This window comes from Papio anubis, chromosome 3 (assembly GCF_008728515.1).
Source record: "Papio anubis isolate 15944 chromosome 3, Panubis1.0, whole genome shotgun sequence".
Taxonomy (NCBI): domain Eukaryota; kingdom Metazoa; phylum Chordata; class Mammalia; order Primates; family Cercopithecidae; genus Papio; species Papio anubis.
The window spans coordinates 103,513,581-103,585,669 of NC_044978.1; positions in this window are offsets into that span (position 1 = coordinate 103,513,581).

Genomic DNA, 72,089 nt, shown 5'->3' on the forward strand with positions numbered 1-72,089 from the left:
TTTAGTTTGGGTGCCCATATCATAGAAAGGTCCATTCACTAAAGAAGCTGAAAGTGGTCTTGAATAATTGAAGTCCTTCTGCCTGATTATCTCATGTTAACTTGTTTTTCACACTACTTCTTTTGAGTCTTCTTCCTCATCGTCTATCACTTAGTGGAATTCACAGCCATTAAGTCATCTGTTAATTCCTCTGATGTGATATTTATACAGTCTTGAATTTCCTCATTATCCATACCTAAGACCCTTCATTTCTCACCCTCTATTTTTACCATATCCACAATATCTTTTATGATTGCCTTCATTGGCTCTGTCATAAATACTGTGAATAGTGCTCAACATCTGAATACAGTTTTCTCCAGTAGAAATATATTGTTTCAGACATAATGGCTTTCTCTATAAGAATAGTGATATTTTGAATGATGTAATCTGCTAGACTTTGATGATCTCTCCAGCAGGTTCTCTTCCATGGAGGTGACAATCTTTTCCATAGAGTACCATGTATAATAAATCTTAAAGTTCTTTATAACCCTCCAATCTAGAGGCTGAATTAGAGGTTGTGTTTGGAGGAAGGTAGACCACTTCAATGCATTCAATGTTGAACTCATGGGGCTCTGGGTGTCTAGAGGCATTGTCCAATATCGAAAGAACATTAAAAGACACTTCCTCTGAGTTCCTGATGAGGTACTTCCTGACCTCAAGGACAAAGCATCTTTGGAATCAATCCAGAAAAATGATTTTGACTGTCCAGGCAGCTGGGGTGTATCTTTCCCTTCAGGGTTTGGCACTTAGTAGCTTTATAAATCAGGACAATCCTAGTTATAAACCTAAGTGAATTGGCACAAAACAATACAGTTGACTCTTGAACAATATGAATATGAGGTGAGCTACATAGGTCCACCTATTCATGGATTTATTTTTCAACTAAAATATTGAAGTTATAGTATTTGTGAGATGCAAAATCTGCATGTATAGAGGACTGACTTTTCCTATACACAAGTTTTACAGGGCCGACTGTGAAACTTGAGTATGCATGAAATTTGGTATATGCCGAGGGTTCTGGTTCCAATCCCCCACATTTCCTGAAGCACAACTGTAGAGCTAGCTATCCAGTCCTGCCTTAGATCCTGGTGCTCATTTTTCATTCTTACTAATAAATTTCCATTATTACATTTTTTCTTCTAAAACAGGGTACTTTTGTCTTCAATAAAAACCTGTTCAGGCAGATATCCTTTCTCCTCAATGATTTTCATAATGATATCTGGGAACTTGTCCGCTGCCTCTTCATCAGAAGAAGCTGGTTCTCCTAATATTGTGAAATTTTCTTAAACCAAATCTCTTTCTAAAATTATTAAACTATCCTTTGCTGGCATTAAACTCAAAAGCCTTAGATCCTTCACCTTCCTTTTGCTTTAAATTGTCATGTAACTGTTTCATGTCTTCTCAAATCATTTTAAATTTCATAGGTATGTATTTCTTGTAGAACTCCTTCACTCACATAAAAGCTATATTTTCAATAGGATATTAAAAGCTATTTCACAACAAGTGGAAGGTTGTTGAATCTGCTGGTATAGCTGCAGCACGGGCTTCATAAATTGTTTTTATTTATTTACAATGGCCCTTATGCTAAATTTCTTTATCTTGAAATGATAAGTAACAACAACTGCAGAGCTCAACCTATGGTATATATCCAGCAATTCAGCTTACTCTTAATGTAATGACTTTTCTCTGCTTCTTGGGAACACTTCCAGCATCACTAGTGTCACTTCATATAGATGCCATGGTGTTATTCAAGGTTTGTAATATTGCTCTAAACACAATTAATGATACATAAAAATCAAGAGAAATCACTTTGTACTGCAATATGTAATTGTCTTGACAGATGAACTGCTTACGAGAAGATGATTAGTGCCACACAGTGTTTTAAGTGGATACTCAAACCACTTGAGCTCAACACAATAGGAACAGGAGGTGGCTACAAAATTATTATAGCGATACAGTATGCACTACAGTTAATTTTATGCAGCTATAATTTAATACTACATTTTTGTGCTTGTTTACATTTGTCTGTACTGTAGATGGCATCATGTGAGTTCTGACAATATTTGAGTGCATAAGTTTTGATACATTTAAACTTTTTATAACAGGTTCATATTTATAGTTTATTATATAAATGATAGAATAGAACATTATCTACGTATATTTTATGCATTCAAGACATATCTAAACTTTTTTTGATATTTCTAAGCTATATGGTTCATCTATGAGTTTTTTCAAGTTGTTGCACATCTCCAAAAATTTTTCAATAAGAAAAAAATCTGCAAATAAGTGGACCTGCATAGTTCAATTCTGAGTTGCTCAAGGGTCAACTATACATTTCCCCCCACCACTAAAATTTATGTAGTTAACAATCTTAGGAATTAGTCAAGCTGTAAAGGCTGAAACTTTTATCCACAGAAATTAATAGTTCTTAAAATTTAATGCAAAAGATAGCATATTCACTTATTAACCAAATAATATTTGGATAATACCTATATAATTATATGAGAAGATTGACATATCTAACAAACAACAGGATTTTAAAAGCAAAATGTTAAGTTTTAGGGAAAACACACAATGTTGAATATGTCAATAAGTGCTTATATCATTTACTTGTGAAAATATATCAAACATTCATATATAATAATATTTTAGGATCCAACTAATTAAAAAATATTTCATTTCCTAGAACAGAAAAAAATAGCTGCAGAAAACCCTGTATAGATAGTTCAATTTCGTCCATTCTCTGGCACTTACAGCTGTTATCTGCTCCGTTGAACACGAACCTACGTACATAGTGAACAGTGAGAGCGTTGTCATTTATATTACTTAATTGTGTCAATTTTTCACATTCCAGGCATTTGCTGAATATTACTTCAATTAATGACTGCAGATACCCTTACATGGAAATATAAGGCAGTTATCGCCAAATAAAGTGCTGTATTGTGTGTGTGTTAAAGAATGGGTATGCTTTAGAATTTCTGAACAGCTCATTTTTTATTTATGAAGGTCACCAGTGAATATAATCGATCAAAATGTGACTTGTTTTCAATAAGGGTCTTGATTGAGCAGTCAATAGCCAAGTGCATTTCAGACTGCAATTCCAAAGGTCCTTGGAAGCACTCTGTTTGGTGGTTTGAGTCAGAAGAATACAACCCTAACCACATACATTTTTTTTAAAAGTATGCCAAGGCCTACTTTCCAAAAGGGTATATAAAATTATGAGTTTTTTTTCTTTTATTTCAAAAAGCCACTGACTATAAATAATGCCATTTTTTTTCTATTAAAAAGTTTATGGTTATCCTCTTTGGTTTTCTGTAGCTTTCCATTTAGTTAAATAAAAATAAATTAATTGGAAATATTTGAGTTTATCTTACTTAACAAACATAAGTTTATCTTACTTTGGAATATGTACCAAAATTATTGTTATATATGACTCTATGGGATCTATGTATGCATTTCAGTCATTTATGTATTCCTCTTTTGTTTATATCATTTTAATGAAACAGAGATGCACAACTAGATCCGCATTAGGGAAAGATTTTGTGCCAGCGTTGCTGGGCGCACCATCTGCTGACTTTTTGTTTGAATCTACCATCTTTTTGCGAATGGCCACAGCTGCTGTTCCACCATTTCAGTCTAAAGCAGGACAACTATGACAGATTACTTTAGTCTCAAGCCCTCAGAAGTGTTGGCTAAGAATGCAATGAGGCTTCCTTTGCAGCATACCGTTTACCTTTGCCCAGTCTAGCCCTGCCAAGCCCTCTAACTCTAAACCACATACATGTGGTGATTCCAAGAGCACTCTCAATAATTATCTTACACACTACCCTGTGCTCCAGACTCTGCTTGTTAAAGAAATCAATATGCAACAAAAAGGTTAAAAAGAAAAAAAGAAAAAAAAAAAAAAAAACTAAAGTGACTGAGTCTTCATACTTACAAATCCAATTCCTACATTATATGTTTGTTTTTTAAAAAAATTAATTTGAAAATTGCCTTAACCCTTAAGTTATATTGTTTTAAACTACTTCTTCGGTGGAGACATTTTATCCTCTCTGAATATTAAGTTCAGTGCTGCCAGATTCAGTGTAACCTTATAGTATTGTCTCAACATATCTGCGAACTAAGGACTGCTGCACAAAACCAAGGTGGAGTAATATGATCTGTACGTACCCTCCCAGCTAAAAGAACCACAAAACAAAACAAGTAAAATTGGAATCAATGGTTCTCATTCACTAGACATCAAGCAAAAGCACAGTGACTTTTGAGAGATGAAAAGCAACAGAGGTTAGCCTTACCATTGCTCAAATTTACTGCTTGAGAGAGTTTTCAGGCTTTTGTGCAGGGAGAAAGAACCCATGTGGAACTAAACAGAAATGGAAAAAAAAAAAAAAAAAAAAAAAAGAAAGAAAGAAAAGAAAACCCCAAATCCATATGAACATCTCAGTAGATGCAGAAGCATCATTTCACAAAACCCAATGTAATTTTTTTAAAAAGTTTGCAGCTAATTAGGAATACAAGATAATTTTTTTCAACCTGGTAAGATGTACCTGTTAAATATCCATAGGTAGTACTTAATGGTGAAATTCATCATACTTAAATAAATCACACTTAATGGTGAAATTCTGAATTCCTACACCAAAACTCCCTCACAAAATCAGGAAAAATACAAAGATGTCAGCTCTGGTCACTTCTATTCAACATTATTTTGAAGGTTCTATTCAATAAAATAAAAAGAAAAAAGAATAAAACACACATAGACTGGAAAGAGGAAGTAAAACTATTATTGTTTACAAGATCACATGGGCAATTATATAGCAAGTCCACTAAGATCTATAAAAAGTTATACAAAATCATAAGTAAATTTGGCAAAGTTGGTAGAAAGTTACATCACTGTTTTGAAAATTGTGCTTCTATGTACTATCAATGAAAAAATCAGAAACTAAAACTTTAAAAATACTATTTTTAATATTATCAAGAAATATAAAGGCTGTAGGGAAAAATTTGACAAAATATGTCAGAGACCTTTATATTGAAAACTCTAAAACACTGTTAAGAGAATTTAAAGGAGACCTAAAAACATGAAAAATATAATGTGCCCCAGTGTCAGAACACTCAATAATATTAAGATTTAAATTATCTCTAATTTTTTTCTTCTGTGGAATCAACACAATTCCAATAAAAACTCCATTATCATTTGTACAAAGTGGCAAACTAATTCACAAGTTCATAGGACCTTTCAAAGAAACTAGAATACCCAAAACACGTGTGAAAAAGGAAAAATAACTTTATTTATAGTCTCTGACTTTAAGACTTATTATAAACCTACTCTATTTAAGACAACATAGTATGGTGTAAAAATAAGCAAATATGTAAATGGGACTGAATATCAAGCCAAAATACATGCACACTGATATGAATAACAATTTTAACACAGGTTTCTGAAATAACTGGATATACATATGCAAAAAAACCATAATTTTTTTTAAATAAAGTAATTCTAGACCATATCTCACACTATATATAAAAGCTTTACAATTTCTAGAAAGAAAGCAACCTTTTTCATCTTGGAGTAATCAAATATTTCTTAGATACAACACTGGAAGTACAATTTATTTTTTTTTTTTTTTATTTATTTTATTTTTATTTTTATTTTTATTTTTTTAAATTTATTTATTATTATTATACTGTAAGTTGTAGGGTACATGTGCATAACGTGCAGGTTTTTTACATATGTATACTTGTGCCTTGTTGGTGTGCTGCACCCATCAACTCGTCATTTACATCAGGTATAACTCCCAATGCAATCCCTCCCCCCTCCCCCCTCCCCATGATAGGCCCCGGTGTGTGATGTTCCCCTTCCCGAGTCCAAGTGATCTCATTGTTCAGTTCCCACCTATGAGTGAGAACATGTGGTGTTTGGTTTTCTGTTCTTGTGATAGTTTGCTAAGAATGATGGATTCCAGCTGTATCCATGTCCCTACAAAGGACACAAACTCATCCTTTTTGATGGCTGCATAGTATTCCATGGTGTATATGTGCCACATTTTCTTAATCCAATCTGTCACTGATGGACATTTGGGTTGATTCCAAGTCTTTGCTATTGTGAATAGTGCTGCAATAAACATACGTGTGCATGTGTCTTTATAGCAGCATAATTTATAATCCTTTGGGTATATCCCCAGTAATGGGATGGCTGGGTCATATGGTACATCTAGTTCTAGATCCTTGAGGAATCGCCATACTGTTTTCCATAGTGGTTGAACTAGTTTACAATCCCACCAACAGTGTAAAAGTGTTCCTATTTCTCCACATCCTCTCCAGCACCTGTTGTTTCCTGACTTTTTAATGATCGCCATTCTAACTGGTGTGAGATGGTATCTCATTGTGGTTTTGATTTGCATTTCTCTGATGGCCAGTGATGATGAGCATTTTTTCATGTGGAAGTACAATTTATAAAAGAACATATTGATATACTGAACCTCATTAAAATTAAGAATTGCTCTTCCAATGTTTCTGATAAAAGAATGAAAACACAAACTAGATAGTGGATTACAAAATTGCAAACTATACATTTGATAAAGATTTTTTATCTAGAATATATAAAGAACTACCAAAACCCAATAATAAGAAAATGAAAAACACACAGTAAGAAATGGGCAGAATATTTGAACGAACACTCTAAATAGATCACCTAAGACAGAAATCTATATTCAATAAAAAAGTGACAGGAAACACTTCAGGCAAGGAAGGACAGGGAAGCAAGGACATCTGCTTGGCCAAGATCATCTGGGAGCCTGGAGAAGTTTCACAATGTGGGGAATGTGTAAGTGAGTGATCCCAAGAAGTCCACATTTCGACCATGGACTTACGCAATCCTAGCCATGGAAGAGGCCTTTGATATACATGGGCTCTGAGACTAACATAAGGAGCTCCCTGGATATTGCACAACTGCATTCCTCCAGAGAGGGACCTCACACTGGGTCTCACACATCCCCCAGCATCAAGAAGCTGTAGAAAGGTGCCATTATGAGGCCGTAGACCCCATCAGACTGCATCCTGCCGTTGGGCTCAACAGCCTGGATCTCTACATCATTGGACCCCCATTGACATTCCTTACCCACAACTGGGTGCTACTGCTAGCTGCTACTGCCAGGGCCAAGGTACAAGCCACTGGCAATGATCTTGCCACCGCCAGTAGGGCCACTGTGCATTTAAAAGTGCCATGAAGAAAGGGTACCTTCTTATAGGCACCAACTGGAAGCTCCTGTTTACTGCTGCTGCCACTTACAGCTACTCCACCTTCCCCAGCATCAGGAACACAGTGTAGACACTGCCGCCCTCAATCAAACATTCTGCTGGAGCCTGCAAATTACCCTGTTCTTGCATACAACAGCTAGAACTGAGTGGCATGCAACATGAGGGTGCCTGGGCAAAGTTCTCCCTGGCTTGACTCTACCTTCCCTGCACCTGAGTTAACTGTCCAGCGGACCAGAGACCAGCCTCACCCATTCAATTGACACATAAGCACTTCTCCTCCACCAAACTGCTGCTACTACCATACCACAGCAGGCACCACACATCCATGCATGCCACCTCTGAGTTTGGGGACTGGCCCACCCAGTTCATCACAGTCCCTGCTAGTACCAGAATGTAATGCCTAGGAGCCAGATGACTGTCCCACCACAGCTACTGCCATTGCCAACATCATGCCAGCTTCCCAGTATCCTGAGGAACTGCCTACCAACTTAGCACACTGCTGCCACTGGTAGCACCCGAACAAGGTGCCTGGGGGCCCACAATCTTATCTACCTAGACCAGCTACCATTGAAGCCAGCATATTCCATCCTGGTGCCTAAGGATGGGCATGATTGACCTACTGCTGTCCCCACTGAAGCCTCAGGACTGGTTCACCTGATGTGCCCATCCCTAGCAAAACTGTACCACAGCTTACACTAACGACCACACCTGAGCCCTGTGAAGAAATAACAAACATTACTGACACGTTTTACAGATGAATAAATCATACAGAGTCTACACTACTGCACAAACACAGAATCAAAATGCCCTACCCAACCAATGGCATAGATACATATTTAGGAAAAATCCTTCTCCTGTGAAAACAAGTTAAAAAAAAATTGGAAGGAGTGGCCCTTATGTCAGATGCACAGATAAAAACATAAGGACACAATATACATGATAGAGCAAGGCAATAGAACAGCTCTAATGGAACACAATAATTCTTAAGTAACAGATTTGAATAAACAAAATTTATATGCATTCCAGCCTGGGTGACAGTGCAAGATTCTGTGTCAAAACAAAACAAAACAAAGCAAAAAAACAGAAAATTTCTAAAATCCTGGAAAAAATAATTCAAAATAATGGTATTAAAGAAATTGTGTGATACACAGGAGAACTTGGAAAAAAAGCAATAGAAAGAATTTTTTAAAATCAGTGTATGAATGAGCAGTTTATCAAAAAGATTGATATCATTAAAGAACAAAATAGAGATTATAGAATTAAAATATTCATTGAATGAAAGCTTCAAATATCGACTATATCAAGCAGAATAGAAAAATGTAGAAATTAAAGACAGGTCTTTTAAAATAACTTGATTAGACAAAAATAATTTAAAAGAATAAACAAAGCCTATGTGACACATATAACACCATAATGTGACCAAATATTATAATTGTTAGTGTGTAAGAAGGCAAAGAAAAAGTGAAAAGGAAAAAATATTTAACAAAATAACAGCTGAAAACTTCCCAAGCCTTACAAGAGATTAAGACACCCAGATACAGAAAACTCATCGATCCCCAAACAGATATAGTTTCAAAATGTGTTCTCCATGGCATATTGTCAAAAGTCAAATTGTCAAAAGTCAAATTGTCAAAAGTCAAATTGTCAATTTTCAAAAGTCAAAAGTCAAATTTTGACAATCAAATTGTCAAAAGTCAAAGACAAAGAGGTAGTTCTAAAAATAGCAAGAGAAAAGCATCCAGTCACTTATAAGAGAAACCCCATCAGACTAATAGCAGATTGTCAGCAGAAACCATACAGATAGGGAATGGAATGGTATATGCGAAGATCTGAGAGATAAAAAAAATCACCACCAAAGATACTAGACTCAGTGAAGTTTTTCTTCATAAATGAAGAAGAAATAAAGTCTTTCCCACACAAAAAAGAAGCTGAGGAAATTCATCACCACTAGATGAGACATGTAAGAAACTGTTAAATCCTATAACTGTAAGTAAAAAGACAATATTTATCATCATTAAATTACATGAAGGTATAGAGTCCACCTGTAGAGCAAATACCTAAATGAAGAAAAGAAAAGATAAAATGTTACCACTACAGACAACCATGAAACCCAATGATAAAGAATATGAGAGAAAGGAAGGAAATTACATAAAACAATTAGAAATCAATTTGTAAAATTACCGGAATAAGTTATCATATATTAATAATAATGTTGACTCTTAATGTATTAAACTTTTCACTTACAAGATATACACTGGATATATGGATAAAAAATATGACCCATGAATATGCTATCTATAAGAAACTGAGGTCATCTGTAAATGTATATATAGACAAAAATTAAAAAATTGGAAAAATATATTCTATACAAATAGAAACCAGTAATGGTCAGGAGTAGCTATACTAATGTTAGATAAAAGAAACTTTAAGGTAAAAACAGTTTAAGTAAGACAAACGAGGTGATTATATAATAATGAAGTAAGTAAATAAATTTCAGAAAAAACAGAAAGAGGATTTAACAAGTCTAAACATATGCACCCAAAACCAGAGCACCCAGATACATAAAGAAAATATTATTAGATCTAAAGAGATAGCGAGAAAAACTTCAATAGTTGGAGAGTTCAGCCTCCTTCTTCTGCATTAGAAAGTTTATTTACACAGGAAACAAAGAAATATTAGAATTTAGCTGCACACTAGACTTCTACAGAAAATTTTATTCAGCAGCTAGAAAACATATCCTCCTCATCACTATATGGAACATTTTTTATGATAGACCATATGCTAGGACAAAAAAGAAAACTTAACGATGTTTAGAAAATGAAAATCACATCTAATTTATTCTCAGATATAATAGCATTAATATTCAATGACAAGAGGAACTTCAGAAACTGCATGAATACATAGAAATTATACAATATGCTTCTGAATGACCACGGAGTCAGGGAAGAAATTAAGGGAAAAAAAATTTTAAGCTGAAACAAATGAAAATCAAAACACAACTTACCAAAATCTATAGGATACTGCAAAAGTGTGATAAAAAGGAAGTTTATAGCAATATACACATATTGAATAATAGAAGATTCTAAATAAACTATCTAAAATGTATCTCAAGGAACTAGAAATAAAATAAAAGAAACAATAAAGAACAGAGCAGAACTAAATAAAATTGAGACCAAAAATACAGAAGAGCAAAAAAATAGAAACTTGGTTTTATGAAAAGATACACAAAATTGGAAAATTTTTAGCTAGACTAAAAGTAAAAGAGAGAAGACCCAAATAAATATAATTAGAATTAAAAGGAAACAGTACAACTGATACCCCCAGAAATACAAAATATCATCAGAGATTAATATAAACAACAACGTACTAACTAGTTAAAAAACATATAGGAAATTGATAAATTCCCTGACACATACAATCTACCAAGGTTGAATCAAGAAGAAATAGAAAACTGTAACTAAAGAATGATTACTAATGCAACTAAATTAGTAATAAAAGTCTTAGAAGTCCAGGACAGAATGGCTTCACTACAAAGTTCTTCCAAACTTACATAGAAGAACTAAAACCAATTATCCCCAAAGTATTCCAAAAAAATGAAAAGGAAAGAATTTTCCCTAATTCATTCTATGAGACCAGCACTACTCTTATACCAAAACCAGGCAAGAATGCAACTAAGATACAAAACTACAGGTCAATGTTCCTCATGAACATAAGACACAAAAGTTCTCAGCAAAACACTGGCAAGCTGAGTTCAGTAGTACATCAAAAAAATAATACACCAAGATTAAGTGTAATTTATCCCAGAGATATAAGAATTGTCCAATATACACAAATGTGACATATCACATCTTCAGAATGAAGAACAAAAACTATCTAATCACCTCAGTAGATGGAGAAAGAAAACATTTGATAAAATTCAACACACCTTCATGATAAAAACTCTCAACAAAGAGGCATGAAGAGAATATACCTCAACTTAACAAGGCCCATATATGATAAATGTGCAGCTAACATTATATTGAAAGGCAGAAAGCTTAATTTTTTTTTTTTAAGAATGGAAACAAAATAAGGGTGTCCATATTTACCATCTCTTATTCAGCATAGTATTGGAAGTCTAAGCCAGAGCAATTAGGCAAGAGAAAGAAATAAATGTCATGTAAAATATAAAAGAGAAAGTCAAGTTGTTCCCCGTTGTAGAACATATAACTTTATGTCCACAAAAAACTAGACTCCACCAAAATCTCAGATCTGATTAAAAAAAGTAAAATTGCAGGATACAAAATCAGCATACAAGAATCACTAGTGTTTCTGTACACCAATAATTGCTACATGAAAAAGAATTTAAGAATCCAAACCCAGTTATAGCAGCTACAAAAGAAGAAAATACCTAGAAATAAATTTAACCAAGAAGATGAAAGGCCTCTACAAGGAAAACCACAAAATTCTGATAAAAACAAATTAGAGAACACAAGCAAGGAGAAAAACATTCCATACTCATGGATTGAAAAAAATTCACATCATCAAAGTGACCCTACTACCCAAAGCAATCTATGGAGTCAGTGTAATCCCTATCAAAATAATAATGGCAAGTGTTACAGAAACGGAAAAAAAATCTTAAAATTCATATGAAACAGAAACAGAGCCCAAATAGCCAAAGCAATTCTGAGTTAAAAGAAGATAGGTGGAGGCATTGTACTACCTGACTTCAAAATACCTTCCAAGGCTATAATAATCAAAACACCATGACGTTGAAATAAAACAGACACACAGACGAATAGAACAGAATATGGAATTAAGAAATAAATCCACATATTTATAGCCTATTTAGTTTCAACAGTGGTGTCAAGAACATGCATTGTGAATAGAATTCCTTCTTTAATAAATGGTGTTGTGAAAATTGGATATTCACATGCAGAAAATGAAACTAGATCCCTGACTCTTGTACAAAAATTAACTCAAGATGTATTAAAGACTTAACTCCTGGAACTATAAAGCTTCTAGAAGAAAACATAGAGGAAACACCTCTGAATATTGATAGAAGTGAGGATTTTATGGCTAAGACCTCAACATCACAGGCAACGAAAGCAACAATAGACAAATAGGACTATGTTAAATTAAAAAGTTCCTTCACAGCAAAGGAAATAGTCAATAAAGTGAAACAATAACCTGTTCAATGGGAGAAAATAGTTGCCAACTATTCATCTGACAAGCAACTAATATTCAAAATATACTAGGAACTCAGATGGCTCAAGAGAAAAAAGAAAAAAGAAAAAGATCCCATTAAAAAACTGGGCAAAAGACATGAACAGACACTTTTTAAAAGAAGACATACAAATGGCCAACAGCTATATGAAAATATTATCACCATCATTAATCATTAGGACAATGCATATCAAAACCACAATGAAATATTATTTTATTCCACTTATGATGACTATGATTAAAAAGACTATAATATTAAATGCTAGCAGGGATGAAGACAAAACGGAACTCTTACATACTGTTTATGGTTATGTTAATTAGCACAGCTACTATGGAAAACAGTATGGAGATTTATCAAAAAAAAATTGGTAAAGAAATACTTCAGGGGTTTAACTGGATCACAGTTCTGCAGGCTGTAGAGGAATTACTGAAGCATCTGATTCTGGGGAGGCCTCAGGAAGCTTCCAATCATGGAAGATGGCAAAGGGGGAGCTATCACATCATGTGGTAAAAACGGGAGAACGCTAAAGAGAAAGTGGAGGGGGAGGTTCCACACACTTTTGAATGACCAGATGTCATGAGAACTCACTGTTACAAAGACACACCAAGTCGTGAGGGATCCACCCCCATGATCTAAACACCTCCAACCAGGCCCTAACTCCAGCATTGGGGATTACAATTCAACATGAGATTTGGGCAGGGACAAATAGCCAAACTATATTACTATGTTAGTTAAAATAACTCAGGCACAGAAAGACAAATAGTGTATGCTCTCACTCACACATAAAAGGTATAAACATTAATCTCACGAAGGTAGGGAGTAGAATGATAGATACCCTAGATGGGAAGGGCATGTATTGGGGTGTGGGGGGAAGTAAAGAGAGATTGGTTAATGGATACAGACATTCAGTTAGAATAATTAATTTCTGATGTTGATAGCAGAGTAGGGTGTCTATAGTTAACAACAACTTATTGCATACTGTAAAATAGCTTGAAGAAAGAACTTGAAATGTTCCCAACATAGAGAAATGGTAAATACTTGAAGTGATGGATATCCTAAATGCCCTGACTTGATGATTACACTTTCTATCATGTAACAAAATATTGCATACACTTCATAAATAAGTACAAATATTGTGCATTATCAATACAACAATTTTAAAAAGATTTGAAACACACTTCACCAAAGAAGACATATTTATGACACATAAGCACATAAAAATACATTTAATATTATTTATTAGGGAATTGTAAGATAAAAATCACAATCAGGGCCGGGCGCGGTGGCTCGAGCCTGTAATCCCAGCACTTTGGGAGGCCGAGACGGGCGGATCACAAGGTCAGGAGATTGAGACCATCCTGGCTAACATGGTGAAACCCCGTCTCTACTAAAAATACAAAAAACTAGCCGGGCGAGGTGGCGGGCGCCTGTAGTCCCAGCTACTCGGGAGGCTGAGGCAGGAGAATGGTGTGAACCCGGGAGGCGGAGCTTGCAGTGAGCTGAGATCCGGCCACTGCACTCCAGCCTGGGCGGCAGAGTGAGACTCCGTCTCAAAAAAAAGAAAAAAGAAAAAAAAGAAAAATCACAATCAGATACCACCACACACCTATGAGAATGGCTAAAACCTAAAAATCTGATCATATCAGGTGGCGATGGGGATGTGGAAGAATAAGCACTCTCGTACGTAGCTAGTAGAAATATTAGAAATATAAAACATACCACCACGTTAGAAAATAATTTATCAGTTTCTTAAAACATTTAAGTATATCTGTACTATACGATCCAGCCATTCCATTTTAAGCCCTTACCCAAGAAAAATAAAAGAATATTTTCATACAAAGATTTTACATAAACTTACATATAAAGTGTATTTATCATAAGCAAAATCTGAAACATATTTCATTGTCTATCAAAAGGTAGATGAATATAATGTGGTGCATTCATACAGTTGGTAAAGAAAGGAGCACAAGTGATTTGGGATAAGTGATGGTTTCTTAAGAACTATTAGAAAATGGAAACTCAAGTAGATCAGGAAGATAGTTAAAAATAATTGAACAATACAGAAGAGACATCAGCTCACAAATTTCAACTCTACATTTCTGAGGTCTGATGTTACAATGTGTAAGATGGTTCAATTAATCAATATTATTTGTTTTTCTGTTTATTCATTCATTCATCCTTCTTTCACCCAACCATTCACTCAGTTCATTTTTTAAATAGTTTATGCTTGTATTAGTCAGAGATCTCCAGAGAACAGAAGAAACAGGATATATTATATGCTATTACATGTATTACTTCATATATTATATGTACATTATATATGCATATATATTTATATAATATTATATATAAAGATATTTATTATAAGAAATTAACTCACACGATTATGGAAGTTGAAAAGTTGCAAGATTTGCAGGGTGACCTGGCAAGCTGCAGATCCAGGCAGGAAATTATTTAGTTCCAGTCCAAGTCTGAGTGCATGAAAACCAGAAAAGCCAATTGTAGTTGATGATGTATTTCGAGTTCAAAGGTTTGCAGGCTTCAGACCCAGGAAAAGCTGATATTTCAGGTAGTCTGAAGGAAGGAAAAAAAAAAAATGATGTCTCAGTTCAAAGGATGTCAAGGAGGAAGAATTCTCTCTTACTCAGGGCAGCGTTAGCCTTTTTGTTTTATTCTGTCCTTTACCTAGTTGAAATAAGCCTACCTACCTCCATTAGGAAGAACAAATTGTTTTACTCAGTTTATTGATTTAAATGTTAACCTCACCCAAAACCACACTCACAGACACAACCAGAATAATATTTGCCCAAATATCTAGGCACTCTGTGATCCAGTTAACTTGACAAAAGTAACAATCACAAATTCAACCCTTGTCAACTGTATGTCAGCTGCGTATGATACTCATACACATGTCTTTAAGCCATGCTTAATCTCCAGGCGATGACAATAACAAGGTCTTAATTCTGATTAGCATGTACAACTAGCCTGTGCACAACTGAAAATGCAAATTCTTTCAAGAAGAAGAGATGCTGTCCTTGAATGATGTTTTCTTTTCTTCTTGATATATTGTAACTTAAACACTGTAATATAAAAATTAACAATACTTAAACACTAATGATACATAGTTAATACATCTTGCTGTACATGATAAAGTAATGAGAGGTAATCTTATACACATACACATACATATACACATATATGTAATATATGTTTACATCTCTGTGTGTGTGTATATATATACACACATATGTGTAACTATATTCATAACAAAATTAGGAGAAAACACTCATGACAATTACTGGCTTCATTTCTGAAACTGGTGATGTGTTTGTAACTGGTATTTACCACTACTTTCCTTCACTGTACATTTTGTGTTCCCTTTCCTTTCAGCAAACACTTTATCTGGTTGCAGTCTCAAACTTGATGAGGTGACCGAAACCTTCACTCTTGAAGAATCTGAGACATTAATAATCCTGCTTGAATTTGGTTATAATTTCATTGACCTTAATCATAGGTCATAGAGGCATGAGGAGTCCCAAATGACTGGGCAGCAGTCATGACTTCCAACTTAATGGAATCATTGTTGTAACTTCCAATGGAAGCATTTATCTCTTTGGAACTAAGACCTCTAGGACGGCAAGGCATAAGGTCTTCAAACAGAAAGCTCAAATTTTGCTATTGAGTGATTAGAAGTAACCATAAATGGTGTCACTCCCATTTCCACCACTTGATTTCCTGGACCTGTGAATCCTAGCACCATATATTAGATGTTGATTTAGAGCATATGCAGCATTCTGGAGAATTTTGCCTTAGCCTATCAGGCATTGCCACCTAGCTGGTGCTGTAATTGAGTCTTCAAAGGCTATTCCACCATTCTATCAAGGAAGCTGCTTTAGAATGGTGGAAAACATAGTAAGAACAGTGAATGTCATGAGCATGGGACCATTGTCATACTTCTTTTGCTGTAAAGTGAGTTCATTAATGAGAAGGGATGCTATATGGAATAACATAATGATAAATAAGGCATTCTATTAGTCCAGAGATGGTAGTTCTGATGAAAGCATTGTGTACCGGAAAGGCACATACATATTCAGAGTAAGTATCTATTCCAGTAAAGACAAAACTTTGTCCTTTCCATAATAGAAGTGGTCCAATTTCATCAACCTGCCACCAGGTAGCTGATTGATCACCCAGGGGAAAGGTGCCATGTTGTGGGCTCAGTTTTGGGCTTTGCTACTGACAGATTGGTCACTTAGCAGTGGCTGTAGCCATGTTGACCTTGGTGAGTGGAAGTCAATGTTCCTGAGACCATGTATAACCTACAACTCTGCCACTTTCCCTGTTTTTATATGAGCCCATTGGGCAATGGCAGGGGTAGCTGCAGGAGCAGGCTGACTAGTATTCACAAAGTAGGTCACCCTATATACTGGATTATTAAAATCCTCTTCTGCTGAGGTCACCGCTGTAAGCTTTAACATAAAATATACACATTTTCATGACTTTTGCCCACTCAGGAATATCTATTCATATAGGTCTTCCCCAAATTTCCTTGTGGCCAATTTTCCAATAACATACCTTGCAAGTCCCTGACTGTCCTGCAAAATCATTGGCTAGAGCCCATTAATTGGTATATAATTGCATGTCTGACTATTTCTGCACTGAAGCAAGGTGCACTCAGGTGCACTGCCTGAAGTTCTGTCTACAAGGAAGCATTTCTTTTCATTAATGTCCTTCAGGGATGCTCCAGAAAGGGGCTGTAGTGTTGCAGCTATCCCCTTTTTAATGATGCCTGTATATCATTGCAGAGTCATCTGTAAACCAAGTCTCAGTCTTATTTTTCTCAGTGAACTGATCAAGGGACTTCCCATGTAACTGTAGGTATAGCCTGAGAGAGAGAAGGCAGTGAAGCAGAAGTGGGGACCATGGACATTTGGGTCATTTCTTTATATGTTTTACTTGTGTTCTTCAGGGTTTGCTCTAGCCTGATTATATACATACCTCTTCCATTTGATGATGGAATATTGTTATGCATAGCCAGCTTTATGGCTTGGAGAGTCAGATAGTAACTATGAGGTTGGTTTTGGCCAAAACCACAATTCCTTTTGTACTAATCTAATAGTGAATGGCAGCTCAGGTCTCATGGTAGCCTAGTGGCCCATACTTAAGGATTCAATCTCTGCTAATGCCTGGTAGCAGGCAAAGAGGTTTTTCTCAAAAAGAGAATATTCGCAGAGATGGCAGGGTTTTGCTCCAAAATCCTAAGGGCTTATACTACAATTCACTTATAGGAGATTCCCAGAGGTTCTTTGAATTCTTCTAACATTTGAGAATTAATACAATAATATAAAATATAGAAAGAAGAAAGCAAACAATAACCCAAACACTAGTCAATGTTTCTGTATCTCTTCCAGCATTTAATCATGCATATTTTGAATTCATTACATTGCTAAATCATAATAACAATGAATTAATGTATATTCCTTTTCATTTTGTTTTAAATTATTAATGTTTAAAGTTTTAAGTTTTTTTTTTTTTTTTTTTTTTTTGAGACAGGGTCTTGTTCTATCGCCCAGGCTGGAGTTTAGTGGCATGGTCATGGGTCACTGAAGCCTTGACATTCGGGGCTGAATCTCTTCTCCCACCTCAATCTCCTCAGTAGCTGGAAATACAGGTGCACATCACCATGCCCAGATGATTTTTGTATTTCTTATAGAATCAGGGTTCACCATGCTGCCCAGGCTGGTCTTGATTTCCTTGGCCTCTGAAAGTACTGGGATCTACCCACCTTGGCCTCCAAAAGTACTGGTATTATAGGCATAAGCCACCATGCCCAGCCAAGTTTTAATAAATATTTTAATTGTAGCATAGTTTTGCTTTTATAAATCAATTTAATATACTTATATTCATTTTTACAATCTGTGTGTTGTTGCTTTTTATTTTTTAATTGCATCACTATTAAAAAATTCAAAAATGATGATGTCACAATATCAGCAACATTTTACCTAAAAATTAATATTACCTTGTCTTATGAGTTATGTAAAAATAAAAAGCAAAGAAAGCAAACTAAAAGTCCTGAATTTCAATGATTTGGGTAAATCATGACCTCTCCAGAATTTCGTAGACCTAACAGTTCCTTATTGAGTTATACTTACTTATAAGTTTTGACTTTATTATGACATGCTCCCAGTTCCTGACCTGACTTCTTTGGCTTTTGAGATGCTTGAAAGACAAGTGAAAGAATAAATAAATAAATAAATAAATAAATAAATAAATAAAGCTCAGCAAAAAACATCTAAAATCACCCCTAATGAGGAAAGTACCTGAAAGATATGAGAGTGATTCATTGGTGAAAATAAAGTTGAATTGTGCATTAGATGCTTATTTTAATTGCAAGAAGTTATTCAAGGGAGGCTTTTGCTGCAGATTGATTTCCATGTACCCCAAGAACAGAAGAAACATTGGTTAAGCTTAAAAATAAAATAGAGTTAGGTTAGAAGCAAAAATGTGTGATGTGACAATACCAAAACCTGTTACTGAGAATCTCCTTAGGATCAAGAATGGAAATTCTTAAGTAAGGCAGTTTAGAATTTTCTTTTGAAAAGAAATAATTAAATGTTTTATAAATAAAGATCATGGTTGTAAACCTCTTAATACTGAGAATATTAAAAGGCAAATTGGGACATTTGTTAAAAGAGTACACGCTTTCAAAATATTTCTCCAATACTCGAATAGAGTTGTACGTATCCTTATAACATGTAATCCGCTGTGCAGCAAGTAAGCTTCAGACTATAAAGTATTAGTTTAATGTGATAAACATCTGTTTTTAAAATTTAAGTAGCCAAGGGAATATAATTCTGTGATTAATTGAAAAAAATAATTTAAAAAATGAAATCTAACTTACGGAACTTCAAAAGATCCTTTCAAATTCCCATTTCCTATTTGACTCCTGCAAATTATTTCCATATAGAACTCCCACTGACTGGAACAGGAATCCTTAGTCAAAAGAGAAATATTAGTGATAAACAGACACTAGGCCCATTTATGTACCTTGAAGGAAAGTATGGTCACTTAACTTACATATATGTATAAATATTTATTCATATCTAACTCAATACACACCAAATCTTAGATATGGGTTTTTGTATATGTTTCCCCATTGCTACACCATTCGTTTGAGAAGGAAAATCACAATTAAACCAATGTGATCACATAAAGCAGTCAAAGTACAAGAAATAATATATAGGTCAAACACTAAGATTTCAAAAAGGTTTTACACTTAATTTATCAATCACAGCTTCTCAGAGGCATAGAAGCCATCAGTCTAATGGAATGCAATACACTTTCCCCCCTTAGTTTATTATACAGCAATTTAGGGGCCAATTACATTGTTGAGTGTTTCATTCCTCTGCATCATCACAAGACCCTCCCTGGGTCAAGAATATACTTTTTAAACTAATTATCCTCTTTAATTCCTAACTGACGTATTCTAAATATTGTATTTCACTTTCCCATGAAGAAGTAACTGGTGATTACGTTGAAACACGTTCTGCTGTTGATTTTTCTGGGGCTATTAGCTGTTTGGAAGCTTTCTCCGAATCATCACAATAAAAGTCATCTTTCATCTCATCTAGGGTGATGCTATGTTAATCAATGTGTCTTCCACTTCCATATGTATTCATTTCAAGAATTTTTGAAGGTTTAGTCTAACATCTCTTTTTAACTTCACTTAGACATTATGCTAGAGACCATAGGTAACATGCATAGTGATATGTTAATTATTTGTTGTCAAAATTACATCGGCATAAAAATATTAGCTGAGTAAAAAGTCTTATAATTTTGGCATGCAGCACCATACAAACATATATTCTATGCTCATAATCCTTTAAATCAAAAATTTATTTTTGAATTTTTAATAAAGCTAAAATAAATTGATATATTATTTGATGTGATGTTATTTAGCTTTCTTTCTTTTTTTAAAACTTGCATTTCAATCAGTTGCTTAAAAGGTCATGTTTAATGTCACATTAGCACTTTTGCAGAAAGATTTATTTTTGTTTAGGCTTAGTATAAAAGGATAAAAGCTTTCTGGGTGTTCATTCCAAACAGTACTTTCCAGAAGTTCCAGCCACAGTTTCAGCATGGCTCCCTTAAGGTGCCCATCTTCAGCCAAGGACACCTAACCACTATAAAACTGTATAACAAAAAGTGCAAAGTAGTATTTCTTCATTGTGCCTTTCTATTTTGCCTCTTTAAAACTTCTTACACAAGTAGGTAAAAATTAGATATCAATGTAGATATAGGTGTCATATTTACATAGTAATTCTAAGCACAAAATGTTATTCAGATAATGTTCTCTTAAACTACATTTGTGTTAGAAAATTATATGAATCAATGTGTCTTTCATTTTTTTGAACATCAAAGTAACTCTAATTCCTTGCCTCATTTTTTTTCTCCCACTGGTGAACAGCTTCTCCAACGATAATTTAAAAAAGAAAAACAAAAAAACATAATTTTCTAATGTTTTCTGATGGCTTTACTGAACTTCACTGAAACTGACTATATTGTTGGTGCAAAAGTAATTAACGTTTTTGCCATTACTGATTATATTAGGTTGGTGCAAAAGTGATTGCAGTTTTGCCATTACTTTCATATCTTTTCTGTGTTGTGCAACTGAAATCATCCACGACTTCAGTGAATCAGGCAAGCAAATGGCATGGCAAAAAATGCTATTTTTGACATCCTGGCATCACTTCTTTATCACTTATAGTACTCTAGTTTAGTGCTGATGTGCTGCTTAACACACACTAAGAAATCTATGTAATTGTAACCCTGAAAAATAACAAACTGGCGTTAGAGAATCTGTACTTCTCATTTCCTAGGCCATTGTAGTTAAGGATATATGAGGCCTAAGGAGCATTTGATACTGGTTTCAGAGAGAAAAAAGTTTCCTGTTCATTTGTAAGAATTATCAGGATAAATAATCTCGCTTCCTGATTCACATTAAACCTGGAAACACATAGATCCCAAAGACACTGGTATACCTGTTGATTCCTCAAGAAGTCTTAGCTTTATGTTTAAATAAATACAATGGGAGACATAGAGTTGAGAAAAAGTTTCATTCTTCATTCAGTGATGAGGTTCTGGATACTCCTAGATGAATAATAAGAGCCAAAAATATCCCTTTATTTCTTAGGCCAAAAACTCTTTACCTTTATCCCAACAATGCATGAATGAAAAACTTCCATTTCTCACAATTAAAGTATAATTCAAACATTTTATGTTTTTTTCTTGTATTTTTTACTAGTTTTTCAAGTTCAACATCTGCTATGTCTAGTTTGGTCTTATAGAGTATGTTCATCTATACTTATTTTATGAACTGATCATATACTGTTTACAAATTATTTGACACCAAATAACAAACCACATGATGTTCACATTTAATATTTCACATAAATATATTAAATATAAGGAACAGGTTTTACTTATCTTTTATATCCTCTATAATACATAGAAGAGTGCTATATGTCTTGACAGGAAAAGAAAAATTGCTGAATGTCTAAGTTGATGACTGTCACTACATTTTTCATATATTAAGAGCATATTAATGAGGGATAATACATGCTGCTTTATAGTAAAAATGATGGAACCGTTAAACTAAATTGTACTTTATCATTTAATATAGGCAGAGAAAACTGTGGTGAGACAGAAGGAATTGCTGAACCTCATATACATCCTTCATCATTCAAAATATATTAATTCCTGTCATTTTAAAGGTAAAAAAATCAATTTTAAAAACAATGAGAATTTAGAGACATAAAGGTATATTTTCTAAGTATTTTAGGTGGGTACAATTGATTCTACATTGTGAAATACAGGTTAATAGCATTTACAGATCATGTACTGCCATCCATCTCTTTCATCGTGATATTGGGCAAAATATTATTGTTACTTAGTATTCTTTTCTTGAACCAAAGTTTCATCCCAGTCCTTTCACAGCTTCTACTCCCACATTTTTATTTTGATCCATATATTCCACCTCACTGCTTTTGCCTTTGTTTTCCTAAGGAAAGCTCACATTAGAAATTATGGTTTGTCTTTTCACTTAAATGATATCATAGATGGATATAATAATCATGAACCATGCTTAATTTTTCTTATGTTTGAATTTTGCCTTGATAAACTCTGAGGCTTATTTTGTCAATTATAATTGTAATTTTATTTTCTACTTATATCCCTAAAAATCTTGTAGTAATATTTGAAATTTATTTTCCAAGCGGGGTGTGTCTGTGTCTCTACCATCACATTGCAGAATTTCTTATCATGATGTGTTCATTAAATTTGAGGACCTTCCTCATTCATGTTCATCTGAAGCACTATCCTCAAACTTCTTTCTTCCTATGTATTTCTCTCTATATACTTATCTATCTCAGTTTTCTAGCTTTCATCGCATCATTTTATTTTGGTCTCTGAAAATCTATCATCTACTTTCTTCAGAAGTGATTTGCAAGTTACTTCTAAAACTTTCCTTGTTTATTTGTTGTGGTAGTGTTTCTTTTTTGTTGTTGTTTGTTTGTTTGTTTGTTTTAAACTCAATCCTGTCTGTTTACTTAGGATAGTATGTCTTGGAGCTCTCTTAAGTGATACAATTTTTCTAACATTCTGGACTTTTCGTGGCTTGGAAGAGAGCTAGGTGTCCTGTTTGTTCCTCATTGTCATTTCCAATTTTTCTCTCCTCCTTCCTTCGACATCCCCACATCCTTGAAGTTTGTGTCATCAGGCTTACACCACTGACTTTACCACTTTATTACTACCTGGTATAACATTCCAGATTATCTCTCTTTTTTATTTTTTGAACACTTCAGCTTCACCGTGTCACTCTGTATTAGTCCATTTTCACAGTGCTGTAAACAAATACCTAAGACTGGGTAATTTATAAAGAAAGGAGGTTTAATTGACTCATAGTTCTGCATGTCTGGGGAGGCCTCAGAAAACTTACAATCATGGTGGGTAGCAAAGGAGAAGCAAGCTTGGACCTTCTCACATAGTGGCAGGAGAGTATGTGCAAGAATGAGGGAGTGCCACACTTTAAAACCATCAGCTCTCTTGAGAACTCACTATCACAAGAACAGTATGGGGGAAACCACCCCCATGATACAATCACCTCTCACTTGGTTTTTCCCCATCAACACGTGGGGATTACGATTCAAGATGAGATTTGGGTGAGGACACAAAGCCTAACCATATCACACTCTATCCGTCTGCTCTTTTATTCCTTTCACTCTTCTTGCTGACATTTGAAATCAAATGAGAACCCTTTGTCTCCTAATTTCTTGCCCTCCTAAAGTTCTAGCATCTTTTTAGCAACAAATTTCAGCCACTTACTTTCTAGCAGGACTTTTTATCCCAAGTCCAAAATCCTCAGTTCAGTCATTTGATCCTATTAGGAGCTTATATTCGCTACTCTTATCAGTTTTAACCCATTCATCACTTCATCCATGTCCTATTTTCTTCCTCCATTTTCTTTAGATTCCTTGTCTTATAAATTTATTCAACCCTTGCTCAGACCCTTAATTTTATTATCTTTCTCTCTATCAGCAAAAACCTCAAACCTGGTTAATCTTCAACCTAAGGACACTTTATAGAGCCTGCACATGTTCAAATGTAAGTCACAGGAGAAAAATCACACAACTTTGTTGTCATGATTTATTGAAATCTTTTTTTTTTTTTCCACTAGACTGCAAATGGATTTACTTTATACCTGTTGGCTATATTATTGTGTTCCCAGACAAATATGCTTTCTCACTCTCCAAGGCAAGCGCTACACAGTCCTTCTGTCCACAAACTCCTATATCCCCTTGCTTACAAATTATGTCTTTGGGTCATACTTGGGAAAATGAAAGGAATAAGTTGGGGAAAACCTGGTTATTCTACCACAAAACCCGCCCACCAACCTGTTTTTCTACTTACATGCTATTCTCTCTTCTGGTGGAAAAATACTCTGGTGTCTCGCTCGTATCAAGTTCTTGATGCTATCCTGGCATCTGACATTTGTTGCCTTCTAGAGGTGCTGCGCCAACATTTCATCCTGCTCCTGCCTCCCGAATGTACCCCTTTTATTACTATTACTTATACTTACATTTAGACATGTCTAAATATTTTCTTATTAAAATCAGTGGTCTGTTCCTGTGTCCGTTTCCTGATAGTACTCCACTTCTCACTAAGAGCAAGACCAGGCCAGGCGTGGTGGCTCACGTCTGTAATCCCAGTACTTGGGGAGGCCGAGACGGCAGATCATGAGGTCAGCAGATCGAGACCATCCTGGCTAACATGGTGAAACCCTGTCTCTACTAAAAATACAAAAAAAAAAAAAAATTAGCCAGGCGTGGTGGTGGTCCCCTGTGGTCCCAGCTACTCAGGAGGCTGAGGCAGGAGAATGGTGTGAACCCCTGAGGTAGAGGTTGCAGTGAGCTGAGATTGTGACACTGCACTCCAGCCTGGGCGACAGAGTAAGACTCCATCTCAAAAAAAAAAAGAGCAAGACCTAGTCTGAGTTGGCTGTTGCTGAATACCCTGGACCTGAAATGCCTGCAAGAGAATCATACTCCATTTATGTCTTTGAAAGAATAATTGCATGAGTAAATGAATTGATGAATTTATGTGTAGTACCTCATATAAATACACATACAGTATTCCCATAGAATCCCTTCAGAAAAGTTCACAAATGTCAAAAAATTATTAAATTTTATCCAAAAAAAATGTATAGACAGTACAAACATATTAATTGTAATATTTCCTGTAAGACAACAGCAAGGAGAGAAAGAGAAAGAAATTAAAGTGTATTTATTTAGCGCCATGAACTAAGTTCGCTCATCAATTAACAACTAGTGAAATGATTGATACTGTTTACATACCTCTGATGAGATGGGCTCAGGTAGGTTAAGTCACTTGCCTAAAAATTTCTGAGCTTATTAATTTCTGAACTTGCTTGCAAACCCAAGTCTGGGTCATTCCGTTTGCACCACCACGTGGAAATGTATATCTGAAACAGAGTGGTTTCTTGATGGTTGTAAGAGAAGGAGAGAAAGGAAAATTTGTTCTTCTTCCTCACCTATTTCTTGTATTTTCTGATCTATTTTTGTTATTTCTTAGGCTTAACTTCCCAATCGTTCTTTATTTACTTTATACTTGTGAAGATGAATACATTGTTACATCTCATTGTAATCTCCCCTAACATCTGTATTTCCTTTATAACTTAATTAGCCTGTTTCTTTTCTCTGCTTTAGATTATAGCCACCTCCATTGCCTGAACCCTTAAAATGCAAATTACAGCTTACTACGTATATTTCTTTTCTCTTTTAATATTCCTGTTTAAAATAGACACATTTCAGTTTACTTGTATTCTTGGAGTGCCTATTTTTAAATTAAGGGGCCATCTTTTTGAAGATGAGATGCTAACTGTTCAAATAATTCATAGGAGAATGATCATTTAATATTGAGCTAATTATTAACATAACTTCACTTTAATATTCAAAATACAATTATCTTTAATGTCATTGACTATGTCAACCTCTGGAAAAATATTAAATTACCAGGAGAAAATAGAGCATGTCACAGAAAATATATGATGATTAGAGTCCACCTCAAAAGGATGTTACATTTCTGTAACATTCCTGAGGTTCTCAAACACTAAGGAAATTTTAAAAAATTAAATCAATCACCATTTACTAAAGAATAACCCAGAGAAATGTAGGGGTGTGTTAGAAACAATAGCATGCAGAAAGTGTTAGTTTTTGAGATATATTTTTCAGTAGATTATTGAATATCTTTTTCAATATCTTTTTATACACATCTCAGCTAAAAAGGGAAGTATGACTTTCTTATGTTTTCAGATATATTTAGTACTTAAATGAAATTCCCAAGTAATTGGCTAATTTTTTGATTTTTCCACCAGATGGTTTCTGTCATGTAGATGCAAACATAAAGATTAAATATCCTATAAAACCCATCACATTCATTTAAAGTATTAAATAGTGTTTACTAGATTTTGGCAACATTTTCCTGGCTACATATTTTGTAGCTGACAATTGTAAAACAAGGCAGGTATCCTGTCTTATGTTTAAACCAGGCAACCAAATAAGTGAATTTTCATCCTAAGCTACAACCTTTGTATAAATGTATAAAACCATTGTTAGAACATGAGTTCAGTGATGCATCAAGACATATAAATGGTCGTGTGTGTTGGCCCATGCCTATAATCCCAGAATTTTGGGAGGCCAAGGTGGGCAGATCACCTGAGGTCAGGTGTTTGAGACCAGCCTAGCCAAAATGGTGAAACCCCGTCTCTAGTAAAAATAAAAAATTTAACCGGCTGTTGTGCCACTACTTGGGAGACTGAGGCAGGAGAATCACATGAACTCAGAAGGCAGAGTTTGCAGTGACCTGAGATTGTGACACTGCACTCCAGCCTGGGTGACACAGTGAGATTAAAAAAAAAAAAAAAAAAAAAAAAAAAGCCATAGTTATATTTCAATATAGACAATTAAAGTAAATAAAAACTAAAATATTTCTGAAGACAGAGTTCACTTTCTAGCATATATATGGCATGCATATTATATTTCTAAATCTTTTCATTTTAAATTGGACATAAATTTCCTTGAGAGAAAGAATGTGGCAGACTAGTAAGTAGTATAATTTTGATGACTACTTAAGATTATGGCCAAGTCTTGGGACACACTAAATTCACAATTTTACCTTGGGTGTAAAAGGTCATTATTTAATTTAGTATCTGGGGATGAAATTAACCAATATATTTTAATGATGATATCATTTTGTTTTGGAAATCCTAACAGCATAATATATTAATGTTTTATTGGTTTAAATTATTCCTTGCCTTTAAAATAATGATAAGTGTCATTAAATGCATAATGTATATATAATGCAGACTTAGAATTATGTAACTTAATTTTGGAGTTAAAGAGGGAACTAGAACATAATGTAGGGATATTTCACAAGATGCTCTTATTTATTATTATTATTTGCTGAAAATTAGAAGCAAAAATTTTCCCTAATATTCACAAATAATTAGGGTTTAGCAACTTACATTTTTTGATGAAAAAGATCATATTAAAAATAAATGATAACTATGTCAAAATTTCTCCGGTTTAGAAATATTTTAGTTTGAAGTACATATCTCAGTGAAAAATCAACTAATTGAGCTAATTGTAGTCAGACAACTCCTTCTTCTCCCCTGCTTCATCTCATACTCCTAGAATGAATTGGAATAATGAGAAATAAGATGGAACTGGGAAGGTGTGAGTGCACAAAATGTTAGTGTTTCTGTTATAGGATTTTCTTACTATGACTGCCCTATAGCCATTCTATTTAGTAAGACCCTGATACTCTAAACTTTTCAGTTCCTTTTTGAGCAACAACTTTTAGAGATGATTTTCCCTAAAGTAAAAGTAATCAACATGGTATCCTACCAAAAGCCATAAACACCCAAAGAGAGAATGTGACCAAGCCCATAGTAGTCTTCTGTCCTGGGGCAAGAGATACAAAGTCAGGAAGAGGTGATGTGGAGGAATTTATGCCATTGCCATCTTCTTTTTGTTCATGCGCTTATAACATAAAGTTTTATTTTTATGTTATTTAATTTATTGGTGATGTAGTGCTTAATTCAGTTAATTCAGTTAGTACTTAAATGAAATTCACAAGTAATTGGCTGATTTTTTGTTTTGTCAACCAGATGGTTTGTGTCATGTAGAAGCAAACGTAAAGATTAAATATCCTATGAAACCCATCAAATTCATTTAAGTATTAAATAGTGTTTACTAGATTTTGGCAACATTTTCCTGGCTACATATTTTGTGTATGTAGCTGAGTGGTGACATTGGCAAAAGGCAGATAATCACTCATTCTCCCATTAATACACTGTAAAAACAACCAGAAGCTGTCTGAACGAATACTGTAGAAACTCTAGACAACAATCAAAAGTTTGTAGTGAATAAAAAAGTAATCAATAAAAAATGACCTTCAAAACAGTTGGAAAGTTTTCTGGAGTTTTTACTCACTTTTATTCTCCTCTCCTACCCTTGGGGAGCAATATTCTTGGTCTTAAAGGGTAGCAATCACTTCTGAATTTCCCTCTCTAAACCAGAAAGAGTAGAGCAGAAGTGATTTACAAATTATTATGTATGTCTCCTCTAACCTGCCTGGAGGACTTATTCATCTCTACCTTGCATAAGTAGGGATACAAATGTAAAAAGAGGCAAGCACTATTGGAGACCATTCACATGTCATTAACAGATGAATGAATAAAACAAGTGTGGTATATACATACTATGGACTGTTACTCAGCCTTAGAAAAGAAGGAAATTCTGATACTCGCTACAATGAATGAATCTTGAAAACTCTACGCTAAGTGAAATAAGCCAGACAAGAACAGACAAAGTATTGTGTGATTCCACTTATATGAAGCACCTAGAGTGGGTAAATTCATAGAGACAGAAAGCGGGACGAAATGTCTGGAGTTGGGGGAATGGAAAATAGAAAGTTATTCTTGAATAGGCATAGAACTTTTCTTGGAATGATAAAAAGGCTTTTGAAACGGCTATCAATGATGGTTGCACAACATTACAAATACACATAATGACACTGAATTGCAAACTTAAAAATGATTAAAATTATAAATTCTGTGGTATGAATATTTTACACAATAAAGAGTAAATGAAAGAAAAATATGAGTGTGCTAGTGAAAAATAATAGTCTATCAGAAAATTGCAAAAGTTAGCTAAGAAATCACATTTCAATGATAAAGTTCCATGCTGGTCTAGAGCAAAATATTTAGTAATAACTTATTTCTTCTTAAACTTTTATAAAAGTATACTTTAAGTTCTAGGGTACATGTGCACAATGTACAGGTTTGCTACATAGGTATACATGTCCCATGTTGGTTTGCTGCACCCATCAACTCATTTACATTACGTATTTCTCCCAATGCTATACTTCCCCCAGGCCCCCACCCCCTGAAAGACCCTGGTGTGTGATGTTCCCCACCCTATGCCCAAATGTTCTCATTGTTCAATTCCCACCTATGAGTGAAAATGTGCAGTGTTTGGTTTTCTGCCCTTGAGATAGTTTGCTGAGAATGATGGTTTCCAGCTTCATCCATATCCCTGCAAAGGACATAAACTCATCCTATTTTATGGCTGCATAGTATTCCATGGTGTGTATGTGCCACATTTTCTTAACAAGTCTATCACTGATGGACATGTGAGTTGGTTCCAAGTCTTTGCTATTGTGAATACTGCCGCAATAAACATATGCGTGCATGTGTCTTCATAGCAGCATGATATATAATCCTTTGGGCATACAACCTGTAATGGAATTACTGGGTCAAGGTATTTCTAGTTCTAGATCCTTGAACAATTGCCACATTGTCTTCCACAATGGTGGAACTAATTTACACTCCCACCAACAGTGTAAAAGTGTTCCTATTTCTCTACATCCTCTTCAGCATCTGTTGTTTCCTGACTTTTTAATGATCGCCATTCTAACTGGTGTGAAATGGTATCCCATTGTGGTTTTGATTTGAATTTCTCTGATGACCATTGATGATGAGCATTTTTTCATGTGTCCGTTGGCTGCATAAATGTCTTCTTTTTGAGAAGTGTCTGTTCATGTCCTTTTCCCACTTTTTGATGGGGTTGTTTTTTCTTGTAAATTTGTTTAAGTTCTTTGTAGATTCTGGATATTAGCCCTTTGTCAGATGGGTATATTGCAAAAATTTTCTTCCATTCTGTAGGTTGCCTGTTCACTCTGATGGTAGTTTTTTGTTTTGTTTTGTTTTGTTTTTGCCATGCAGAAGCTCTTTAGTTTAATTAGATCCCATTTTTCTATGTTGGCTTTTGTTGCCTTTGCTTTTGCTGTTCTAGACATGAAGTCCTTGCCCATGCTTATGTCCTGAATGGCATTGCCTAGGTTTTCTTCTAGAGTTTTTATAGTTTTAGTTCTAACATTTAAGTCTTTAATCCATTTTGAATTAATTTTTGTATAAGGTGTAAGGAAGGGATCCCGTTTCAGCTTTCTACATATGGCTAGCCAGTTTTTCCAGCACCATTTATTAAATAGGGAATCCTTTCCCCATTTTTTTTTTTTTTTGGTCAGGTTTGTCAAAGATCAGATGGCCAGAGAGGTGTTCCCCTTAGACGTTTTAAACAAATTTCCCATATATTATATAAATGAATTTTGAAAGAAAACTCAGTGACACTTCTTGCATAAATGACATGTTCACTATTTCCCACTAAACTCTGAGACTGGGGGTTGTACAGCATTCAATAATAATACTAAGACAAACGCTCATTAAGAATATGTGCTTCAAATTATATCACACATTCCACATACATACAAATGAACACATATTGACAATACTTATAAAGGAATGGTTAGTCTTATTTCAAATTTAAAGATGAGTCGCTAGGTCTAAAAGTTTTAAGTAGAATTTCCACATGTATTTCAACTTTATAAAATGTGCTAGGGTGTTAGCTTTGACACTAATGTGGAGATACTTAAATGTCTTCTGCGTTTATATAAACAATGTAATAGCTACAGATATCTCTTGTTGGTTACCACATAATCAAAGGTATTTTGTTATTATATATTTGACATTGTTTCGTTTTTCTACAAAATGTCCCTAAACCTAAATTGATATGTTCAATACAGGAAGACAGATATATTAACATGCTTGCTGTTAAAGTCCTTGTGATTGATGACTATTTTATTCAAAGTAAAGTTCAGTCTCTATTTTAAGCATGTTTTTCTTTGCTATTGCCAACATGGTCTATTCTTCCAAAGCATATGATCTTAATGTCTTATTTTTTTTTCACATAGATCACAAGTAATTTATAATGTATACATAATATATTTATACTACATAAACATATATGTTATATAATATGCATTTATGTAACACATTATATGTATATAATCAGTATGGTGCTATTCTAATCATAGCAATAAAATACTACTTAGGCATAAGAGAGAAAATTTATGGAGTACTTGAAAGAGAAGTCATAAAAATTCATACAGGAAAAGAGATATGTATGTACATAAATGAGAAAAGACCATGGAAAATAAAGTTTAAAATCCAAAGACTGCAAAATCATTGGCATACAAAGAAACAAGTGTAAATAAATCTATTGAAAAGCATCTTAAACTTAGTAAGTTTACAATAAATTATTCAGGGTCATAGTATAGCAATCTTTGTGTATGTGTGTATATATAATACACATATTAACAATTTTAAATATATCTACATATATAACTATGACAGATATATCTGAATGCATGTGTGCCTTATTTCAAAGTTATTACCATCTAGTTTGCGAGGCAGAAAGACAAATATATTTGTAGATAATTATAATAATTATAGTATCCTCTCAATAAATATATGCTCAGAATTTATGCACAAACAAAAAAAAAACACCCAACTTCCATCAGAAAGTGTTAAAGAAAATTTCAAGGAAGGGTTAATGTTTAGGCTAAGAGTAAAGGGATGATTTTGCGATATTCAGGAAATTTAAGTAAATTATAAATGAGAGAAAGGCAAGTTAAACATTTTTAACAATGTCATGAATTAGAAAAACTACATGGCATATTCACGAAACTAATGATAAACTCATATTACCACAGCATCAGATGCCAGGAAGTCAATATACAATTTTACTGAGGATCAAGGATGTCCTGATCTGTCATATTAAAGAAGTAAGACTTAAAATTATGGGAGCTACTGAGGGATTTAAAGAAGGTCACATTTTGGTTGTAAAGAAATAATTCTCAATTGAATAACTTCACTGTTAGCATGGCAGCATGAACAGCTTCACAGATTTGTTCCCTAGCTAAAAAGTAAAAATTACTGAAAAAAAAATTCTAACATTCACCAAAATGTTACTAAGTGCATACAGTAGATGAAGAAACATTTATTCAACAGATCTGCTAAAAGCTTTATTAGAAAAATGAGTGTGAGGCCACTCTCAATTTCTCCCCATGCTACCTTCACCCTCCACCCTAGCTCAGAATTATGAAAATGCCACTCTAAATGAGAGCAGCCACTTCTTCCCCCAGCTCCCAATTGGTGTGTTATACTATCTTTCCAGGAGGGGAAAACACATAAACAAATACAACAAAACAAACAAAGCAAATAGCATATTTCATCCTGCCTTGGCTACCTGTAGCAGAGGCTAGGTTTCAGGGTGGGTGCAGCTTAGAGGTGAGTAAAAATGCTGAAAGCCGGAGACAGGGAGAAATTTTGAAGGCAGCAAGAGAAAAATGATTTTCTACTTACAAGCAAACCTAATAAGATTAACACCTGACTTCTCATCCATAATAATTGAGTTCACAAGGTAGTGGAATACAAAATTCAAAGTGCTGAAAGAAAAAAACATATATAATTATACAGGAATTCTATATTCAATAAAGTCGTCTGTCAAAAATGAAGGTAAAATAAAGATATTTCCTGATAAATAATAACTGAAACAATTTGTTGCCATCAGACCCAAGTTATAGAAAACATTAAAGAAATTTCTTCAGAGTAAAAGCAAGTGAAAGCAGACAGTAATTTTAATACACTGAAAAAAGCAAGTAGCACTGCTTAAGGTAATTATCCAATTATAAAATATAGTATAATTCATTCTTTCATTTTAAATTATCTTAAAATCCATTCTACAATTACATAGATTGTTATAAGTACAATTACATGCATTGTTCAGCCTATGACTTATTGAATAAAATGTACTTGCCAGTAACAGGAAAGGAGATGGGTGAAAGGCTGTTCTGGGGATCAGAAATTTATATAATATGATAACTTAAATGACAGAGACAAAAAATAGAAACAATTCATTAAAAAGTAAGTTAATATGATAAGAGGGAGTAAAAAATATAATAAGAGCTAGAGAGACACACTTGCTTTTATTTTTCCCCAAGCTTCATTAAAAGCATAAAATTTTATAAAGTAATAATTATAGCAATATATTATTGGGTTTGTAACATATAGGGACATAATATATATAACAATATTACCACACAAAGAGGGGAAAGAGAATAGAGTTATATAGGATTAACATTTATATATCTCACTGAAAATAGTATAAACATGAAGCAGCTTCTGAAAGGTTAAAGTGACCACTAAGAAAATAACTGAAAATACATATCATGAAAAGTCATTAAAGTTATATTTTTTAATATATAAAAAGGGGCTGGGTGTGGTGGCTCACACCAGTAATCCCAGCACTTTTGGAGGCCGAGGTGAGTGAGTCACTTGAGGTCAGGAGTTTGAGGCCAGCCTGGCCAACATGGTGAAACCCCTCTCTACTAAAAATACAAAAATTGGCTGGGCATAGTGGTGGAAGCCTGTAATCCCAGCTACTCCAGAGGCTGAGCAGGAGGGTAGCTTGAATCAGGGAGGCGGAGGTTGCAGTGAGTGGAGATTGTGCCACTGCACTCCAGCCTGGGCAACAATGTATATATAGAATGAAATTCTGTCATTTGCAGCAACAGCAACATGAATGGAATTTGATGTAATGATGTTAAGTGAGAAAGGTCAGGCACAGAAAAAGAAACACCACATGTTCTCACTCATAATTGGAAGACAACAAAATGAATTTCATAGAGGTAGAGAGTAGAATGGTGGTTACCAGAGGCTAAAAACGAAAGGGAAGCGGAAGAAGAGAAGTTGGCTAGTGGGTACAAAACTGCCGTTAGATAGAGAAAATATGTTCCATTACTTGATGGTACAGTAAGGGAATTATAGTTGATAATTTATTGTATATTTCAAAATAGCTGGAGAAGAAGAAATATAATGTTTCCAACACAAAGAAAAGTGTTCGAAATGATGGATATCTAAATGAGTCTAATTTGATAATTACACATTTCATACATATATTGAAATATCATATATGCCCCCAAAACATGTACAACTAAATATATCAGTAAAAAATATAAAATACATATTTAACTCAAATAGGGCAATAAACATAAACATTAGAACTAAGACACTTACAAGAAAATGAGTTTTGTTGACCTCAGATTTAGCAATGGACTTTAGATATGACACCATAAGCATAAGCAACAAAAGAAAACTAAATAAATAAAACTTCAAAACAGTTTAGCAGTTTATTGCTTCAACAGACACCACAAAGAAAATGAATAATTTGCAGAATTGGAGAAAACATTTGCAAATAAAACATATAAGAGACTTGCATCTAAATATACAAAAATATCTTGCAACCAAATAGTAAACGTTATATAATCCAATTAAAAATTAGCAAAAAAATCTGAATAGACATTTCTTCAAAGAAGATACACAAATAGCCATCAAATACATAAAAAAGATGGTCAATATCGTTAGTCATCAGAAAATCAAAAAACAACTATGAGAAACCATCTTGTATCCACTAGGATGAGCATAATCAAAAACAAATAATAACTAGTATTGACAAGAATAGGGTGAAAATGGAACCCACCTACACTGCTGGTAGAAATGTAAATTTGTACAGCTACTTTGGAAAACACACTGGAACTTTCTTAAATGTAGAGTTACTATTTGACCCACCATTTCCACTCCTAGGAATATATCCAAAATAAATAAACATATGTTCATACATAACCCTTACACAAATGCTTGTAGCAGCGTTATTCAGAAAAGCCAAAATGCAGAACCAACCCAAGTGGCCACCAACTGATAAACAGATAAACAAAACTGGCATGTCCATAAAATGGAATATTATTCCACCATAAAAATGAACAAAGTACTCATACATACCACCCAATGGACGAACCTTGAAAATACTGTGCTAAGTGAAAGAAACTAGACGCAAAGGTCATTAATCATATAATTGCATTTATATAAAATGTCCATGCTAAACAAATCCTTAGAGACAAAAGGCACAAAATTGATTTCCTTATGCCAGGGAGTATGGCAGTGTTTGGAGATGATAGCCAAATACTAAAGATTTTCTCTTTGGATTAATGAAGATGTCCTAAAATTGATTGCTATGACTGTCGTAGAACTCTAAAAATATACTAAAAACCATTAAACTGTACACCTTAAATGGGTGAATTTTGTGGTATATAAATTATATCTCAAGAAAACTTTCACTAAAATATTAAATAAATAAAAACGAAAATAAAGAAATAAATCCGGATACCATTTGAGGCCTGATGAAACAGTAGTTCTAAATATAAAACGTATATAAAAGTTCAAAGAATAGCAATAAATAAATAAGATTTATGAACAATGAATGATAGATCATTGATGACCAAGTTAAATTCTATTATAGTTATGAATCTGTGTCATAATATATTTCCTAAAGAATCATTAGTCATCTATCTTGAGCATCTCTAGTTGTAGGAATTACGATACTAGTGTCAGCATTCACTTTTGAAAATAATGATTTTATAAAAGCCTCCTTTTATGCTACATTGGTTTCATCAAAATTAAATTGGCTTCTGGCTTCATTGAAATTAAATTTATAGATCACTACTAATATTCTTCTATGCCATAACAATGCTTCTTTCTTCTGCTTTCATGTAATGCTTCTCATCCTCTGACCTTATTATTTTTTTACATGTACTTCTTATATGTCTCACATAAGTGCATAGCACCCCCATTGTGTTCCAACTGTCAATCAAATACTGTATCTTTTCTTAATTTTTGAGCTCTTTTTCTACTACATAACCAAAGTCTATAATGGGATGTACATCTATAATATTTATTGATTAGTTCTCTTCTACAATCTTCAGTTTGTAATTTGAGACAAATAACTTAAAACTCTCATATAAAAATGAAACATTATTTACCCCTCTATGGTCTATACAAGTTTTCTGAATAACTAAATTATAATTAATTAAGACAGGAAGTCCTTCTTAAGTTACAGTAGACACATCTGTAATATCACCTTCTTTTTTTTCACTTTGATTTTCTCAAACCACTATTTGTTTTAGTATTGTTCTGAATTAAACTATTTCACTTTTCTGAATATTTTCCACAAACCCAATCATTTGTGAAGTTCACATAGTTGATATTCTTCTTTTTTCTTTTTTATTTTTTAATTATACTTTATGTTCTAAGGTACATGTGCACAACATGCAGATTTGTTTCATATGTACACATGTGCCATGTTGGTGTGATGCACCCATTAACTTGTCATGTACATTAGGTATATCTCCTAATGCTATCCCTTCCTCCTCCAACCACCCCACAACAGGCCCTGGTGTGTGATGTTCCCCTTCCTTTGTCCAAGTGATCTCATTGTTCAATTCCTACCTATGAGTGGGAACATGTGGCATTTGGTTTTCTGTTCTTGTGATTGTTTGCTGAGAATGATGGTTTCCAGCTTCATGCATGTCCTTACAAAGGACATGAACTCATCCTTTTTTATGACTGCATAGTATTCTATGGTGTATATGTGCCACATTTTCTTAATCCAGTTTGTCACTGATGGATATTTGGGTTGGTTCCAAGTATTTGCTATTGTGAATAGTGCCACTATAAACATATGTGTTCATGTGTCTTTATAGCAGCATGATTTATAATCCTTTGGGTATATACTCAGTAATAGGATGGCTGGGTCAACGGGTATTTCTAGTTCTAGATCCTTGAGGAGTTGATACTCTTCTTGAAGTCTCATGGCATACTTTCATGCTTGCTTTTCTTTATATGACTCTCCTTCAACTTATTACTGTCCCTATAAAATATAAGCCTATTTGAGAGCTTTATTAATAGTTGCCTTGATCTCTTCAGACACATCCATTTAATCATCACTGAGGATAATCTATCATTTGATTATTTATCTTGAAATTAACGAACCCAGAGGTTGTACATTATTTCTAAAAAATCTTTCTTTTCAAATACATGTGACACAGATGGTACTAATCACCCTACTCCATGGCCAATGTTAGATATGGAAACAACGATTACATGTTTCTTATGGCACTATCATGTTTTTCTTTTACATGCAGCCCAGCTTCGTACATTAAGGAATCATGCTTAGGCCCATAGGATATACTTGATGTCAATCCACATAACGGGTATCCTTTCCAAATTGGGTGTAAAGTTTCTTAGTCCATTCCTACTAAACTTCATTCTTTCTCTCTCTCTCTTTTTGTCTGCTGGTTCCACATCCTCTAAATTTTTCTACTATTCTCATTCTTCCATCATGTTGACTATTTCTAAGTAATATCGGTTTTCCATGACAGTGATTGATAAGTGTTATTTTAATTATAACACTGAATGTATTGATCTTATGTATCAGATATTAAATGATTCACATAATCACTTGTTTTATAATATGATTGTTAAATGCATTTGTCATTATACTCCCAGGTTTATCAGGACCTGAAGACCTTCCACCAATAAAACCCTCTTGCAATTCTATCTCACTTAGAAATAAATTTTAGTGTAGGCAGAACCATGACATTACCAATCAAGACATTATTGTCATTGATAATCAGACTCAGAAAAGGGAGCAGCTGTCTTGTCACCTTTGATTCCCCAAGAGACAGTATTAGTCTTATAGAATTCATTTTTCATATACTTACAGCAACTTTTTACCGAATATTCTGAAATAGTCTTATGTGTAAAATAAAGTTAACCAGGCCGGGCACGGTGGCTCAAGCCTGTAATCCCAGCACTTTGGGAGGCCGAGACGGGCGGATCACAAGGTCAGGAGATCGAGACCATCCTGGCTAACACGGTGAAACCCCGTCTCTACTAAAAAATACAAAAAACTAGCCGGGCGCAGTGGCGGGCGCCTGTAGTCCCAGCTACTCGGGAGGCTGAGGCAGGAGAATGGCGTGAACCCGGGAGGCGGAGCTTGCAGTGAGCTGAGATCCGGCCACTGCACTCCAGCCTGGGCGGCAGAGCGAGACTCCGTCTCAAAAAAAAATAAATAAATAAATAAATAAAAATAATAAAAAAAAAAAATAAAATTAACCAAATATAAAAACTACCCTTTTTTGTTATTTAAAACTTGATGATGACAGGTGTTATATTGTCATTGATTTATTTCCTCAAATGAGCCCAATAAAGAAGGTTTAAGTGTAATATTATAAAAATAGATTTTCCATTGTCTTATAATAAGTAAAGAAGCATACAGTGAGGCCATGTATTTTGCTAGAGCCCATAGTTCTTCTACTTAGATGTCAGTAAAGGAATTAACATTTCACCCAGTTCTGTCTGCTGTTTACAAATAAAAGTTTTATGCCTTTCTAGATAGTGGAGGACAGTCTCTAGGTTGTTCAAATTCCTTCTGTTTCAAGGGTGAATGAACAGAAGTAATTCTGTACATAATATGATTAAACCTTATCCACATTTTTTCTTACATTGTATATAAGTCAAAATTTTATTTTTCAAATATCTGTATAAACTAAAGAAATGTTAAGACATTTTGCTGTTCTTCTCTTTATCCTTATTAGAATTGACTAATAATTATATTCTCTAATTGTCTGGCCTTTAAAATATACCTTGCCACTCCAAGTCTTAGTGTCCTTCATTGTCTTCAAAATGGAAATAATAATTTTTTAAAGCAGCTGTGAGGACACAATGACATAACAAATACAAATTATTTAATGAATCTTTCATTCTAATATAAAGTAATTACCCAAAATCTATTCTAACTTTTCATTATTTATTTATTGTTCCAAAAAATAAACTAATTGTTACTTCCAATAGAGTATTTCTTTAGAGTTATAAATAAAAATATTAGAGAAGCAGCACAAGATCTATTTAAATCTTTAGATTATTATAAGAGGCCAGTTCCAAAATATTAGTTATTATTATATTACTGGAAAGAGCTGTATTTCCAAAACAGAGGACCCTACTTAGTAAATACAGAAATTCTAATTTCCTTTGCACTGAAGATAACAAAACAACCTGCTGCAAGGAAGCCCTAATATTTTTTTCTTTCCCCATTGAGATGATAATAAATGTTTGAATTGCTCACCTAGAAAGATTTTCTTTGAGGGGAAAGTGCTGGGGTCATTTAAAAAGTCACTTGATACTATGCTAGAGAGAGAATAGCTTTTCTCTTGGGTTGGCTATCAATAGATGAAATAGCTTTTTTCTCTTTCCTTGCCTCATCCTCACCCCCATCACTCATGCCCTTTATAATGTTCGACAAAGGCATTGCTCAACTGCATCTTGTCTGACAGTGAAGGTACATAAAATGCCCATTTTGTTTAAATGAATGGCAGTCACCTTTTTGCTATACTAACTACTACTGCACCACAGGAAACAGCATGGGCTCTCCTTGTATCTCCTCTCGTTCAGTTCATGGTGTCTTACAGGTACATAAATCACAATCCCCTTTAATCTGATGATCGTTCAACATTAAGTCTCTGTGTTGCATTCAGGTAAGTTCTTAACTTGTTTGAGACACCTGATGTTTTTAAAGTTGTATACTCCCTAGCATTGATAAACAACATGTTTTCTTAAAGAAACAAAATGGCCACTAACATAATCTGACATTCTGCAATGCCATCTTCTTTGGAAACAGTCTCAATGACTACCTAATCTGTAACCTTAAGTCATTCATTCATATAAGAATTAAAATACACATTAATTTTTATTAAGTACTAGTCTCATGTTAAGTGCTAGTCATTGAGTAGTAAGCAAGAAACATAACTGTGTCTTCATTGATCTATCACTGTAGTTATTCATTTTCTCTACACAATAAAATGACTTATTAATATATTTTATGTATTTTATTACATATATATTTTACATGTATTTATTATTTCTGAACCAATAGAAAAATCATCCGTTCATGTAAGTCTTTCTTCCCAGAAATTTCACACTACTACTTTATTGCTAAATGACTTATACACTCAATACGTACAAAGTGCCCCGGACTAACATTTAATATCCAAACTGATAATACAGAAACTATGTAAGAGCAGAGTTAAAATGAATTAACCAATTTATTCCCTCAAGGTTCGTATTGGAAACGGTATAACTAGCAAAATCATACAATCGCTGACTTAAATTCTTTTCCATTTGAGATTTACCAAGCAGCATGCCCTGAGATGAACATTACACTGCAAATTATTTATTTGGGAGGGAATTCGAGGAAATACCTGTAGGGGAATGTGGAAATGAGACAGGAAGAAGGCAGAAAATAAAACGTTCACTGTCCAGCAAGTTGCCACCATGAAAAAACAAACAAAGAAACAAAAACAACAACAACAACAACAAACCTTTATCTTGCTGAGGAACTCTGGCAGGGAACTGAGACTATAAAGAGTTCCATTTGTCCTTTGTTGAGAGCTGCTCGCCAGGGTTGCTAACTCCCTGGTACTTCTGGCTTGCTGCAATAGTTGATAGAGCTACAGAGCCTAGAGGAATTCAGGCAAATAAATATAGGTGCTACCAATTGGATATCTGCCCAACATACACTGAAGTGGTAAGGTCATGAAACATAGATAAGATATTTACAATGTCTAATACCAAGATGTAATGAAATCATCAGCCAGATGCATAAAATGGTGGAAATGACAGCAACAAAAACTAATAAAGCTACTAATATGCATGACACATAAGTGGACTATCCTGCAAATATTCAGAAGTTATCATTATTCCTACCTTCCCTTAGTCCCCTAGACATACCAAGTATTAATTCTGTGATTCTCTGAACTCCCACAACAGTTTATTCTCCTCAACCACCATTGACCAAGTTCAATTTTATTGTATTCCTTTTAACTTCATATAATTGTCCACATTCTTCTGTAGAAAATAAACTCCACAAATAAAGGGAAAGAATGAATCTTGCTTAATGCCCTATCCAAATAATTTACAGTGCCTGCCATGTAGTAGGTTCCTTGTAAATATATGGTGAATGAATGAGTCAATAAGTGCTAAATGTATTTTGCAATGCCATTCTGAAAGACACAAAGAAAGGTCAGTGTTTTCAAAATGAAATATAATGAAATATATATTAAGAGCCTACATTAAAAATGTCATTAAGTAATATTCATATGTTACATTAATGCAACAGAAATAGCATCGGTTTCACTGTTTCACTTGTGTATGTATGTGTGTGTGTATATATATATACACACACACACACTGTACCCACTCAGTGGAAATTATTTTGATGAAAGAATAAACTCTCAGAAAAAGCAAAGGAAATTGGCAGAGACATTAATTAGCACTTAGCCAGACCTTGATAAAGAATGTTTAATGGTTTGGCCATCCACTGAACCAAGACAAATGACTTTAAAACATGTGGGTCAAAAAGAGTAGCATATGGAGAAAAATAAGCTGGATATTTTTAGATTTTCTTTATCTTCTCATGTCTTCCCACATCATTCTTAATATCACCACAGCATCTTAAAAAGTCTAATATTATTGTTTTATGTAAATTTATATTTACATATAAGTACAGTACTAATCAAATTCCTTACACCTTAAATAAAAATATACTATTATGATAGTTCAGAATTGAGAAATTGTACTATATGGAATTCCCATAGCAGAAGGTCAACTTCTCAGTCTTTTGAAATCATTGACTAAAATGTAACTTCACTAGACATTGAATGAATGACAGGTTAAATTCCTTTTGGCTCCCTCATTGGAGATGTCATCACTCACTTTTGTAGCTGCCATATATCATCAATTAGGAAGAATTAAACTCATTGCTAATTCTGGAATAACAACATCAAGAGATTAATAAAATTCTGCAAACCCACAAAGATGGTCAGAAAACCAATGATTTTCCTGAACTATTAGGGATAGACTAACTTTGAATGAATTAAATTGATGAGTATGGAGAGAAGAAGTAGGATGTTGTTCAATATCTTTAGGGTGGTTTTTCTAAAGCCTCAGGAAGAATTAACTCCTCTGTATTAAAACTAGACATTTTAGATTCTGCATTTCTAAGTTAGCTGACTCATGACCATTCTGACTTATCATGTATCAGTTATTTCAATAGCCACTCAATCAGTGCTGACAATTACAGCAGAATGAATCCTATAATTATGGATTAGTGTAGTACACTATTGCTTCAAGAGGGAAATTACAACTTAAACTTTGCTGTAAAAAAAGATACAAAGAATAATTAAATGCTTCTCATATAACCTCTAAAAAGTTTTGCTTTCATTTGTGATTAAATGTTAGCAAATGAATGAATGAATAAAATTTAGTCTACAGCCAGCACCACTATTATTGAAAAAGGTATGTTTATAACATATTAATACATATGTTCTATTTCTGTAAATCTAATTCCATAAATTGACTAATAGTTTACAATGTTATTTTAATAGAAAATATTTATAAATAAATATGAATTTTCACATATATAAACACAAATATTTAGGAGAAAATCATGTCTGCATATGGATTAATTGGTTATGTTTTTGTTTGTTTTGTTTTGATATATGGATGTAACTTAGTATTGGTAGTGTTGATAATTCTCCATAAAAGAAAAATCTTAGTTTGTTTTCCCATAGTACCAAAAAATAACTCATTTTTCCTTGAATTATAACTCATTATTTTACTTTAGAAATTGAGTATTTTCTTTACATATTGTATTCCAATTTGCTTATTCTTTTCTAAAGTTATTAGATGTTCTTGTCTCAGAGACCACTTTTTACTCCCTGATAAGAAATCAAAGATCAACCATAATTTCAACTGGCAAGTGACACGTTCGTACTACATTCTTGCATTTTCTTCCATATGCTACTTTCCTCTAAGATTCTTGTAAAGAAATCCTAATGGAAAATAGACGAGAAATGTCAAATGGAACATCTTGATCTCATCTGGCTTTGGTGAACTTTAAAACAGCATAGGTCAAAGTATGTTTCGCTCCCACTTTAGCTTTATGCTTGATCATTTTATTCCATGTGCATATAACCTTTTACCTAACAAATGCTTGCTTAGACCCATAGGCAGCTTTTTTTGATAACAATGCATATGCTTAGTTTTTAGAAGAATTTAAATGGATAATGAGGTTACAGATTTAAGAATACTGTAATTTTAACATTTAAATAAATTGTTCGTCATATGAGGAAGAATGAAAGTATAACTAGTCATTTTTGAGATACGTTTTCACAAAGTAACAGAAATTTATCAGAACTATAAAGTTATCAAAAATCATAACCATGGAAAGTTTTGATATTCTTAACCCATTCATTCACCACATTGTTATGGGACACTTACTATTTGTCAGACATTATTCTAGGCTTGGGAGGTACAATGGTGAACAAGACTTTTCCTGGTAGAGTTCACAGTATTGTTGATATAAAAAAGAAGTGAGTATAATACAGTTTTAGAAAGGCCAAACATTTTATTGAACCACTGTAGAGATAGTATATGACACAAGTTAAAGCAATTGGATCTCTTTCCTGTAATATTTCTAATCGGACTTTCTTTGAGGGAAATTAGTTTTTGCTTCTTTGGTCATATAGTTTAAATATTTTCTCCAGATCTGTCAGTGGCTGTGTTCCTCACAAGAATGAATGAAAAAGTCCAGAGAGACAGTTCACAAGTTTGCCAGAGTGTCTGTGATTCTTCTCTTTTTGATTTGGAAAACTTGAAATAAATCGTCCTTCACCATCAAACTTATTTATGGTTTGGGGTCAATATCTGCTAAGAATCCTGTCTACATAGTTACTCTTACAGCAGTGTCAATATCATACAATTGTATTATTTTCTTATAGAAGTGCTTATATAGACATTTTGATGGCAAACATTTGAATTGACCTATACTGGAATTTTGGCAGGTGGAGATGAGAGTAAAGGAATGTCATGAAATTGAGCTAGAGGAATTAGCAAAGGAATAAAGGACTACAGTGGATCACATATTTTTCAGTAATTCCTCTGTAGTAATTTATACATCTCCTGCTTCCATATATCCTAAATTTTATTATTCAGCTATGGAGCATTTCTACAGTAGTATTAACAAACTACCTTGTTTCCTCCTCAAGCATGTTCTTAATGTTTTCTCCATCTCCTTGGCCTAACAACAATCTGGTCCTGCCTTGGGGATACAGCATCCTGTAAAGCCCTTTCACTGGTATGTTAATCATTCTCTAAAGAGAAATGTGGGGAGAGACACCCTATATGATGTGTACCACCATAAATCAATCAAAGTTACCATGACCAGAATACCAAGGTAATTTTAAAGGAATATTTACTTCATTTGTGCTAGGCACTGCTCTATAGTCATTTCATATATATCTCACTTAATGATAAAGGCAGTCTTTGAGATAGCCTCTAGTTTCATTTGTATTTTATAAATGATAAAAAGTGACACAGCTGGAACTACTTTTTTCAAGCTATTGGCTTCTACATCAGAATCCCTGTGGATATAATTTGAAATGCTGATTTATTAGTGCTCATCCCTGACTTGCTGTCCGAGACTTGAGGTTGTGGGATGCAAGAGTCTGAATTTTCTGCAAATTCTCCAGGTAATACTAATGCATCCTAAAGTTTGAGAACCAGTCAACCAATAAGTTCAAGAGAGAGAATTTCAGCTCAGATTTTTTTTTCAGGAAATCTGAAATCTGGCATTCTTAAAATTTATAATAATACAAAATAATATATTTTAACATGAATACCATGGTGTTTGGGGGATTGATGCTCAAGTAACTTACTTTAGGGAATTTGTGATTTTTTTGATCTTTTATATGTTAAAAATAATTTAATTACCCGAAAACATGCCTAATGAGGTATGCAATGTTTTAGAAACTTATTTTAGCTACAGAATTATTGTTAGATTCTTTTCTATTCCATGTGTATTCTTCTTCAGAATATTTAATAGCAAACTTTGCTAAACACAATTATTCTAAAAATTAATTAAAATATTTAAAAATATTGGTTTGTGTTGAACATATTTGTTTCATGCACAGGAATCGTGTACTATTAGAATACCTACATTGTTGTATATTTTCAAGGATACTCTCAAAAATGTCTCACTTGTTTAAATGACAAATGGATTATGAATGTTCATAAGGTTACAGTGACTGTTTAATGTTTAGAAGTTGATCCAAGCTTTTGCAGTCAGATATGGTTGATGTAAAGTAATACAAATTGTATTTGATTATATTTAATTTTTGCCCCAAAATTAATTTTTCATACATTTTCCATTTAAAATGAGCTTTTATATTTAAGCATACTATCTCCCTTTTAAAAATATGTTGATAATATTTTTAAATGAACTTTTTTCTTTCTTTGTGATTCATGGTCATTTTGATAATTCACCAATTACACTGGTGTCAATAATGTGACACAGCAATTTCCTGGAGTCTTTGCAGCGAACAGGGCAACCTCAATGCCCCATATAATCTGTTTCTTTTACACTTTTACAAATAGAGAAATCAAAACCAATTTCTTTGTAACTGTATCTAAAATAACAGTTTAAAAGCTTAGAGCAAGGACTTCTGCAAATTACATTAATGAATCCAGCCTATAAAATTGCTTAGGGACTCTAATTTTTCCTAGCTTTTTAAAATTATTCTTCAATCCTTTTCTATATTTAGTTGATCAGTAGATAAAGAAGTGAAATATAAGAATAATAGGAATACATTAGCAACCTTAAAAAAGAGTGTGCTTGTAGAGTATAAGTGGTTATTTATTTTTGATTCATCTCATTTATCCTTAGCATCCAATGAGAACAAGCTCTTTCTCACCATTTTTCTTATGCTGAGATGAGACAATTGAAACATCGCATACCAACAATTCCTCATAGGCTTAAAATCTTTTGTTTCTTATCCTCTAGTGAGTGCTGATGACAAACCATGAGAAGCTCTAGAGAAATTATTGCAGGTGGTGGCTCTGGCAAGGGAAAGGAGCATTGCTCCTAAATAGTGGACTGATCCTGATTGCATGCCTTGTATTACATGATCCCTAGTCTCAGCAGGATTTTCAAAAGAGATTATTGACTTACTGCCCCAATGTCTCAAGCCAACAACCTGTAAATCATATGACAGAGACCACGGGAAGCTTATTTCTTTGGACAGACAGAAAAAGAATTCGGATTCCCTCAAAGAAGATTAAAACTCGAATTATTGATTTTTGAGATAGCCAAAATTAATAGAAGTTTCTCAGCTTCTATACAGTCAAAAGTCAAGAGTCTTCAGCTGCCTGAAAATTTTCCTACTTCTAAAATTCTAATTGTAGCACAAAACATGTTATTTTTTACTCCAAAAGTTAAACCCATATTTGTTTGTATTAACTTGCTTTTGTTCATTATGATTTACACACTATTCTTAAGGAAAACAAATTACTGATACATTCAGGGGCATTTTGCTAGAGTTTTTCTAAAATTCAAATTAGTTTCATGAAAATTTATATTGATTGGACTTAGTTTTCTAGGTGACTTCTGAGGCAATATTTTGCCATCAATAACTGAAAGAGATGTGTACATGTGGTGCTTTGTTATTGGGTAATTTAACAGCTCATTGGCTAATATTTGAATTGGATGGGATAGGTAAATACAGATATAAATATGACAAATATTCATATACCTCATGACTACCTGTCTCTTCCAATCTGAGAGCCTGCTCCCCAAGTCCTTTTAATATTTGGTGCACGTTAATCTTTATGTTGCATCAAGAATGGCCAAGTACCAATAACCTAGGGGTTACTTACAAACTAGTCCCTCGCCTTGTCACAGATTGTAAAGAGAACAGTTTTGAATGCAGCAAAACATTACTGTAAATCCTTTTCCATTTCCACATGGGCAAGGACTTCATGTCTAAAACACCAAAAGCAATGGCAACAAAAAACAAAATTGACAAATGGGATCTAATTAAACTAAAGAGCTTCTGCACAGCAAAAGAAACTACCATCAGAGTGAACAAGCAACCTACAGAATGGGAGAAAATTTTTGCAATCTACTCATCTGACAAAGGGCTAATATCCAGAACCTACAAAGAACTCAAATAAATTTACAAGAAAAAAAAAACAAACAACCCCATCAAAAAGTAGGCAAAGGATATGAACAGACATTTCTCAAAAGAAGACATTCATACAGCCAACAGACACAAGAAAAAATGCTCATCATCACTGGCCATCAGAGAAACGCAAATCAAAACCGCAATGAGATACCATCTCACACCAGTTAGAATGGCGATCATTAAAAAGTCAGGAAACAACAGGTGCTGGAGAGGATGTGGAGAAATAGGAACACTTTTACACTGTTGGTGGGATTGTAAACTAGTTCAACCACTGTGGAAAACAGTATGGCAATTCCTCATGGATCTAGAACTAGAAATACCGTTTGACCCAGCCATCCCATTACTGGGTATATACCCAAAGGATTCTAAGTCATGCTGCTATAAAGACACATGCCCACGAATGTTTATTGCGGCACTATTCACAATAGCAAAGACTTGGAATCAACCCAAATGTCCATCAGTGACAGACTGGATTAAGAAAATGTGGCACATATACACCATGGAATACTATGCAGCCATAAGAAAGGATGAGTTCGTGTCCTTTGTAGGGACATGGATGCAGCTGGAAACCATCATTCTCAGCAAACTACCGCAAGAACAGAAAACCAAACACTGCATGTTCTCTTTTGTAGGTGAGAATTGAACAATGAGATCACTTGGACCCGGGAAGGTGAATATCACACATCGGGGTCTATGGTGGGGAGTGGGGAGGAGGGAGGGATGTCATTGGGAGTTATACCTGATGTAAATGACGAGTTGATGGGTGCTGACGAGTTGATGGATGCAGCACACCAACATGGCACATGTATACATATATAACAAACCTGCACATTGTGCACATGTACCCTAGAACTTAAAGTGTATATATATAGATATATATAGATATATATAAAAGAATTCAGAAGTGGAATCTGAAGTGAGGTTGCATGTACTTATAAAGCATTTGACTCCTTTGTGCTTCCACATTGTGCACATCCTATCTTTCTGCTACCAGATTCCTTCAGTAAAAACTTTTTCTATTTTGCCTTCCTCCTCTTCCTCTTATGAACCATGCAGCCTATATTCAAGTAAAGGCAAAAGTCAACAATTTCAAGCAAATTTGCTGTTTATGAGAACCTATAGGATTCAAAATAAATTCACAGAGTTATTGTATTAACTTGATAGCAAATGCCTAGGATTTGCAATAATTGTAGATAACTCTCCTTGTTCAGAAATTTAGTTCTCATTATTTATTCTCCCAGCTGACCAACTATACTATAGGCTTGGGGACATGATGAATGTGATCACAGAAAATGTTCATTTTTCCCCTCGTTTAAGTTGCTATTAGTAATGCTTCCTTTAATATTTGTCAATTACAGTCTTTGTATTAACAGGCACTCATTATAGATCTAATTATAAATGAGATAGATTAGTTAAATAAAATATATATTGGGAGGATATAAGATAGGCAACTAACCCAGGAAGCAGGAATCCAGTAGTCTTCCTCAAGAAGATGCATACATATAGACTTGAAGAACAAGCAATAATTAGTCAGAAAAATGGTGGGCATAATATGTGGGGAGAGACAGAATGTCAGTCAGGCTAGGCTATGTTTTATTGTAGTAAATAGCAAATGAATATATAACCTAAAAATCTCGGTGGTTTAAAACAACAAAATTGATTTATTGCTTACACTGTATTTTCATAAGAGCATTTCCAAAGGAGTTATAGTTATGATCATCACTCAGAGACCAAAGCAGATCAAGGCTCCAGCTTGACATATTCTTCTACAATCAGAGATAACAATGTAAAGACAACCTGGAAATGTCAGACACTAATTTTACTAATATAGTCACTTTTATTCATATTTCATTGGCTAAAGTAAGTTACAAAGCTAAGCCTGAAATTATTGGAATATAGATGTATATATTCTTTTCCCACAGAACATTTGTGAAAAATAATACACACTTCTACATAGATATTTAACTGAAAAACTTTCAAGTACAAAGTTCTAGAAATAAGAACATGTGGTAGCTGGTTTTCAAAGGAAGCTGCAATTAATTGATTCAAGATAATATTTTGACTGTCACTTTAGCAAGAAATGAGACTGGAGAGATAAGCAGAAACCAGATAATAGAGGACCTTGTCACCACCTTGAATTTTATCTTAAGGAAAATGTTAAAATTGATTAGAAATCATATTATCTCATACATTTTCTTCCCGAGTCACATAATTTGAGGCTCTTACTTGAAATTATGAGACCACTACAATGACCACTTGCAAATCTTCTAATCCTTTAGCTTAGGTACAAAGAGCACGTGTGTGTGTGTGTGTGTGTGTGTGTGTGTGTGTGTGTATTATCTGAAATACAGAAAACAGTAAAATCATGTGTCCTTGAGTAAAATTAAATTTTATACTATCTGCATTAAACATGTAGTAGTTTTTCAGTTGTCTTTTGCTTTGTTATTTCAACAAATCGTAAACAGAACAAGCAGCCTGTTCCCTAGGCTTCATTATTTTATAATGAAGGAAAAGAAAAAGTGGTTATAAACTATTGTTAATTACACAAATGCAGTAAAGTGCATGGTCTACTAGACTCATAATACCTATTGCATTCCATTTTGGAACATTTTTACCAAAGAACCCTATGTATTTTTGCAGTACTTTCTAGTATCAGAGCATTTTTAAATCACAAAGCAGACTATGTTGTTTCTATACACACAAACACTTAACATTCAAACTTTTGTTTTGATTGTTCAAAATTCTATTATTGAAACTATCAATGAACACTTTAAACTGAACTAAATGATATGTAAAATTCAATTGATTGTGAATAAAATTCATATTTTATTTTGTTTCAGAACATCAGAAAATCTGGCCACTCAAGGCTCACAATTTAGCAAGGTATTAGTTTTCTCTTGCTGAGTGTTTACTAATCTTCCGGTTGACTTGTCATTTTTGATTATATACATACATTTATATTACCTTTCTGATCTGTGTAAACGTTTCCATTTGAGATCCAGATTATTTCATCCTTTTTTTTTTTTTTTTTCAGTAATCCTTCTGGAGTATCTTAAGGAAAATTTCAGTGAAAAATGATTCGTTTCCTCAGAATGCCATTTTTTTATTGTTTGACTATTTTAATTGTTATAGGTATCCTTATTATTCAACTCAGTTTGAATTAAGTTTATCTGAATAAGAAAAATTTAGATGTACAGTCACTATCATCAAACACGTGAAAGAACATCATGTAAAATGAAGACTAGTAATAGATATTCAGAAATGAAGACACAGACTGATGGGTACAAAAACATATTGTGTAAATACAGAAAGTCATTTATGTTTCTGTTAGGCTCTGCTGCACAGTAAATCAGCCCAACATGAATAGCTTAACACAATAACCTTTTATTTAGTTACCTGTCCAGTCGACTGGCTGCATGGTTCATTTGATCTAGGAAACTTAGCAAATCTCTGTTAGAACGATTCATGCAGTGTCAGTCACTAGTCTGGTGGTTAGTAAACTGTTGGATACAGCAACAGGAATGACTTTGCTCTAGTCTCTCATCATCCAGCCAACTTCTCCACACGGTAGTCCCCAGGTTCAAATAGTAGGAAGATAGGATTTTGGAAGTTGTCTTGAGGTATCTGATTGAAACATGTACAACATCACAAAGCAATTTCCAAGATCAGCCCAGTTTCGAGGTGTAGAAAAGTAGATTAGATCCCCAATAGTAAGAAAGCTGAAAATTACTATGGTTATTTTTGTAATCTACCATGCAGCAATAAATTGTTTCTTATTTACTGGAAAAAGTGACTTTCAATAGCGGATGCAAGATCTGGGAAAATTTTTCCTCGGGTAAATTCACCTATGCATGTATGGTAAGACACTACTTCTACTCTGCTCATCAGCAAAACACTTATCACCATTTTCATAACTTTCCTAGAATTTTAGTTAACTCTCCGATGATTTTTCTCTTAAAATTCTGTCAAGTTTACTGTTCCTGGTAGTATAACTATGGAGATAATATAAATATATGTGATCTATCAGCCACTATTGAGAGTGCAAACAGCTCCTTCTAACTTCTCTTCTGATTATTTTTTCTATTTAACTCAAGAGTTTTCATAACAAAGTTTTGCTGTAATGTTTTGCCACCAGTTATTTCACCCTTCCCCTGCAGTGTTTTAAATTACTTACAATTTCCCAAAAAAGACCACATAAAACCCACATATCCTGCTTTATTTTGCTATGGACACATAAATTTCACAAAAGCTAGGGGTGTATATAGAACAGAAGCAAATGAAGCATGACATGACATGTCTTTTTCTTTGACCACTAATCGTTTTTAAAGGGTGTATAGCTACTGGTTACAGTCTCTGAGTAGGAACTGTTTTGACAAGTTTGAGAAAACATCCTATTGCAAGCTACTATTCCCAAACTCAGATTTATGCCAAATTTCCAGAACATTTTAAGTTCCCTGCCTATAAGAGAAATGTTTTCTTGTAGATCCTATTTCCATAATCTCTGATTCTGACCCAACACTTCTGTTTTTTATGAATTACAATAAACTATTGGTTTGGTCCAAGATTATGATCACAAATCTATTTCCCTGCATTCCCTTTTGACAAACTTAAGATGTAAAAATTAAAAGCTTCAGCTTGGGGCAACTCTATTACTATAGGACTACATGTCCAAATCACTGCATAGTATATACACTTTGACATAACCACCCTATATTCCTGGTATTATCCAATCTATTTCCCAATGACTGCCTTCTTCCACAAGCTGTTTTTTCTACCAATAACTTCACAGTTGGTCCCAAACCCTAAGTTGATTCCTCTTCCTCTTTGTATTTCACAATGAAGTAATTTCTGAATCTTCTTATTCCAGTCCTCAAATCAGCCCCTCTATCCTGTTTGCCACTTTTTTTCTGCCCAATATCCTACCCATCTGGTTTCTAAATTTGTCTTTTGAAAAATTCCATCATGTCCAGATAAATATATCCACAATTACGTTGATTTTATTGAAGCAAAATTCTGATACTTTACTCTTTTCCTTTAAAAACATGCTGATTCATTAGACAAATATAAAATATCATTGCAGTCAAAATTCAGTTTGACTTTTCTAATATTTTCCACTCTCCTGTTTACCATATGTATAGTGCATCCCCAAATTCCTTGTTTCCTTTTTAAATTTTCTTTCCTAGGATTTTTTTTCACTTTTACTTTTATTATAGCCAAACCATATGCATCCTTCTAGGTCTATATCCAAATGCTATCTTCCACAGGAACTTTTTAATACATTTATCTATTTCTCTATTCAATGTACTCATTTATTTCATCTGTGCTTCACCATTACTGATCACTTTTAGTGTGGCTATAACTCATTTGTGCGTATGACACATTTCCCGTGTTAGCAAACTGGTTCAAGTTTTACTTCTCCACAATAGAAAGTATGTATAATAGGCAGACAGGTATAGTATTAATTCAATGAATTAACTCATTAATTCAATGAATCAGTAATATAATTCATTAATGCAGTAAATATTCCACATCAGTCTGCTTATCAGTCCCTGTATCCAGTTTATGCTATATTCTCTTAAAAGACAAAAAGTATATTTCATTTCATGCATTAATTATGTGTGTGATATACCCATCACATAGTATGCACTCTGCATTCTGGTTAATGATTCATTCTTATTTCTGAAAGGGCTAAAATACTCCAGTTTCTCTACTGCCTTATCACAATACAGCATGATGAACAAGCTGTTGTTGTTACATTTTTCCTTGCATGAAATTGTATGAGACTAGTATGTATATCTGTACACTGAAAAATATATTTTTCTCGATATGGGATATGATTTCATTAGAATTTTGGTTGTCACACTATATTGTTAATTTATAGTCAAATTACAATCAACTAATCATCTTTATTTATATATATACACACACACATACACATACATATGCATGTGTGTGTATACATGCACACAGATATGTGTGTGTATATGTTTATGTATATATATACACACACACATATATGGATGTGTGCATTTGTATATAAAGAGTTGTTTAAAAAAGTGATCCCATCCTTTTTTAAAGCCTTACATTTTTCAAACTAAGATAGAGATGCAGGTATCCCAATTTTAGTTTAGGTATAGTTTTCCTTCTGTCTTATTTAAAACTTTCTGATATGATATTTTTAGTTATTTGTTTCACTCTGTGTCATAATCAGATTTGAAAAGCACACCTGACCATGACTGGATGTTCTGTTCATTGTAGGACTACTAGTGTGTAAAGCAATATTGATTTTTGGGTGAAATATTTGTGAAAAAGGAACACAGAAATGCAGAAGAAAAACTACTTTTTAAATGGAATGTATTTTATACTACAACTCAGCCCTAAAAACAAGTTTATGCTTTGTAGTTGTTCATTACTTATTGCGTGAAAATGAGATAGTAGAAAATAGTTATAAAGCTATCTGCTTGCTCTATCAATTACCAAAAGAGTAGTTTTAAAATCTCATGCAATGACAGTGTTTTAAAAATTTCTTTTGGTCTACCAATTAATACTTTTTTTATATATTTTGAGACTGTACATTGTATTAATAAAAATATAATAAATTATTATATCTTCCCATTGAATTAAACATTTCGTCTGTAAGTAATAAGAGATTTATTTTATACAACTAGGCACTGAGAGTAATTTTCCTTCGAAAGGGTATCTTTTGGGTAGGTAATTCCATTTAATTTTATTTTCAGCTCTATTTAGGTTTGACAAATAAAAATTGTATATATTTAAGTTGTACAATGTAATGATTTGATATACATACACATTATGAAATAATTACCACAATCATGCTAATTAACATATTTATCATATAGTGACCTGTTTTGTTTTTGTGTGTGTGTGTGTGTGTGTGTGTGTGTGTGTGTGTGTGTGTAACATTTAAAATCTACTGGTAGGAAATGTCAAGAATACTACACAATATCATAAACTATAATCACCATGCTGTACATTGGATCTGCAGAATTTATTCATCCTGCATAACTGATACTTTGTACCCCTTGACCATTCTATTCTGTTTCTGAGTTTGACTTTTTAAGATTTCATGTATTAGTGAGACCATGCAGTATTTGTCTTTCTGTGACTGGTTTATTTCATATTAACATAAGGTCGTGCAGGTTCATCCATATTCTCACAGATGACAAAATTCCCTTCTTTTTTAGGACTAAATAATATTCAATTTTTATATAGACCTCATTTTATTTTTCCACCCATCAATTGACACTTAGGTACATTACTTGTCTTGGCTATTGCGGCACTAGGGCAGGCCTGGAGACTTCGGCTTCAGAGGCCAGGCTGGAGCCTAGAGCCATGGATGTTGGCCTGGGGATAATGTTTAGAGGGGTTGGCCTTATGCTGGGGTAAGCGGCAAAGTCAGGTGCTTATTTTACTCCCCTTTTCCAACCCAGAGGCTATCGCTCTTCATGATTGGAATGGGGTGATATAGGTAATGTGAAACTGTTTTTTCTACCCTCTTCAATACGTTTTTTTCTTTATTTCTGTACTCCACCAGGAGCTACAATCTCTTACCTGCATTCCACAACCTTTGTGAGAGTATATTAGAGTGTAGTTGGTGGTTCAAGTTGATGTTTTTGTGAAGGGACTAACATTGGAAACTCCTATTTCACCATCTTGCTGATGTCATGCCACAAATAAATACTTCTGACATACCCCTGTAGTTCCCTAATCTTCTCTTCAACCGTGTATAATCTGCTAGTTAAGTCATATGTTGGGTTTATATTCATTACAATTATAATTTTTACATTCAGAACATACGTTTGCTTCTTTTTTACATCTACATGTCACCAGCTCTTATTTGACATTTTTGCTTTATCTTTGATAATGTTATGTGCATATTTTAAAATTTTGTTTTCTATAATTCCATAATCTGAATTGCAAAAGTCTGTTTATTTTCTGATTGTTAACTCTAAACTTTCTGTTTTTCTTGAAATTTTGTCTAATACTTTGAAGCATGTTTTGAAGTAAAGTTCTGCCACTGTTGTTTAATAAAACTTCTAAAAGTAACCTAAAGATTACCCTAGACTCAAATCATTCTAAATTGAATTATCTGAGATTTTTAAAAATTACATGGAAAACATCAATTGAAAATGTGAATGTGATAGGGCATAGTTGTGATTATAAATTCTCAAATAGGCTTTTTCTTTGCCTTAACACAGTAATAGGTTTTAGATAGGTAATTGTATTTGTTGTATTTCTAGGAATAGTGGAGTTTGTTTCTTATACCCCCTTTGGTAAGCTATGTAATCCTATGAGGTCTCATTATTATGTGGAGGTTCTACTAGGGTTCCTGGCCATAGTAGCTCTTAGCATTTTCTATTGCTTCCTTTGCCTGATGCAGCTTCTCACAGCTTAGCAGAAACCCTAAGTGTTTTGTTTAGTTTTTACACTTTCTACCAGCCAAGAATAACAGATTCATTAATTCAAAATTCTTGAAAGATTATATTTACAATTGCCTAACAATGGTTATAATACCTATCTCTAAATTTGCATTGACATCTCTCTATATAGACAAATCAATACAGATCAATATAGATGTAGAAATATACATATATAGATATGTGTTCATAGAAGAACATATATTTTTTACACAAATGATCATTCACTTTCAATGAAGTCTCGTTTCATTAAGCATATTGTAATTTGAAAATATCATAAATTGAAAATGCATTTAATACATCTAACTTATTGAACATCATAGCTTAGCCTATACTACCTTAAAAGTGCTCGGAACACTTTACATCTGGGCAAAATAATCTTACACAGAGCCTATTTTACAATATAGTATTGAATATCTGATGGAGTTTATTGAATACTGTACTAAAGTGAAAAACAGAATGCTTGTGCAGATATTCAAAGTATGATTTTTACTAAATTTGTGTCACTTTTGCACCATTGTAAAGTAGAAAAATTATTAACTTGAACCACTGGAATTTGTGGACCTCTGTATTCAAAACTTCATCGTCATTTTCAGTTTTTATATCTCTTCTCTGCCTTTTAATATTTTTACTAATATTATAACACCTAATATGCAGTGATATTCTAACTTAATGCTAAGTATTTAAAGTAATTATCTCATTCAATACTTAAAATACCTCCTTGAAGATATTTTATGATGTCTAATTTTATGTGAAGTAACTGAAGTTTTAACTTACATAACCTGCCAAAGTTTCCACATCATATAATTTTCAAAGCTTAAAGTTGAACTCAGCGTATTTTCCACCTCAAGTCAAATAAATAAGCATATCTGATTTTTAATAATGACATGCTATTTTGTTATTAGATTAATAAGATATTTTTGAACACTGATATAAGAATTGAGGACCATGTGTCCTGCTGACAGATCCTTATGTTTTAGAATATGATTTACAATAAATCTCTCTGAACCACAGTGGTTCTAACTGTAAATGAGGAAGCAAATGTGTGCACATTCGTTCATAGGAAAATTGGGGATTTATATGTTAATTGGCTTTGAGATCCTAGGATTAAAGGTTTAAGTACTATCTTTATTAAAGATAAAAACTAATTAAAGTTTTAATCTCAAATAATCTTACAATTAAGGGATGTCTCTTAAATTTATGTAATGGTTACTTTAAATCAACTTGATCTTTATAGTTCTAGGTCCCTCTTCTTTTTCCTTTCCTGTGCTATGATTTTCATCCTAATTTCTGTCTTTAGTCAGTGTCAAAATCATTTTCTTATTCTTTTAGTGGAATATTACAAATACAATTTCTCATATTTAGATCAACAATGGTAGTTTAATTTCAATATAGACAACATGCCTATGTTAAAAGGATTCTTCAAGCAACATTCAGAAATCCTATTCTAATGACTAATCAAATTTTGGAGGAAAAAGAATTCCTATACTGTCAACAACATTATTTCTAAGCAGATCTAGGAAATTATCATTGAAATAATGAAACCACAATTATTAACATGGTTCTAGATATTCTCTAGTTACCCATTAAACTACTGTTTATTCCATATGAGTTTAGGTAGTAAAACAGATTTGGTACTGGTGTTGGATTTACATGAAAAAATTAAAAATCTTTTACATATCAGGATTTTTTTTCTTCTTAAAGAAATTCAATTGGTTATGGAAAAGCACCCATGGTATAGATAGAGATTATCTTCCTTAAGGTATTGCACAGTTGCAGAATTCAAAATTAAATGACACTCCCTAATGTGCTTTGATTAAATAAGGTAATTAGTAAATAGAATATCAGAGATAGCATCGAAAGGGAACACCCCACTATACATACATGTATATATTTAGACCAAATGTATTGTAGCCAAAAAGGAGTGTTAAGCAATTAATTTTGTTTCCACTCTTCCAATAATAACAAAGTTCTAAAATCAAATATATATATAAATAAACATTTATGAAATACTAATTGTGAAAATATATATATATATATATATATATATATATCATAATATTGTACATATAAAAGAAACATGACACCTACTTCTATGTTCTTATAACCTAGTTTGGGGAATATAAAATAAATCTTTAAATTCTTTCACTTTTTATTTAAGTAAAGACTAAAATGACATAGTTGGAGACCTGGAACTTGTAGAACAGAAATATTTTACTTTGTTATGTTCATTGAAGGTTTTTTCTACAGAAAAATGGAATTTACATCTGACTTTTTATAACGGGAACAATTTGGGCTTACTACTGTTTTAGGCCTGAATTAAAAGTTCCCTCTTAGAACATAGCTTCTCCAGTGGGTTCCTAGTACTTCTGCCTGGGTGTCCTCCTATACTGTAGTCTGCTTCAATTCAGGTAAGTGCTCCTCTTTCTATGTTGGGCCCTTAACACATAGTCTTGCTGAATGTGTGGTTTTTATCTATATTTCACTTGTAGCCTTTCTCTCAATGAGCTTTTGAGCTATTTAAGCCTTGTTCCTAAAAGCCAATGACTTCACATTCACATTCATGTTCAGAACACAGAAGTGTAAGTCTATCTAGCTAACTTATCTACCTGATTAGGTCACACAATCTAAAATTCAACATAAAGAAAAAACTGCAATATTTATTAATGTAAGTAAAATATGATATTTTAAATATTTTGTTTTTAGTATTACTATTATCCACTTTTTTCCCCAAGGGAGAGAACTGAGACGTTGCTCTGTTCCATTCTCCCCCATATTCTTCAAATATGATTAATTAACAAGTTTTCCTGATTAAATGTTCTTTACATTTCTGAACATAGACCTGATATGGTTTGTCTGTGTTCCCAATCAAATCTTATCTTGAATTGTAGTTCCCATAATCCCTGTGTGTCAAGGGAGGGACCTGGTGGGAGGTAATTGAATCATGGACCAGTTTTCCCCATGCTATTCTCACGATAGTAAGTTCTCATGAGATCTGTTGGTTTTATAAGGGGCTTTTCCCCATTTTGCTAGGCACTTCTCCATCTTGTCATCATGTGAAGAAGGACATGTTTGCTTCCCCTTCTGCCATGACCATGATTGTTAAGTTTCCTGAGGCCTTTCCAGCCATGTGCAACTGTGAGTCAATTAAACTTCTTTCATTTATAGGTTACCCAGTCTCAGGCAGTCTTTTATAGTAGTATGAGAAAGGACTGATACAACAACCTTTACTTTATTTCCACACCCACTAACATTTCAGAACCTCCACATTTCTACCTGTGCTATTACAACTCATTGTCCTCATCTCTTTTGTTGAAGTCTTTTTTTACAACCCAACTTACACTTCTCACAGTATGCTTGCTAATTTAATATTTCTATATAGAAATCTGTTTATATTATCCCCTGTGCAAATTCTTCAGTAACACTCTGTCACATGTTTAAGATTTATTTTCCACTGCCCCTGGTTCACCCATGGTATTTAATTGATGGTAACACATGAGTTTCTTGATTGCATCTGTTGACTTTTTATCTATGCCTTTACTCATGGCTTTAAGCTCTCCTTTGCATAAATTTACTATGAAACTTGACTCCTGAAAAATTCTAATTTATTTCTTAATTCTTAGTTTAAGCATGCATTATAGTCTGAGTTCATCTCTATCTTTTTGGTTAGATTTTATTTTCTGTGGAACTCATTTGTTCTCACTTTATTTCTATGCCAAATACTTAGCAGAAGCATTTGGCAATATAGAAGTTATTTATTTTCTATATATTGAATTAATTTAATAATCAATTGATGACAACGAGTAACTATGTAGACTATTGCCTAGACTACAAGGCAGTACAGATAAAGGTTATCAATAAAAGAGTAATGTGGATTGGGGTTAAGACAAACCCCAGACACTGGAGAAGCTAAATCAATTGTAAAGCAGCTCTGAAAATGCTTCATACGTCATGCAAAGTTCTCATCAGGAAAAAAAAAAAAAAAAAAAAAATTCTGCAAGTTATGCCTAGTAGGTTAGTGTGGTATAGAATGGGGTGGGGCGGGGGGAGTCTCACATGTGAAATCAGAGAGATGTCCAGAAGAGATTGAATCCTCCTGCTCATGTTTAGCCTGACTAGCCTGAAGCTGACTGTTAAATTCTCCAGCTACAGTTGATCAAACCAAACTATTATCAAATATCCATATAAGTAGAAGAAATTCAAGGAAGACCTATCAGCACAGGATCAAGAAAACAAAAGGTGTGTATGTGTTCTAAAAAAGAGTAAAATTTATTTAAATTTAGATTTCATACATATGCAATTTTCATTCCTGGCCTTTCCAATTGGTAAGATACTTTGTTGGGCACTGGATATTAGTTAGAAAAAGATTTTCATATTCCCTTACCTGTACACTTTCTTTTAAGTTGGAAGAGACAGTCAGTAACACATTAATATACATGGGTATAGTTTTAATTCTAAACAATGATATAATTAAAAACTGTAATATACTGCTTTCTATGATTTTCATGTGTTCCCTAAAAGTTCATCTGTTGGAAACTTAATCTTACAACAGCATTGGAAGGAAAGGGCCTAATAAGAAGTGATGAGGTCATGAGAGCAGAGTCCTCATCCCTCATAAATGAACGTGACTATTGCAGGACCTGTTTGAAAGTGGATTGTTATAAAGCTAGTTGGGCCCCTGGTGCCCTTCTCTTTCACAGGCACTTGCTTGCCCCTCCTTCCTTCTGCTCTTCTACCATGGAATGGCATGGCCTGAGGCCCTCACTGGATTCTAGTCCCTCAATGTTGGACTTTCCTGCATACAGAACCATGAGCTAAATAAATATCTATTCATTATCAATTATCCAGCCTGAAGCATTCATTTATAATGTCAGAAAATGTACTAACACAGTATTGAGAAATAATCAGAGGATATTTAATTAAGATGATAAATCAAGGAAGAACTCTCTAAGAAATGTGCATTCATACTGAAGTCTAACATAAATTATCCAAACAGAAAGGGCATATTTGTGGGAGGGGGGTAGTCTTCTAATGAATAGATGGGATCCTGGGATGGAATAAAAGCTTGGAACTTCTGAGGAATGGGTGAAAATTCAGTGCAGGTGAAGTGTTGAAAGACAAGGGTGGGTGACACCAGACACGGCTAGAAGAATACGCAGGGGTTTACTATGCATGGGCCAAGACTGTAAGCCATACCACCACTATGCCACTTTCTTATATCTACTAAAAACTGAACATCCTACACAAAAGGGATACTTATGAACCAGTGGAACTTATGGAAAACACAGTAGCAAATGGGAAAATGGCCAGAGACAGAGTAATGAAGTAAGTAAATATAAACTACGGTTTCATACCATATGAGGCCAATGTAGCCCACAAAGAGTAGACAGAGGTATCCTGTGTCTCTCAGGTCTTCTTAAGCTTTGTCTTCCAATCAGATCTTTAGAAATATGAACATGTAAATATTTGTATGTGTCCATTTCTTTGGAATGGGTTTATTTGAACTGTAGTTCTTCCTTCAAGTCTAGGCATTCAAACTACGGATTGTCTCTCATCCCAAATTGCTGTAAAACTGAGACATCTTCTCTTAACATGGGATAGTGTCTAGGCTTTGTCCACACTCCCAAAACAATTAAATTAAATCAAAATTCTTGCAGGGTATCCAGTTTATTTCTTTAATCCACAGAAGAAGAAACTAAAACCTCAAAGTAATCATATCTCCAAGCATCTTAGAAAGCAAAAATTAGGCCGGGTGAGGTGGCTCACGCCTGTAATCCCAGCACTTTGGGAGGCCGAGGCAGGTGGCTCAAGAGGTCAGGAGATCGAGAGCATCCTGGCTAACATGGTGAAACTCCATATCTACTAAAAATACAAAAAAAAAAAAAAAAAAAAATTAGCCAGGCGTGGTGGTGGGCACCTGTAGTCCCAGCTACTTGGGATGCTGAGGCAGGAGAATGGCGTGAAACCAGGAGGTGGAGCTTGCAGTAAGCTGAGATCGTGCCACTGAACTCCACCCAGGGTGACAGAGCAAGACTCCATCTCAAAATAAATAAAGAAAGAAAGAAAAGAAAAGAAATGAAAGAAAGAAAGCAAAAATTAAATGAAAAGCAGAGATTTCCAACTTTCACAATGAATAAAATTTTCCAGGAGCACAAGAAATAAATATAGAATGATGAGCCAAGATATACTATGATAGAATCACTAAAGCCTTAAAAGTTGTTCCTTCTCATCCAGTCATACATTATGGGAGAATAAAGTCTTATTTTATTTCAGGACATGTTGATGATTTTACATTGTCTTTGGAGAATTTCTTGGACTTTATTTCATATATAATTTTAGCTCTTAAATCATGAATCCCTTTTGCTTCTGATAATTAGTTAAATTTATTTTTTGTTGTTGTTTTACAGGTACCTTAATGAATAGCTGCATTATTATGTAACTGAAAATTATCAAATGAGTTAAGAAGGATGATAATTTGACCCCTAATTAAGGAAAGTTTGTTGATGAACAATGAAATTTTTATTGTTAATTGCTAGAAACAGGAATATCAGAAGTTTCTTAAACCTTCTTGTTTATGGATTTCTCTCCATGCAATTATAACTATTTACAGTCAAGTGCTGAATATCTCAAACTAATCATACTGTTTATTAGAGAAAGTCGTTTAGTGAGTAGATGTTAATTGTGCCCCTGAAACAAAAGACTTCACATGAAAGTATTCTTCTTCTGCTGTCCTTAACCTTTGAAATATTTTTTGTCCAGGTAATCAGCATGACTCTATCCAAATAAAGGTGGTCTACTCAAGGAATTTATATTCTACTGTTAAATAGAAATCCTGCATTACTTAATATGCTTTAGTTGCAGTTTAGTATTGTTCTGTTTATCACACTTATCATAACATGTTTTTTTCTTTCTTTTTTATTCTTTTTTGTTTGTTTGTTTGTTTTTTGAGACTGAGTCTCGCTATGTCGCTCAGGCTGGAGTGCAGTGGCGCGATCTCGGCTCACTGCAAGCTCCGCCTTCTGGGTTCACACCATTCTCCTGCCTCAGCCTGCCAAGTAGCTGGGACTACAGGCGCATGCCACCACGGCCGGCTGACTTTTTTTGTATTTTTAGTAGAGGCGAGGTTTCACCGTGTTAACCAGGATGGTCTCCATCTCCTGACCTCGTGATCCTCCCGCCTCGGCCTCCCAAAGTGCTGGGATTACAGGCGTGAGCCACCGCGCCCGGCATAACATGTTTCTTAAAGTGACTTTTCAATAGATATGCAGAAAATATTTTAAATTTGGCATCCCAAACAGAAGTAATCATTAGTTCAAGCGCTACAACGATCAAATTTATAATCCTAAATTTTGTTTTGTTTTAAAGGGTAGTTGAAATAAAAACAGAAATGCACATAATAGATGATTTCCTTAAGTAAGCTATAGTAAAGTTACAGCTTACTTAAGGAAATCATCTATTATGTGCTACAGCTTATTTGAAAAAATAATCTATTATGTGCATTTGTAATGGTATAGCAAGAGTGTCTTTAAACTCAAATTCAAAGAATGTATTCTTGACTATCTTTTAATTTCAGCCCTTTTGAATATTTGTTTTTAGAAACTGATGTAATAATATTTTAATTAAGTGCTAGTGAAATATAATTAACACACCATAGGATACTAACTATATATGATTTGCAAAAAGAAAAAATACACAAAAATTAAACCTAATGTTTTCGGTTATATAGCAAACTGAGAAGACAGGGAGAGAGAGAGCAAGAGAGAGAAAGAGAGAAAAAGAGAGACAGATGACAGGTAATAAGAGTCAGAGAGGGAAAGAATTCTAGTATTTCTCATAATACAGTTGCTTCATTCAGCTACTCAATAGTTAAAAGAAAATGGTTTCTTCGTTTCCATATTTGAATCTTTATGTGTTATGGCATTTTTGTTATGTGCTTACTCTAGTGAGGAAACCACACTGTCCCATATTTCTTGTCCACTTGAGTTGTAAGGGATCGCTTCAGTTTTTGTAATAATTATAGATAGTGTTGAACCAGTAATTTTCCCAAGTTTAGGTTTTAATATAAACTTTATTATCTGTGTATCAAAATTATCTAGCAACACTTTTTGCTGAAGTACCAAAAATCAGTGTCAGGCTGTGATACTAGAAGTTTACTTCCCTTCAACCAAACGTTTTCATTGTCTGCTACACCAGAAAGGGTTTCATTTCTTTCTTCCTCCTTTTTGGGGTAAAATTTGTCTTTTGGTATTAATTGGAGATATTTTCAACAGGAATAACTGTATGAGTCAATATCTCTAATATGGAATAGATTTCCTGGTAGGCAGAAGTGGCTTCTCATTTCATACTACCTGACATAATTCATTAAAATTATAGGCAAATACTTTTCCATTTGCTAGTTGAGATGGAAATAAACAGAAAAAAATATAATATCTGCATCTTTACTAGATTAAGTCAGGATATATTGTCCCTATAAATATAACTTGGTGAACATTTCTCCTCTGAGATTTAAGGCTCCAACAATCCAGAATCTTGAACTTCTGGGGCAATTAATGACATCTTCTCTAGAAGATGTAAGTATGAAAAAAATTGCACTGTGTCACCTGGACTGTGATAAATTAAATGATAATTTCTGGATGATTGCAGCAGATACCAAATTGATTTTCTTAATTATAATAACACCTCTTCTATAAGTTGTGAACTTCAACATACATATTGGCAGACATTGCTTCTGTCACACCTTTATCCTGCTCAAAGGTATTATTGATCCCCATTGCTTGTCAAGTATATTTAGAAGTACTTATTTATCAATGAAGGCACCTAGAGCAGTGTTATATTGTGAATATCAGATAACATGATTTTTTTTATTTATTTTTTCCTGAATACCTAGTTTGTGAATGTTACATAAGTCAAAAAAAAAAAAAAAAGTCATTTAAAAAGACATTATACTAGTCTTTCATGAGGGATCAGCCAAGGCCAACATTAACACCGAGAGGGAGGTAGTACATTTAGAGACAACATCTTTTGATGTGCAAAGAATTACCTACTGGTTCCCCACACGGTACACGGCCATAATTCATATGGTGAATGATCAGTGCCTTTAATGTCTTGTAACATAAAAATACTTAGAGTTTAAAATCTTGCTTGAAAAAATGATAACTCACGTGTTAGTGCATATGTCCCTGATAAACATATGCTTTGAGCAGATATTCAATCTTGCCTGTATGCTGAGCTGATGGAAACTCTAAGGAATTTACTGGAAAGGCTTCTTTTAATGTGTCCATCACATTACATTAGAAATGTAATTTGTGTCAGAGGAATGACTTATTTTTAAATCAAACCTTGACATGAACAGTTTTTCAACTACCAAAATTAAAACATCAATTATGGTTTACACTGTAGAGGGTTTGTTATGGGACCCACTAACTTGAGAAACCATGAAGTAGAGAATAGAAGTTAAATAAAAGAATCTTAATGAACCATACTCCGTAAATAAAGACAGAAATTTTATAGGTAAAGATGATATGAACCGTCTTTTTTATTATTATTATTATACTTTAAGTTCTAGGGTACATGTGGATGCAGCGTGTTTGTGTCCAATGATACGGACCAATTCAGTAGTACCTAATTGAACATCAAAAAGGAGGTTTTAATGAGATTTTCAAAAGTGTCAAGAATTCTAGGGAGGAAATCATTAAAACATGAGCATTTGGAATGGTAAAATAAATCCAAAGAAGATTGACTAGAAGGTTATGAGAAAGTCTCGAAACTAAAGCTGAATATGAGAATGGACTTGATTTCAATATGAGAAAAAGATGGATTAAAATCAAAAACATTCTGAAATCAGAGCCGATGATATCAACATAAACCAGTCTCTTACTGGTATTCTGTCACCAGAAAGGAACTGGCTTATGCTGAAATCATCAGCTCTCACAGATTTTCCCCCATCCTCACAATAAACTTTGAGAATGGGTGAACAGAAATGAAGATAAAGCTGATCAGATTTTAAGCTGGCAAGTTATTGTGAAGTGTAGATGTTTTACTGATCCTCAAAGAAAACAAAATGTAGATTCTACTAATTTGGAGAGAGGATTCAAATTTAGTATGGTTAAATGTGAATAATTAGACTAAAACCTTTGGTGCTAAATTCACAGAAGAAATCAGTCACAAGTAAAAAATAAGAGCCTCGTGGAGTATATTTTCGCCTTCTTATATGAGTTCGTAGTTGTGTTTGTCTGAGACGACATCTCAATCAACTCTCAAGTTGTACTTTGTCAAATATGAAAACATTAGAAATCATACACCTTAATTATTCATCTCTACAAAAAGCAAATTGTAGCTGCTTTCAATCTCTTCACACATGCTTTTTGTAAAGAAGAAAAGGCCACAGTTGTGACTGTCCTCTGGGAAATATATACTAATCTTCAGGATCCTGTCTAAAATGTGGTAACAGTGACTACAATCCCTGAGGTTAAGAAACTAACAAAGGACGTACTGTGTGCGTATAGGTATGCATATGTGTCCTACTTAGAAAATAAAGCAGCAAGGTTAAATTTAAATGAAGGATTAGAGTGAGAAAATATTTTAGAAACTTAATCTGTGTATTTATAATGATATTTATTAATTCCAAAACGAATACAATAGTATTTATGCTTGCAGTTGTAAATGATTCTAAGTAAATGTCCCTCTATCTTGCAAAAAAAAAAGTATAAGAAATTGTTATATAAAGTAAAATAAATAAGAAAATGTCAAACATTTTTTCCAGCATTTCTGCAATGCAGTACTTTGTTTCTAACAATTCAGGACAAAGATACTTGATATGAGACTGACCATATTTCTTACCAATATTCTAGACCCCTTGCTTATCAGAGAGTTTCTTTTTTGAGGCCCTTCAACACTCCTGGCTGGTATATATGTAGCATACCTATAAAATTATTGACTAGTTAGTGATGAGTTAATTAATGTGTCAATTTGGGTTCTCCAGAAGGCATACCAAAAGTGAATTCAAAGTAAAAAGTAATTATTTTGGGAAATTCATGCAAAGGATAAATATGAGAGAAGGGAGGGTAGGCATTGTGACACTGTGAAAGGAGATTAGGAAAGAAAAAGGAATGAGAAGAAAATCCTCAGACTACAATGGACTTTTGCCAAAATTTTGACCAGATCCACAAGAAGCCACAATATAAGGATCGCTGTTAGAGGAATCCTGTGTTGGGGGAATTGCCCTGGCTTTATATGCCCTCTGTGTTAGTCACTGCCTGAGAGCAGCCCAGGCAGAGCATGTTCTTGGTGTGAATGCTTAATGAGTTCTAAAAGTGAGACATCTGGAGACTGTGAGCCCATTGTGCTCCTCTAGCAGGATCACTACTGAATTACAAGGTCTGAGTGATGCACTACTACAATGACTTCTATAAAAAATATATCACAGATTTCCTCCTCTTATTTTGGTTACTTCATTTTAAAAAATTTGTTGGATTTATAGGGCCTTGGTATTGCATTTTGTCGTTTTATTTTGAGATTTTCATAAGCTGTTACCCTGACAACCGCCAAAGGGTTTGTGGCTGAAAAAATGTTATGAACCCTTGACCTAGAAGATACATGTAAATGGTTAGCATATTGAGTTAAATTTCACAGTGTGATATCAAGTTTTTCAAATTTTTTCTAATGTGTGACTCTTCTAAAAACTCTTTAGGTTGAATTGAATAAACTGTCTGAATTGTTTGTATTTAAGCACTTCCATGAAATTCTCTGTCTAGGTTTGCCTGTAACTGTGGCATAGATGTCTTATAAGAATGCTTTCTGCCAGGTGCAATGGCTCATGCCTGGAATCCCAGCACCTTGGGAGGCCAAGGTGGGACGATTACTTAAGCTCAAGATTTCAAGACCAGTCTAGGCAAAATAGTAAGAGACTGTCTCTATAAAGTAACAGTAATGATAATATGAAGAGGAAGCAGACAAATAATAATAAATAAGGAAAGCTTTCTGTGAGAATGCAGGAAAATCTGTATTTAACTCCAGGCAAAATTATTTGAAATATGAGCCTTTCAAAAAACTATTTCCACTCTAACTCTTCTCTCAGCTAACAGAAAAAAAAAAAAAAAATGGAAGGAAGGAAAAATAGGAAGGAAGGAAGGAAGGAAGGAAGGAAGGAAAGCAGGCAGGCCTGGCCAACATGGTGAAACCCCCGTCTTTACTAAAAATACAAAAAAATTAGCCAAGCATGGTTGCAAGTGCCTGTAATTTCAACTACTCAGGATGCTGAGTCAGGAGAATTCTTTGAACCCTGGAGGCGGAGGTTTCAGTGGGCTGAGATTGCGCCATTGCACTCCAGCCTGGGTGACAAGACAAGAATCAGACTCTGTTTAAAAAAAAAAAAAAAAAAAAAAGAGGAAGAAAAGAAAGAAAGAAAGAAAGAAAGAAAGAAAGAAAGAAAGAAAGAAAGAAAGAAAGAAAGAAAGAGAAAGAAAGAAGTAAAAGAGAGAAAGGAAAGAAGGAGATGAAAGAAGGAAGAAAGAGAGGAAAGAAAGAAAGAGAAAGAAAGGGAGGAAAGTAAAGAAGAAGGGAGGGAGGAAGGGAGGAAGCAAGCAAGCAAGAAAGATGTATCAACATGTTTTAAAACATTAAGAAGAAAAAAATGTTGGAATTTGGAACTAAACTAGACCATTGATTGTGTGTAGACAAAAGGAATAGAAGGTTCCATTTCTGTTGCTTCTCTCTACGAACCTCCTATTAACATAGATTATTATGTATCATATATAGTAGGTCACTCTCTAAACCCATTTTATATATATTTGTGTTTATTTACTCAAGTTTTTTTTTTTTTTCCTGAAGTCTCAGTTAAGTTCATGTTTAATTCAATTCATGCTTCACTTAGAAAATCAAGATTACAACTTTAAACAGGAAAAATTAGAAAATCTGGTAAGTCTGAGAAAACGTTATTTCTTTCTGTGGCTAGTGGAAAATAAAGCCTTGCCAGAATAATCAACCATCGTTCTTTTGTCTATAATTTTCATTTTTTCCCTATATTTGTCCATTTTAATCCCAATAGCCTTATGTTTATATTCAAAATCATTAGTTGACATCAGGAAGTTTCTTCCTAGAGAGATCCATTGCTGTTGCTTCTCTTTACAAATTTTCTATTAACATAGACTATTGCATATCACATATAATAGGTCACTCTCTGGTGATTAATTTATGTGTCAACTTGATTGGGCCATGGAGTACTCAGATATTTTATTCATCATTATTATGGGTGTGTCTGAGAAGGTGTGTCTGAATGAGATTAACATTTGACTTGATCATTGAGTAGAGCAGATTGCCTCTGTTAATGTAGAGGGACTACATCTGATCCATTGGAGGTCTGAATAGAATAAAGGTGCTGAGTAAAAACTAATTCATTCTCTGATAAAATGTCTTCAAGGTTGGACATTAACATTCTCCTGCCTTCACAATAGAATTTACTTCAGCAGTTATTCTCCTTTCAGGCCTTTGGACTAGGACCAAAATTATACTGTTGGCTTTCCTGGATCTCCAGTTTGCCAGCTGAAGATCTTGGAATTTCTCAGCATCCATAACTTCCTGAGTCAAGTCCTTATAATAAATTCCTCTCTATTTCTACACACACACACACACACACACACACACACACACACATTCTGTTTCTCTGAAGAAGCGTGACTAATAGAACCTTTACTAAAACAGTGTATTTCAGTCAGTGAGTAATGATAATTGATGAAAAGTTCACCTTTTTGTACTTAATGTGCAGTTCATTAGGGGATAGATTTGATAAAAAGTTAGGAGGGCATAATAGTATCAAATGTGAGGAAAGAAGTCAGATTTCTCGTCAAATATGATTCACATATTTTGGCCTGAGGAGTGAAAAGAACTAAAAGAGTTCAAAACTTAATTTTTGTTGAAAATGGATCATTGTTTCCTGATTTACTGACCCAATTTTCCATAGATTCCAGCAACATCTATTTTGTGACTGTGGAAGAAAAAAGGCACTAGTGCTAAGAAGTTTTGTGTTAAAGATTTGATGAATGGAATACTCAAAAGCTAGCCCTGTCACAAGCAGAATAGATTTATCTATGAACTGTGATACTGGGGATTTGGGTTTTCTTAGGGAGAAATTTGTTGGTGAGTAAAAATTCTCATTTTCAATGCCTATTTATCAGCTGGTTTTTCAGAGAGAATGTACAAAATAATTCCATAAAAGTAGGAGAGTAATCATTCAATATACTATGAAGTTAAAGACTGAACTAAAGAAAGCACAAAGATTAAACCATAATGTTAAACTTCTGTTTGTACATTTGTTTTTGAGATCTTTGCTTTTCTCATAATGTTTAAAGGCATGTAGGAAGGAAGGGGAAGTGAATAAATAAGGTTGAGCAATTATGCTTAGCAATGTCTAGGCACTTGATATTCATTAAAATAAATACTCTGACCTTGACTTTAGTCACATAATTCTGGAGGCTACCATTCTTGTTAGTCTGCACTATAATCTTAAAATAGAGTGGAGAAGTAATCTATTTTACTTTGGAAGAGTCCTAATGCAGGTCCATGCAAATAAAATTTCTGGTGAGATTCCTGAGGAAAAAGAGTATTACTTATGGATATAATCTTTTCATTCATTATCTACTTATTCATTTATTAGTTTTTCTTTTTTAAATCACTGTTCTAGTCCCTAAAGATATAAAGAGATGATTATCCTGCCACTGTAGAATTTACATAGCTTAGTGGAAGAAAGACTGTAAGTAAACAGCAAAGAAGCAAAATAATTAGAGGCATAGATATGTGCTATGAAGAAAATGCACAGGCAATAAAATAGATAATAAATTGAGGTGGAAATTACTAGTTTAGGTGGTCAATAATGGTTTTGCTTTCAAGGTACAATTTTAGGGAAAAAATGAGAAGGATAAAAAGTGGCCACCCATTCAAAGACAGCAATGTTGCTATAAACAGTACACTGGGTATGAGACTAGTGAGTGATCAAGTCAGAGATCTGTGAACATCAGAGAATTAAGGGTGTTATGCCATATTATAAATATTTTGTCTCTTTTTCAAAAAAAATGGGAAGCCATTGATTAATTTTAGGCAATGTAGTAAGTAGAAAAATTAATTTTAAAAGATTAACTCTACATGGGGAATTGATTGTAGAGGCAGGGGTCAGAGTGAGTTGATGAATTATGTTATTAGGTTCTTATTTTGTGTATCAACAGGATTATCATTCGTTATATTTAACACTAAAAAGGGATTCAATATATACTTTTTCAATGAATAAATTTGTTTATAAATAAATGAATTGACATAATAATGGATTGAGATAGAGCATTGAGCTTCCCCAGAAGCAATGCTCTAGCTACGTTTTCCTCTTATTACTTTGTCAATATCACTCAAGGGTTTTATACATACTCCACACTGAGAATTTTACACTAACTTAAAGGTAGACCCAGGAAAAGAACAGAAACAATCAGCTAACCAGGAAGTAATTCCAGTAAGTTTTATTATTACTATTAAAAAGCATTCTCTTAAAATAGCTACACAAATAATGACATTGCCAAAACGATACCAGGTAAAAGTGAGTAAATAAGAACAGCCTTTAGCCAGTAAAAGGCACAGTCTCCACATTTCTGCTGAACTTTGATGTCAATTTTTATCTCAAGTCACAATCTGGTAGTGCCCAAATACTATAAATCTGTGTGCATACAGAGACATCAATAATCAGTTGGGACAAACATAAGAGAATCAGTTTTGGAAATAAAAAGCAGAAAAAGTTTGGAAACCTGCTTTTCCAAAAAGCAGATTTGGAAAATAAAAGCAGAAAAAGAATGTGAGCTGAGAAGAACAGATACAATTCCGTTTGCACAAAGTGACTAAGGGTTTTGTTTCCCCAGTAAGAAAGAATAAAAGATCATTTATGGCAGAATTCCACTTCTTACATTTTATGCCAATGTGAACTATATAGAAAAATAAGTATTTTTTCTCATATCATGTTCTGTATTTGACAATTTCAACAATTTATTCTCTTGAATTTCCAAATCAAAGAACCTAAACTATGCCTTCTCTAATTTGTTTGTTCATTAAGCAAATATTTGTAGACTCCTAATAATGCCAAACAGCATTAGGACATGGGGTGAAGTAGTGAATTGTTGTAGATGCTGTCTCTGCCAATAATAGAATTTACAGTCTAATGACTTATGCACTGTAAC